This window comes from Equus przewalskii, chromosome 31 (assembly GCF_037783145.1).
Source record: "Equus przewalskii isolate Varuska chromosome 31, EquPr2, whole genome shotgun sequence".
Classification (NCBI taxonomy): Eukaryota; Metazoa; Chordata; class Mammalia; order Perissodactyla; family Equidae; genus Equus; species Equus przewalskii.
In genome coordinates, this window is record NC_091861.1 from 2,969,522 (window position 1) to 3,041,610 (window position 72,089).

The 72,089-nt window shown below is 39.4% G+C and overlaps 1 protein-coding gene and 1 long non-coding RNA gene across 7 annotated transcripts; one reads left to right on the plus strand and one right to left on the minus strand.

Moving 5' to 3' along the window:
* Window positions 1-1,571: 1,571 nt before the first annotated feature.
* On the minus strand, window positions 1,572-43,174 carry EXO1 (exonuclease 1). Of its 6 annotated transcripts, none has more exons than XM_070601987.1 (15): window positions 42,888-42,999; window positions 42,098-42,549; window positions 41,006-41,185; window positions 38,270-38,389; window positions 35,462-35,585; window positions 34,320-34,457; window positions 32,908-33,120; window positions 25,135-25,322; window positions 24,332-24,428; window positions 19,161-19,386; window positions 15,669-15,912; window positions 10,726-11,287; window positions 7,981-8,082; window positions 5,193-5,386; window positions 1,572-2,283 (listed from the first exon to the last, which is right to left on the minus strand). In XM_070601987.1, exons 3-15 carry the CDS (start codon window positions 41,164-41,166, stop codon window positions 2,148-2,150), a joined length of 2,505 nt encoding a protein of 834 aa, XP_070458088.1. In that variant the 5' UTR covers window positions 41,167-41,185; window positions 42,098-42,549; window positions 42,888-42,999; the 3' UTR covers window positions 1,572-2,147. The 6 variants fall into 6 exon arrangements, with proteins under 6 accessions (XP_070458088.1, XP_070458087.1, XP_070458091.1 ...); XM_070601986.1 differs by having other exon boundaries at window positions 15,669-15,915; XM_070601990.1 differs by lacking the exon at window positions 38,270-38,389 and having other exon boundaries at window positions 15,669-15,915; window positions 42,888-43,174.
* LOC139080586 (uncharacterized) lies at window positions 43,011-45,702 on the plus strand. Its single transcript, XR_011535197.1, has 3 exons — window positions 43,011-43,152; window positions 43,543-43,778; window positions 45,263-45,702. It is a non-coding gene; the product is annotated as an uncharacterized lncRNA (long non-coding RNA).
* Window positions 45,703-72,089: the final 26,387 nt, after the last annotated feature.

The window sequence follows — 72,089 nt, forward strand, 5'->3', positions numbered from 1 at the left end:
TATCCCGTATAGCTTGTATCATTTTCTTAAAATCTTTTAACACAATTTCAAATAGACTAGTTTTGATCTTCTCTTTGGGCCATGGTAGATTTTTATCATCTGTACAGACTTTATTCTGCTTTTTGTAAAAAATTAAAATAACTTCATAACAATTGATCTAAAAACTTTTCTGTGGTTTCTTTTAAAGTAAAATTAGTTTTCCTAAACATTGAGAAGGAAGCATGGTTCATAGAGATTCTTGAACTTCAGAGCTTTATTTTGTGTTCAAAAATAGGACATTCTGCTGAGATTTCCTGGTCAACTGTTCCTTCTTCCAGTTGCATTTTAACCTTCTCTTCCTTTGTCTCCTGCTCAATTTTGATTTTACTCCCAAAGTAAAAGCAGTCCTGGAAGGGAGCCTGGGAAAGTGGGCCCATCAGCTTCGAGAGTTCACACGGACTAGACGCTTCAGCCTTCAGACATTACTCCGGGGCCCCTGCACTCACTCACTATTGGAAGGGCCGAGCCCCTCCCGGTTTCAAATGCCGTTTCCAGTTTGGCCTGCTATATTGCATTGGTTCCTGCAAGTTCTGTTCTTAGGTCCTCGATGCCCTGCTGCCTTCCTCTGCTTCTCCTGGATGGAGGCCAATACCGTCCTGTGGTCCTGTGGCTGTTGGTGGCTTGTCCTCACCCACTTATAACTTAGGATGTAAGGACACCATGTCACCTAAATTTGTTGCAGTGTCATCCATAGGTTTTTGATTCTGCTATCCAGTTGCTGTTACGTGGGATTTGGAGACTGAAACACTTGGCACTACTGCCATCTTCCCTTTTACTTTCTCCTGCTGTTTTCAAAAGTTTTTCATCCAATCCCATTTTCAGCTTCAGCTTTGCAGGAACCCTTGGCTTCAGGGGAACTTGCGTGATGCCTCCATTTATGGAACCCATCTAAACTTTTGGCTCTTGTTGGATTCTGTCCCTGGAGAAATGAATGGTCATTTCTTTGCTAAATCACTTACCACTTACCCATCTGTTGCCTTCCCTGATGTCTCTTCTTCTTGCTAACCTTTGTGGATTTACAGTATGTTTTACTGCTTTTCTGTCATTTCTGGCATTTGAAACGGGTGGGGAGATAGACATTTGCAGACAACATTCACGGAGAAGTCAAATTTGCTTTTCTTCTTTGGATTTGGTCTTTTCTAGACTGGATTTAATTTTTCTTTTCAAATTTTTATGCTGTTTCTTACAGCTTTATGTTTTTTGTTCCATTCTGACCTCTTTATCCAAGAATCCTCTACAAAATCTCACATAAAAATTACCATACTCCGGGTCCCTTTCCTTTATCGTCTGCATCCCAGACACCTTTCTATAACTCCTTCACTTCCTGTCAGATCTCACTTGTCTACCTGCTTCCCTTTCCAGGTCTCTGCCTGTTTCTCTGCAGAGTGTACACATCACAGATCCTGCAGCGTCAGTATCTTACAGTGTACCCAGGACACTAGCTTTAAACATATGTCAAGGATTTTTAGCCCATACATCAAAAAAGACATTAAGAAAAACCGAGGCTATCTTGAAGTTTGAGACTATTAATGACGTAAGTAGTTCCTTTTATGTGAGGCTGAAAGAAACTTTCCTTCACTGTCAGTCTGTAACCCAAGCAAACGCTTCAGGGATAACAGGGCCCTGTTCCACTTGTGCAATGACCTTTATCCCTTCCCACCACCCCTCCTATCCCAGCAGCTTTATTTTCAATTCAACCCTGAAAGATTGACAGGAAAGGCAGGTGGAAAAATTTAAAGCTTGGAGAAATACATTAATTTCCTTAGGATAAAATGATTACATTAATTGTGGTTTTCATTTACCACTCTTGACAACATTATAGAAATCCTTAGAGTAGATTTTATAAATTCTAGGAGACTTGCCCAATTAACATTAAAACTCCCAAGAACTGTCAAAGATAAGATTACTTCTCTAGTTAGCTTCTTATGAAAATATAAAAAGCTGAACAAAATAAACAATTACAGTTAATATACAAAATGGACTCTACTTAAAAAAAATGGTATAGATCTAAGAACAAATCTTTTAGACTGGTAAATGCCTCATTCCCAAACAGGACTTCAAATTGATAGAGCTTCTCCTGAGGGAAGCCGCCTCCCAGCTGCCTGAGTTTATTGGAATATTGCTCTCTGTACACGCGTACATTCAGATTTGTTATATATATCGTCTTCTGCTTCCGGAGTCAGTTGGATGTTATCTTTGACTGGAGACAGGGGCTTCTTACAGGAAGGAAGCTTTTCAGAATCTCTGCAAAATATAATATATTAAAATGAATTTGGTGTTTTTAGGGTAGTGATTATTAGAGTATAATCTACCTGGACAAAATACAGGTACATGAGGAGGATAAGAGCCTTTACTGCAGAATCTGTTTCACTTCATTCTATGACGCATTCAGGTTCTCCTCTGAGAATAAAATGTGAGTTTTGCTTCCTAGTTCTCCTTCCTGCCTTCTAAATCACCTTTCAAAGGAGGTGCTAGGCCACTGCTAAATATACATTAGCTAAGGCAGCATGATTCCAATAAGGAAACTTTAGTTCTTTTCTCCTTAGCGCTCTTCTCAAGTCTAGCTAAGAACCAACATCAGTGAAGCATGAGCAAACGTTTAAGCCCTGTCTTTCACTCCTCCTTCTCTCCCTCTTTTTTTTTTGCTGGAAGGGAGCTCTAAGTCTATAAAAATTCATCTGATTATGAAGCTAACACAGGTAATTCTATCTCCTATCAACAAAACTTCAACACCCGTAAATCTTTTTTTCTAAAAGGCATTGAAGAATACCGTTGCATCCTTCTTTTTGAGGAAGATTGCATCCAGCCCCTGTTGTGCCCTTAATTTCCCTCTAGTAGCAGTTCTCAAAGTATGGTCCCTGGGCCCCTAAAAGTTTCCAAGGCCCTTGAAAGGGGGTTTGCAAGAGCAAAACTACTTTCACAGTAATATTTAGACTTTATCTGCCTTTTCCACTGGGCTGATGTTTGTACTGATGATTCAAAACAGAACTGAGTGAAGCTGCTGGCAACTTAGCACAAATCAAGACAGCAGCACCAGACTGTACAAGAAACACTAGCAGTACATGTATTCCCCAGCTCCACATACTTGCACTTAAAAAAAAAAAGTTGGGGCCGACCCAGTGGTGTAGCAGTTAAGTTCACATGCTCCGCTTAGGCAGCCTGGGGTTCGCAGGTTCAGACGCCAGGAATGGACCTAGCACTGCTCATCAAGCCATGCTGTGGAGGCATCCCACATAAAATAGGAGGAAGACTGGCATATATGTTAGCTCAGCGACAATCTTCCTCACAAAAAAATTTTTAAGAAGAAGTCCATCTCACTTAAGAACATTCTTGATGAAGCAGTAAAAATCATTAATTTTATTAACTCTCAACCCTCTCAATTTCTTAATATTGTGTGACAAAATGGAAAACACACATGGGCACTTCGGTTGCACCCTTTAGGATGATGGTTACCTGAAGTGAAAGCACTGTGATGCTATGGTTATCAAATTTAGGTATTTGGCAAACAGCTTCTCTAAAATGAACAGAGAGCCTGTTGGTTACCTCAAAGAAAACAAACTAGCAGCATTTGTTGCCAATGACACAATTCAGGCTTTCAAGTGAAAATAGAATTTTCAAAAACTTCTATCTGCCACTTGACAGCTTTCCAATACTTAAAGGCTTTGTTGATAAGACTGTAGTTTTTTTATGTTGTAAAATGAAATGTGTCAACATGTGGATGATAAGCACAAGTCAATAAACTAGTATTTTCCAAAAGACCAATGCACAAGGTTATAAAATCATGTACGAGAAAAGATGCACTCCTGGTGCAGGATGGACCACGGACTGCAGTGTAACAGGGTATGAACAGCCAATCGACACAGCTTCACATTCTACATTGCAATTAACCTTTAATGAGACCACCACTTGTTGAATTTTGGTGTAGTATCAAAGAGGAAAATTTATAATTAAGTATAAAGGCTATTAAAATATACATTTTCCAACTACAAATATGTGTGGGGCCAGATTTTCTTCATGTACTTCAACCAAGCAACATATAACAACCAAACACAGAAGCAGATAGAAGAATCCGGCTCAGTTCTATTAAACCAGACAGTAAAGATTAGCAAAAAATGTAGAAAACGTCACTTTTTACTTTGGAAAACATAGCTATTTTTTGTAAAAATATATCAATTTTAATATGTAATGGGCTTACTGTTATTTAAAAATAAATATTTTTAAAATGTTCATTTTAATTTCTAAGATGGCTAAATGTGACAGATACACCCCACATAAACCAAAGTATTTTTGAGCCCTCAATAATTTTTAAGAGTGTAAAGCGTTCCTGAAGGCAAAAAGTTTGAGAACTGCTGTTACGTGGTCTAATCCTAGACTTTACACGATGTAAAATAAAAAATAATTGTCCAGCACTTACTTCTTTACAAAGTGTTCACACTCATAGTATCTCGTCTGATTGTGACACTTATGTTAGTAAGGTTTAACCCTATCACCTCACATAACTGCTCTTTCTTTCTTCTTTCTTTTTATTCTTAGCACACTTGCTTTATGGAGAAGAACAAGAAAATTAATTATAAATTGATGCTACTCTGTGGCTAATTATATAGTCTAAAAGAAGTACTGTGGTTCAAAAATGTAGACATATAGAGAGTCAATTCTTTTAAAATTGTCTTTGCTGCATACATTGGAAATCTGGCAAATTCACCATACAAACTCAATGATCCTCCGCATTTTAGATGTGATAATTTAGGGAAACAAATTGCTTTAAATCCAGAAGAATGACACGGCATTACATTCCCACCCCCATGTCCAAAACAACTTTATTCTCATTATAATCAGAGAGAGAAGAAAGAAAGAAAGCAGAGACACTTACAAGGCCTGGAAAAGTAATTTGCTTAATAACAGAGAGAGCCCAAAGCCAGACTGAGAACTGAGGTTTTTTTAGTTTGTCATCTTTCCACCAAAAAAAAGTAGAGAAATTGAAGTTAAATATACTCACAAAGAATCAGCTAAAGGGAATAGAGGAAAATAATTCTCTCAGGGTAAGAAGAAAATAAGTTGATTCATATGAAAATAGAAAGAGGTGGGAGAAAGGGATTGAAATTACAGAAAAAAATAATTTATCCTATTTTAGAATAAGCGACAAGGTAACTCACTTTTTAAATCCAAAATTTTTCCAGAGCTCATTGATTTTTATCTGCAACCCTGGCTTGTTCTCCACATCATGATGATTTCTCTTCTGGACGCTTGCTGGTTTCTTGCTCAGCCCACTGACTCTGGCGCGCACAAGAGGTTTGATCTTGGTAGTAGAAAGATTGTCCACAGAACTGGATTTATACAGCCCAGGAACCTGCAGATTAAATGCCCATTTTAATACTATTCTGTTAGAGCAACTGTCTTTAGTTAATTTCAAACTACTCTCTATACACTGGAAGAGAAAATAACCTATAAAGCAATGTGCAAAACTGTGCTATTTATAAATGTCTACTACAAAAATTATCCTAATAATTTTAACAGGTAATACACGCCCCGGCACTAAATTCAAGAACTATAAAGAACAGAAAAGTGAGTCTCCCTTTCCTCACTGCCTCTAGGCAATCGCTGCGACCAGTTACCTGTGCACCCACTGGATCATTCACACACAAAACTGTCTTTGTCACTTAACATATCTTGACTCTACTGAACAACGTATCTCGGAGATTTTTCCACTTCACGTGTAGAATTGAATTTTGTTTTGAACAGGCTGTCTGTTCTTCCACTGTATTAAATGTGCCATAATTTACTTAAACAGATTCCTACTGACATTTAGGTTATTTCACTGAAGGGGTGATTTTTATCCTGTGGGAAATATGCAGCCATTAAAATTCTGTTGTTTTTTAGGATAGTAAGAGTGAAGTATATAAAACAAGGCTTTAAAAGGGAAGAATCTGGCAGAGGGTGTATAAAGAATGGGAAGGCTCATACCCAAAAGATGAATCTTGAATTAGGCTGTTGTGATGGCAAAAAGGGAGAGAGCAAAAAACAAGACAACGTAAGAGAAACACTAGAATTTGGATAGGTATAGACGTTTGGTGGTTTTTCTTTACCCCCTGCAGAAGAAGGATCAAGCTGGCACTTACAAAGAAAAAGGACAATCCTAAGCTTTTTAAACTAAATGACAAAGAGAATAATATAATTTTATCTAACAAAGAAAAAGAAAAACGTTCTGGGAAGAGCTGCTCTAGAGGTAAAAAAGATGAGTTTGATTTTAGGTACTAATGATGGATATTGGGGACCAATGGGAAGCTTCATGTGAGGAATTTTCACCAAAACAGACGTGACAGTTAAAACCCTGCCCATGCAAATCTCAGAGCGGGAATAGTAATAAGAATAATAAAAAGATGATGGTTTAATGTCTAGACACGATTCCTTTTGGGTAAGTACTTTCTACATCTCTAGTCCTATCCATCACGCAAATAATTTTGGTATCTTTTTGGTCTTTTTATTATGATTATACAAACATACACGTGTGCATGAGCATTTTTAAGTACTTAAGCAAACAAAAACATTGTGCTACTTATTTTTACTTATGTTTTTCCTTTTCATTCAAAAATAACACGGCCATCTTTCCAAGACACGTTTGACAAAGGCTTTCTACTCAAAGATTTAAAAAATAATCTTTATTTACTTATTTTATATTTATATCTTCAATATATTTTGGATTTATATTCATATAGTATGAGATAGGGATCTTCTTTCAAATGGATATGCAGACCATTTATTGAAAAAATTTTAAAGTTTTTATGCTTTTGAAAATATAAGAAAAATAAATATAACTATAAATATAGTTCACTTACATAAATATAAGAAAAATAATATACACTTACTATAGAAAAAAAGGACAGAAAAAATTCACCTACATTCCTACCAGCTAAGAGCTAACACCAATAATCTATCTAATAATTCTCTCCTTTATTTTTAGATATTTAGATCATTTTCAATTTTTCACTATTATAACCAAGGCAGGAATAAGGTTTGTTGTACTTAAACTATCATTATTTCCTTAGGCTCAAGTTCTAGAATGCACTTACTGGGTTAAATTATTTGAACTCTTTCAAATTGCTTTCCAAGTGGCAGAGCAATTTGTATTCTCTTAAGTATGTGATTATTCATCCCACTACACCCTCATAAAAATGAGCACCATTAAAAATATCTTTTGGAAATCTGAGGGGTAAGACATTTTACTATTTTAATTTGCATTATTTGATTTCTAATGAGGTTGAACATGCTTTTATATATTAATTAACAGTTTGCACTTTTTCTTTTTTGATCTCTGTCCATGTCCGTTGCCTGTTTTTAAGTTAGGAATTAGTGTTTTCATATTGATGCGCAAGACCACTTAATATATAAAATATACTTTAGCTTACGAGCTTTCACTATGCAGTCACAGAAATATTTATACATTTTGATTAAAAAAAGCTGGCTTATTGGGTACAGTCTCTAGAAGGCCTTTGACAATATATTTCAAAGCTTTCAATCATACACGCCTTGGCACAGTAAGCCCACTCCAAGGAATTCATCCTTACGAAATAAGCAAGAACGTGTACTCAAATACTTCAGCTCCGCATTGTAGTGGCCGTAGTGTTCGCTACAGCACAACATTTTTAGGGTAAAGGACAAACATAAGAGGATCAGCTGAACCCAAAGAATGGTATAGTATACAGTCACTATAAGTAATGCTATAATAAGTACACGGAGAAAGATCTTTATACGGTAAGAGAAAATAGCAGATTTCACAACTTAAACACCTACAATTAAGCACAAACACGGTCCTAGAAGGTTTGAAAGTAAACCTTTTTGTGTAAATAAGAATATGGGAATTTTAATTTTGCTTATATTTCTAATTTTCTGGTAATAAGCATGCAGTGCTTCTGAACTTAAAAAAAATTTAAATAAAAGTTTTACCTTGTTCCTTAGAAGCATGTCTTTTTTTGAAAAATGAGATAAATGTAGCTCGGATTTCTGATTACCTTGATTACCAATTGACTTAAAACTGCAATCAGATTCCTAGATTCCCCCAGATCAAAAAATAAAATAAAATTAGATTTTTACTATGGAATTTTAATGACAACTAATATTCAACAAAACATGAAACAAGTAAAATGAGAAAAATCAGTGTAAATAAAATGTAATTTCTGAGAAAAGAAAGTATAAAAAGCACAGGATAGAATAAAAGAAAATGAATCTACTGTGGAAAGAATGTTGCCAGTTTCATTCCAAGTCCCACTGCAGATACTAGCAGATGCTTTACCTGGAGAAGTAAATGGTATAACATAAAGTCTGCATTTAAAATCGAAGCTTTTCTGAATCATCTCAGGAGCATCAAAATGCTGACTCAGATAAGACAAGTCTCCTGCTGTAACATCACTGCACGCTTGGCTAACAATTTCCGTACATTACTAGCTACAAAATGCTGAACTAGGAGAGTTCCACATCTCCTCTTTTAACTGCGTAACGTGCTCAACATTAAAGAGAAAAAAGGCACCTACTTTTAAGAAATAGGGTAGTATTGTGTCAAATGCAGTTACCTTCGCAATGACTTTAAGACCTACCCTATGTACCCCAATCCCACCATGGAAGACTTTCCTATAGACGGAATAATCTGGATTCCCATGAAAGTCAAATACATAAAGGACAGTGACTGGAAATTCAGAAGACTTCACATTTCTGCATTTTTCATACTTTAAAAAAAAATATTTATCTTGGAATGCACTTAAAAAACAACGCAAAAGTGAAAAATACTCTATAAATTTGGATTGTAACTTACAAAAACTCTACTATTCCTGGCTCATAGCTAGCAGTGGTGACTCCGTGCTAAATCATTTCCTAAATTCAAACTCCTGAGTAAGATCCTAAGAGTGATTCCCCTCAGAGAGCATCAATCAACTCACGCACAGACCCCACAGCTCTTGCTTTTCAGTGAACCAACAACAGAAGTGTCCGCAGAGAAACATTTTCTTCAGAACCATACAGTAAAAACCGATATTCAAAATGATGCCCCAATGGCACTGTGACTTTCTGAAACACTTTCTGAATCAAAGAAAGACTACAGAGCTTTTTGTTAACTGTTAGTGTCCCAATTCTGTGAGAATTAATAACTCATTTATCCTAATAGGAATTCACTACATCTGATGGGAAGAGATGACTTAAGGAATGATTCCTGGTTAAGTTTAGTTAGTTTGCTTTTTTGGTGGGGGGAGAGGATTCATGTTTCTATAACTGATTAGTATAAAAAACAGTTAGCCCAGCATGACTAGCCCAGAGCCTGTGAGCTGGTAAGGCTTCTCCGTAAACACGGCTACAAGCTAACAAAGTAAGTGAAACAGGAAGATGTCTGCTGGAAAAATGAAAAAGAATGCCCCAAAGGAGCTTAAGAGACTAAAAGTATCCTCACAAATAGATGGTGATGATTTTATGAAAGATGCTCAAGAGAAAGCAACTGTGGTGGTACCCAAATGGTGACCCATTACAGAGAAAATGCAGTATGAGATGAAAAATAAAAAAGATGACACTAAAATTTAGGAGACTCATCTTAAAAGAAACAGAAAGAGTCTTCTAGACCAGTATGGATGAACTGAAGGCAAAGCAAGTGAAATGGAAAAAGAAAAGCAAAAATTTGGTTTGGCATACTCTTAAAACTTAAAAAACACTCCATGGGACAAATTTTGTATTTGAATATATTAACTGATTTCAGCTTTCTCCAAATGAAAATTTGCTTCTACATTTAACTTGGCTTTTTTCTTCAATTTGAGTCCAATACAACTCAAGTTTCCTTTGGGAATTTGAACAAAATATTTTCCTTTTGGTAAATATAAGCTATACTGATTTATTAGATGCTGTTCAGTATTCAGGATTATGAGACATAAAATTCTGTCAAATGTTACCAAGGCTGAAATTGTTCTTACAACTTGGTACTTATAGTTGGTAAAGATAAAACAAAGTATGTTATATTGGTAATATTTGAGATAACTCAGATTTAAAGAAAGCTATTATGCTATTATGTCATTTTAAAATATAATGTCACTGGGTCTTATAAACAGTTCTTATTTGGAGCTTTGATTTTATTTAAGTCAGAATAAGAGATATTTTATAAATAAGAAAAAATGGTTAGGATGCTTTTATTAATTTAAAAGAGAACAACATAAAATTACCTGCATTACTATTTTGTTTTGTTAGAAAGGGAAGTTTAGCAAGAATAAGATGAGTAAACGAAAATACATTTGTAAAGTACTAAAATTTAAGACAAACACCCACATTAATAGGGCCATTTCTCATAAAGTTTCAAATGTTATCTGGATTCAAGAGAATATTAAGGATTTAAATGTAAAATTTATAACAACTTTTCATTTCATAGCTTATTCTTCAGCTTAGGTCTTAACTGTTCCACAACTTGAGATACCTATCAATGGAACACATAGTGATTCAAGAAACAGAGTTACAGTAAACAGACAAGAGTTTAAAATACGAAAGATACAGAGAAGTCCTTCTGATGAATAAAATGTGAACTTTCTACACAGTAAGATCTAGAAGAAAAAATCAAGACAGCCAATTATTTCCATAACGTAGGCAAAATTTCCTCAATTATCTGATAAACATCCTATTTTCTCTTACGCATGAATTTGAAAACAAAGGCTTCCTAACGTGACGTACCTCTGAATCCGAATCCTTACTAGAAGGCTGGGAAAGGCTTGATACATTCAGACTGTGCGGAGACAGTTCCACGCTTTCCTGAGACTGTGAGGACCAACGCGCCTCCTGCGAGGGCTGAGGCTCATCACCTGCCTCCTGGCTCTTTAACTGAGAGGGCTCAGACGTCTCATTACCGGCAGGCAGAGGCGTGAGGGGATCGCTCTTTCTGCGGAACTGCTGCAGCGCTGCGCGTGGAGAGGGGCTCGGGGTTCTCGAGAAACCTCCAAGACTGCCCGACCAACTAAAACAACTTCTGAGTGTTCCCAGAGCGGGTGGTGAAATGGTCCTTGTGAATTTGTCGGTTTCAGAAGACTGAGCCTCATCATCAGCAGTCCCAGTTGCCTCATCCGGAATCTGATCACTTGAGCTAGGCGCTACAGTCCTATCGACCAGACTCTGGCCATCTGGACAATCCGAGTCATTTACACTGGTCTCCTTATCTGTGACAGTGGCTTCCTCTAGAGGCTGGCTGCTTGCTGTCTTTGATACACAATCAGTGGACTCCAGAGAATTGCAAAAAAACCTAACAAAAAACACAACAGAAAGAATGCCTAAGTATTTTAGAGTTTTCTCACAAAGGTGACAAAATTCAAAATGGAAAAATGAAAGTTTCTTTAAAAAAAAAAAAAGTCTTACAGTTACATAATTTCATAAATAAAGGCAAAATAGATCTTGAGAGTTTAAATTCTGATTATGCCAACATTCCCACATTTAGAAATTTATTTACACACCGACTTTGGAGACAGACTCCTTTTTTTGAGGAAGATTAGCACTGAGCTAACTACTGCCAACCCTCCTCTTTTTGCTGAGGAAGACTGGCCCCGAGCTAACATCCGTGCCCATCTTCCTCTACTTTATATGTGGGACGCCTATCACAGCATGGCTTGCGAAGCTGTGCCATGTCCGCACCCGGGATCAGAACCAGTGAACCCCAGGCCGCCGAGAAGCGGAACGTGTGAACTTAACCGCTGCACCACCAGGCCGGCCCAAGACAGAACTTTCTAAAAGCAGTCACCTATACATACACGTACTTGGAACTTGAGCACTTCATCTATACCTAATCATCACATAGGTTTGCTTTCCTCTAACCTTTTTAATTCCTTGACTACAAGCTCCTTGAGGAAAGGTACTGTCCTTGCCTTTGTGTCCTCCACAGTATCTCAAAGAGTGGCCAACTCATGGCTGACAGTCAGATATTTGAACAGATATGGAAATATGCAACAGAAAGCACAATTTACAACTACTGTCTCTTATTTTGTAAAAGCAAAATGAAAGATATTACCATTTGCCCCTCATCTTAGCTTAATTCCTAGTAGCAAATCATCTGGGAACTTATAGTAGCATGCTAATCTATCAGCTCTTTATATATCCTATAAACTACTACACTATCTTAAATATTGAGGTTGACTTTCACATCAATCATTAAATTCTATGCTACTAAAGAAGTATTACTTATTCTGTGTAGCAGCTTCAATAAATCACTTAAAAACACTCCACTACAAATGAAACATCAGTACCATCATTGGGGAGGCTGTATTCAAGGAGGGTTTTTAGGTTTAAAAAGAAAATCCTAGAGGGGCCAGCCTGGTGACACAGTGGTTAAGTTTGCATGCTTCACTTTGGCAGCCTGGGGTTTGCTGGTTCGGATCCCGGGTGCAGACCTATGCACCACTTGTCAAGCCATGCTGTGGCAGGCGTCCCACATATAAAATAGAGGAAGATGGGCATGGATGTTAACTCAGGGCCAGTTTTCCTTAGCAAAAAGAGGAGGACTGGTGGCAGATGTTAGCTCAGGGCTAATCTTAAAAAAAAAAAAGAAGAGAAAAACAGAATCCTAGAGTACATGATAAATATGAAACTTAAAGAGAACTTACCTTCTTAATAAGCATTAGTCCAAGTCCAAGATGATAAACAGAATATTTACTAAATGCTGGAACAGAAATCCTCTCTATCCTTTCATCAAATGCCTAGCTGAGGTGTGTGGGTACAGGGCAGGAAAAAAGCAGAACATGGAAGGAAGGTCTTGCCAGGTTCTTCACTGAGCAGAAAAGTGGGCTCCTAGATCTGATCACATAATCCATTTTTAAGTAAATAATAACCCCTATGCTTTCCAATTATCTTCGCATGTATTATTTCATCGCTAAGAGAAGTGACAGTGGCAAGGTCATAAAATCAACCAGCCTGTGGTGTTACTCAACTGATATTTATATTTCTAGATCTCAAAAAGTAAACTGGCATGTTTCTAGGATGAGTATCTATATAATGAAGACTTAAAACAGACTTGCAAAAATGCAGACAGATTGGAGACAATCTTCTGCATATTTAATACCTCCTGTTGCTTTATATTAAAAAGAATGGGGTGGTAATGAATACTTGCATATATATTAATGACTGGGCAATGTGCTGGGTGTTTGATATGCATAACTCCTACTAGTCTTAAGAACAGCCTTACGTATACCATGGTCCATATTTTCTAAAGAAATATGCTCAGGGAAGTTAAGTGGCGTGTGAAAGATAAGGCAGCTCACCAGAAGACAGACTGGGGATTTAAGTCCTAGCCTATCAGACTGTGTGCTCCCTTCAATCCACCACATCAACTATGACGAGGATTCTTTCTTATCATCAATACTAACTATAGGACCCTTGGGAAGCTTCTTAACCTCTCAGAGCCTCAATTTCTTAGCCCAAAATGAGAAAATAACGCCAAATCTAAATATCTCAAAATGTTATGAGGAATAAGCGAACACATAAAAAGAACTTTGAAAATTAGCTAAGAAAATGAATTTAATAATATCTAGTTATTATTAGATATTGCTATATAACCCAGATCAGAAAATTATACATCAAAGACTTACTCCCAATTATTATTTCACAGGAAGCTGACAGAGAAAAAATGGTTTCTCCAAGCATGTCTTAATGCACTCTCTGAACAATTTACTAGGGGACCATCTAACAAAACTACATAAAGCAGCTATATAGAGCCTCAGACGGAGAGCTCATTAAGCTTCTACAATGACTAAACAGGCAAGATCTGTAGAGACAGTGTTCTCATTAACAGATAAACACCAAGAGAAAGAAAAAAGAAACTCTATTTTCGCCCAAGTGGAAAAATGAAACACAAGTTCCAAAAATTTCTCCAAGCGAGGGAAGTCGACTTTCTAGAACTTATTAATCAGCATATATCATCTAGAACGCTATTTCCCATCTTTCGCAGCCTACTTGTTCATCAGTCAACTGTTAACAAGCACCTTTAATGAGGGTGACTCGCAAAAGAAGAGTCAAAATGACCATTTAATTGTACTGCGACTGTTTCCTTGAGAAAAGTCGACAGGAGAAGACTCACGGGAGAGGGGTTTGAAACACCACCTGAAGTGAGGCTTAGGGGTCACCAGTCGTTCACTCCTGCATGCCCATCTCCCACCATCATGATGAGACAAAATTGGCTGCAGCTTGGTTTATTAAACTTGAAAAACAAAAAATATCCATTCTAAGTCTTCTAGAGGAATAGCAGGGCTGATCAATTTTCCTTTTCTTAGAGTTCCTATATCACGCCTAAATAACTTCTGACACTTACACTTCCTGTTTCTGGTTGTGGTGCCACCATCCAGGCAAAGAAATAAGAGCTGTTCATAGTGTGTGTGTGTCCTCTCTCAAGCACTGTTTTAGGCACTCTACTTAGAGTAATAACTTAATCCTCTCAAGGATCCTGAGGTTGTTAGCACCATTTTTTAAAAAGAAGAAAGTGAAGCCCCCAGAAGTTTACCTGCCCGAGTCAAACATCTATGAGTAAACAGGACGGGATTTAAATCCAGGTGGTCCATTCCCAGGGTCCAAATTCCTAACCCCAAAGTTATACTGACTCTTCAAATTCTCATTGTCGCTCACAGGGACTATGGCAACAGCCTCACTGACCTCTCTAATCCACATCTGGCCGCCTGCAGTCCATTCTTCACAGTGTGCTCAGCGTGGTCTATGCAAACCAGGAGTCAAGTCGTACCCATCCCCTGGTTAAAACCCTCTGAATGTTTCCCATCACCCCCAAGACTACAAGCTCCGTAGCTTGCTTAAAGCCTTCTATGACCTGGCCTCCTGCTTATTTCTGCTCCCTCAGCATCCTTTCCCCATCTTAAATTCTGGTGGTAGTAAAAACAGCAGTGATCAACAGCGAGTAGCTGCCCCATGCGCCACGCTGTTGCTCACCCCAACGCCTCTGCCCAAGCTGCTGACTCCACTGGGAAGGCACCTGGTTCCATTCTTCGTCTGCTTCTCCCTCCTGGGCATATAAACCTAGGTAATGGCACCTAGCCCTCGTCCCTCCCCGCTCACCCTTCTTAATCAGTGACTCGGCATTAGATGACCCTTTAATGCCCTCAGAACGCTTCATGCATGCTTTCATCACTGTACTGACCACACTGTATGGAAAGATTTTGTTTATGGACCTCTTTTTCCAACTAAACTACAAGCTTCTCAAGAACAAAAACTATGTCTCATTTTTGTAACCTGGCACCTAATATGGTACTAAGTTCTCAATTAATACTAGAACTAGTCATCTCTACTTAAATATATTTATAAAGGCACTTTGCAAAATTGTATTTAGCTTTTAAAGAAACTAAAACAGTAGAAACAAAGAAGTGGAGGACTCCCCAAAATAAAAGAATTCTTCTAATGCAAAATGTACTAGGGTCTACAATTGTTACCTTGGTTCTGCATGGAGAGACTACAGAAGTAACAGGAGCTCAAGGGAACAGTGGAACTAAGGCAATCCGTGATAAAGACCGTAACTGGATTGAGCCAGGTCCTACATCTACCCCCACTAGACTCAATGTTTACTCAAGACGATTAAAATAACTATCAGGAGTATATAATACAATAGACAGACAACATTCTGTAGGTATAAACTGTACCTGCTTCTGGTCCCTGGAACCACAACTGCACCACTTTCTTCGTTTTTTCTCTGTAAAAATGCTGCAAATTTATTTCTTGTCGTTGGTGGTGTGCTTAAGCTTTTTTTAATAGTAGTTCCATCCACCAGGTCAGGCAGGGATGTTTCAGAAGAGTTCCATGATTTATTACTTTCACAGCTATTTTTCTTGGTCTTCTTTGTAAATGAAAGAGAATATTGGCTCAACAGATCATCTTCGGACAGCTCTTCTAAATAAAAACAAAATTATTTGTAACTCTTTGTTTCACGTGTAGTTAGAGATTTGGACTTAACCTCACAGTTCATGTCTCATTGTCCTAAAGATGAAGGCTTATTTTTTTATTTCTTGATAAGAAGATTGGCCCTGAGCTAACATCTGTGCCAATCTTCCCCTGTTTTGTATGTGGGATGCTGCCACAGCATAGCTTGATGAGCGGTGTGTAGGTCCATGCCTGAGATCCAAAACTGAGAAGCCTGGGCTGCCAAAGTGGAGAATGCAAACTTAACCACGACTCCACGAGCTCGGCCATTAATTTTGTAAACTATGCATCACAAAAGGAAATACCAGGATGAGTCAAAAAAAAACAAAAACAAAAACTCCCTTAGCGGTGCTTTACAATTTCATAAGTTAGCTAAGATTTAATGTCAATTATTTGTGCAATTTATGTGAAATTACACAAACCAAAATTTTAGAACATAAGTGATTCTGTAAAGTTATACACTCATTATACTAAAGGGCCTAATTTTGAATGTAAAAAAATTTAAGGCAATTTACATGTCAGTGTATGATGAATTTAATGTTGAATTTAAATGATTAATTAAATAAGTATCCAAATAAAACCAGCAGCTATTTGTGCACACCATCCACATTTTATGATTTTTGAGGTACATGTGACCGCCATGTAGTGGAAGTAATCTGTGCTCTGGCTCTGATCCTCGTTACTAGCCATGGGCCCTAGAAGACTGCTGTGTGGCAAATGTATTCTACGGTATTAGAATAAATCATAAGAATAACAATACAAAGGGTTAAAGCCTGAGATAGGTGAGGCCATAGAGAAAGCACTAAGGTGCTTTATATTGCCCTCAGTCTGAACAGCTCCCACTCATGTAGGAGTAAACACTCACTTCTCTAAGGAGTCGGTGAAGTGGTTGGGGGTACCAAAATACTAGAGACAAAAAAATGATACCTCAAATTTAAAAATGCATAGATTTTTAAAAAGCTATACATCAGTAAACTTGATTTTGATCCCTGGCAAAAGCTGAAAATTGTTTATTATGCAGGGAATTGTGAGCCCTTACAGAAGAGGAAAAAACAAATATTGTAGGCTCTCCAGCAAGGCTTCACCAAGAAGCCAAGCCAGGCTCACCTCACTTTCTTTTTATGCTAATGCTGTTGGACAAGCTACCCGGAGGAGTCCATAGATTTAGCATAACTTGAACCGAGCAGGACACTTCAGTGCCTCTCACGTTATCCTAGTGGACACTGTAGAGCAAAGTTTGCGGGATATTAGTTATCCGAACTGCAGCAAGGTGAACAGCCCTGAAAGATCGCTGGCGACTATCAGTTAGAAAGGAGGTCTGTCTCTAGCAGAGTGCTCTAGATTTCCAGACTTATAAACTTATAAACTCAGTAAATGGCAGCAAAATGTCAAGAATGCTAATAAAAGCAATGCTATCTTAGTTTGCAATAATAAAAGCAGTCTCTGGATGCAGGACTGAAATAGCACATTTCTAAATATTTACTGTGCTCCATGGCAAGCAGACCATATCTCAACAACTTCTCACTGTAACAGTTATACAATTATTAAAAGTCTGTACATACAGTATCCAAAGCACAACCTGGATAGATAGCGAACTTTCAGCTTGGAAAAGAAATTTAGGAGGGTCAAAATGGCTGTCCCTAAATATATGAAGGGCTGTCACATAAAAGAGGTAAAAAACGTACTGTTCTTTTGTTTGTGTGTGTGCCCAGGGGACAAAATCCACTGATAAGTGGTAGTTATAACAAAGCAGACTTAGTCTGACATGAGGAACTTACTGATAATGAGCTCTCTACATAAAAGCCTATCTTGATGGCAGCAGAAGGGAAGGAACTAATATGGATAGCGTACTTGCTATGTACCAGGGGCCGATATATGTTATACAACGTATACAAAAATTTGTGAAATAGGCAGTATCATTCCCATTTCAGAAAGAGGAAACAAAGGTTCAGAGATGTTATCATGAAAAAGATTTAGGTTCATAAGGAATCAGGACATTTTGGCCAAATATGAATAATCTATACCTAATTAAAAAAATAAAAGCATGATCTAAAAGTTTACAAAGGGCTTTGTTTTGTTTTTGTTGTTAGACTTTCATTCATTCATGTGGATGTCTGAGGGAAAGAAGAGAGAAGGAAGAGATTACAATTATTCTTTCTACTTCTAAACATGCTCTATGGTGAAAAACCCTTTTCCCAATACCTAGAACTCCACTCTTAGCACTTCTCTTCAGTCTTGTAGCTCAAGTTCCAGCAGGCAAGAAAAAGAAATAAAAGGCATCTAGACTGGAAAAGGAGAAGCAAGACTGTCTTCATTTGCAGGTGATATGATCATCTGTATAGAAAATCCTACAGAGTCCAGAGATGCTAGAACTAATATGTGAATTTAGTAAGGTTGCTGAATACAAGATTAATATACAAAAAATCAATTGTATTTCTATTTACTAGCAATGAATAACTAGAAACAAATATAAAAATATTATTTACAATAGTATCAAAAATCTGAAATATAGGGATAAATTTGACAATAGGTGTGCAAGACCTGTACACTGAAAACTACAATGCACTGCTGAAGACTTCAAGAATGCTTAAATAAATGGATCAGAAAACTCCATATTGTTAAGATGTCAGTTCTCTCCAAACTGATCTATACGATTCAACCAAATCCCAATCAAAATCTCAGCAGGAATTTTCTTTTTAGAAACTGACAAGTGGATTCTAAAATTTGTATGGAAATGTGAAGAACACGAAATAGCCAAAACAACTTCACAAAAGAACAAACTTAGGGGACCTTTACCACTTGATTTCAACATTTACTATAAAGCTCCAGTAATCAAGACCATGTGTCTGGCATACAGATAGGAAAAGAGACCCATGCTACAGAATAAGAGAGTCCAGAAACAGATCCACACATACATGGTCAATTGATTGTCAACAAATGTGCCAAGGCAATTCAATGGGGAAGGACAATCTTTATAACAAATGGTGCTGGAACAACTGGATTGTTATATACAAAAAAAGTGCACTTGATCCTTACCTCACACCATATAAAAAGTAATTCAAAATGGATTGAAGGCCTATATGTAACAGGCCTACATGTAAAACTATAAAACTTCTAGAAGAAAACAGGAGAGACTCTTAGTGATCTTGGGTTTAGCAAAGACTTCTTAAACGTGACCAAGACTCACCAGTACTTCACAAAAACAAAATACGTACCACTTCTTGGTCTCTTCACAATGGATGACCTCCTTGGAAGATTTAGCCCTTTAGCACTAATCACTTGTTCAATGCCCACAGTGCTTGGCTTTTCCTTCAACCTTGGAGCATCTGAAACAACATCCAGCTCAACTCCAGGGCAATAATTCCTATGCCAAATGCTATTAACATTAGATGACTTCTGACATGTTTTATCGTTCCAACTATGACTTCTTGATTGGGCAGGCTAAAATAGTAAAAGGAAAAGGTTACTTGAAGAAGGAAAACAGGCAAACCATTTCCTTCTGTATCAATATAAACTATAAGGAAATAATTAAATTACTCCTTTGAGCGGTTTTTGATGAAATATCTGTCCTCTAATAACATTTCATACTTTGCTGGTTGTACAGTTTTCCATTCATCATGTCTTATATTCCTAGGTCTGTTTCTCTTCTAGTGAAGGTCAAGCAACCTTGTTGGCTCATTTCTAAGAAATATAAAATGAATCTTCCTAAGATGAACAGTGCAAGAAATGAAACTGCACTTGACAAAACGTGGCCAGAAAAAAAAGCACTTTTAAAATTTGAGTATTATTTCAAAACACAGTATTAATCAGCTTAATAATCATCTGACAATAGGCCTCTAAATAGTCATTTACCTACCCTTTAAAAAGCACCTGAAAGTTAAAACCATAAAATCATGTACTTAACTATCTCATCTCTAGAAATGGTTGAGTTCAAACCAAAACAATCTAATTTGCAAAACACTAGTTTTTATTAGACCCATGCTTGGTACCATCTTCAGTGGGCAATACAGAGAACCAGAAAGCTACTGTGTTCTCCACTGAGTGCTGCATAAAATTCCTTTGAGAAAGGATGTGTTGCCAGTAAGCAATCATTTTTAATGCTAATATAAGTTATTCACAATTAATAACTAAATATATTTTGGATGACAATGATGTGCTAGGAGGATGTCATGATATTCTTCTTTTTTTTTTTTTAAAGATTTCATTTTTCCTTTTTCTCCCCAAAGCCCCCCAGTACAGAGTTGTGTATTTTTTAGGTGTGGGCCCTTCTAGTTGTGGCATATGGGATGCTGCCCCAGCATGGCTTGATGAGCAGTGCCATGTCCGTGCCCAGGATTTGAACCAGCAAAACCCTGGGCCGCGGAAGCAGGTGCGCAAACTCAACCACTCAGCCATGGGGCCGGCCCCAGTCAATGATATTCTAATAGAGCAAGAGAGGCAAAGGGAAAAATTAACAAAGGTACAAAAGACGTTGGTACTTAGGGCATGAATTCCACCTGACAAAAATCCCACCTGAACTTAGAATCTAAGTCTTTTACTTAAATAAAGGATAAAAGTAGAAATACATAAATAAAACAAGGTGACATTACTCAGGATACACTTTGAGAATTAACAAGGAAGGTAATTTAGAATACTTGAGGGAATGGGTATAAAACACAGCTTAAGCAGTATAGATCATGGCATTACAGCCCACTGATGGTTTTATTGAAAAAAGAGAAATAGGCAAGTAGGAAATCATACTGGGAAGAAATAGTTTTAGATAAACAAAAAGAATGAATTAGTTTGATGTACAATTAATGGTTCCTGGAGAAATTTCTCCATGAAGAAAGGAAAGATCTGATAAGGATTTGTGTTCATAAAGGATAGCCATCTTAAAGAGCCATAACATTCCTGTTCAGATCTGGACATATTCAATACAACCAATTATTTTTGAGTTTCTGAGGCAAAGGAAAAACTTAAGAATCATTCCTGATGAAATTATAATACCAATAATTCAAATGTGCAGAGAAGATAGCAAACACTTCAGTCCCTTCTTTCAGTAGTCATCCTCCAAAACAAGAAGAGCAAGAAAGAAACACCATCTCCATCTGCAATAAAATTAGGACATGTGTGTAACTTCCAAACCACCGTGAAGACAACAGTATAGACAGAAGGAACGAAGGAACTTGGCAGAAGAGAGATCAAACCCAAGGCTCTGCAGAAGACAATACCAATGAGAAGCCAATTCCAAATACAGAAACCTGGAGAAAGGCTCAGGGATTTAAGGCACCAGGTACCATGGAGGCCATAAACATGGGGAGGGCCGACAAAAGGATGATTTGACCCCTGGCCCTCATCTTCAACCTGACCATACAGTCAATTCACACCCACCTGCCTTCAGAAGCAGAGCAACTGGACACTTGAAATAAACCCAGAAACAGTAACACAGAAACAGCACACACTTGAGAAGCTGGGAAGGTCCACGTCCCTAAACACAGAGGTCAAATGAAAGACTAAACACCGAATGGCGGGAAGCTGCCTCCCCTCCCTGGCCTGCCCCACTCACTCACCCCATCCTGCTCTCAAAATGCACACAGCCACATGGGGAATTCACAAAACAAAGCCAGCTTGTCACCAACAGACCCCTGGGAGCAAAGCCCAAGGCTGTCAGCCCCTCACTCACACACTTCCAGCACTTCTTGGTGCCTCTCCCAGTAGGAACAACTGGACAACGAGCTCCAGACATGAGAAGAAAGACTTCGCCACAGAAGAGAAAAGGCCAAAACATAAAAAAACACAGAACAAAGAAAATGTTCAAGAAATTATAATTAATATTCTGAGAGAGATATAAGAGATTACATCTATGAAACAAAATCTTTAAAAAAGTACAATTAAAGAAGAGCCCTTAGAAATGAAAATGATAACAGAAATTAAAAATTCAACAGAATTTTCTGCAATGCTAGAAATGTTCCGTGCTGTCCAACATGGTAGCTGCTAAGCACTTGAAAGGTGGCCAATGCAACTGAAGAACTAAAATTTAAATTTATTTCATGTTAATTAATTTAAATAGCCACATGTGGCTAGTGGCTACCACAGTGGATAGTGCAAAGTTGAGAGACAAAATTAAAAAAATATTTTCACAGAGAGAACAAAAGACAAAGACAGGACTGAAATAGAAAAGGTTCAAAATTTGAAGATGAAGGGGCCGGCCCGGTGGCGCAGCGGTTAAGTGCGCATGTTCCGCTTCTTGGCAGCCCAGGGTTCGCCGGTTCGGATCCCAGATGCGGACATGGCACCGCTTGGCACGCCAAGCTGTGGTAGGCGTCCCACATATAAAACAGAGGAAGATGGGCACGATGTTAGCTCAGGGCCAGGCTTCCTCAGCAAAAAGAGGAGGACTGGCAGTAGTTAGCTCAGGGCTAATCTTCCTCAAAAAAAAAAAATAAATTTGAAGATGAAGAAATCCAACGTCAATAGAAGCTCTAGAAACAGAGAAAACAGTAAAGAGGAAATAGCAACTTGAGTGCCAGGTTTATGTAATTTGAGTTGATGAACATGAAGTTCTTGGTTAGTGTCATTACGGATGTGTGCTCTCTTGGTAGGCTGGGTTTATTTCAACCGACAATAACGATTTCTTTTCAGTGTACACTGGTCACTGGTTTGTCAGTGGCCATGCTCTCCAGGTTCACCTTTTTCTGTCCTAAGGCACTCTGGTTCCTCTACCTGGTGAACACTGAGACATTCTTGGTCTGGTCATAAGAAACTACTTAGAGTTCTGTTAACGTGTTACCCCCTTCCATACATGCCATTTCTTCAGCCTGGAATCACTCATCTGTCTTGAAATTCCCCACTAATCTTTGCAAACCCAGACACACATCAGTTTTTCTACAAGGAGAGTAGAGAGCCTGGCTTGGCATCACAGCTCCCCTGCTTATTAAACACGTGACCTGGGCAAGTTAGCTAACCTCTCTCTAACTGTTTCCTCATCTGTGGAATGGGAATAATAGTACTGCCCTTAGAGGCTTGTTGAAGAGTAAATGAGTTACTATGTGTAAGGTGCTCAGAATAGCACTTAGAACATAGAAAATGCTCAGTAAACATTTGCTATTATTATTATGAAGCATTCTCTCCTTAGGTGGAATTAGGTGCATGCCCTTTGTTTCCATGGAGACTAGAATACATCTCTATTATAGCACTTACAACATTTCTATATATATAATCTCCTTCCCCTACGCAATGAGTACCTTATGACCAAGGATTATATTTTATTTTTCTTTATATTCCAGAACACTAGCTAATCTGTTTGTTACAGTGCTTAATAAATGGACAGTAAAGGACTGAATTAATGAGTAAAAAGACCTGGATCAGACTAGAAGCTAATGAGAGAGAAGAAACGATCAGCCAGAAAGACAACTAAAAGAAGCAAAAGGACTTAGCAATGAAAGAGAAGCCAAAATTTATTTCTAAGTTTTCTAGTCTGAGAGAATGAAAGATATCATGTAACTGACATTCATTCATTCAACAAATAAACATGGTAAACATAACATAGCAGTGAAGATCATAAAATCCTGCCTTTATGATTACATTCTATCGGGAAGAATCAGAAAATAATAGAGACATAATTTATACAGTAATAAGTGCTAAAAAGAAAAACAGGAAATGTTATTAAGAAAAGTTGATAAGGAATGAAGAGTCTGCTTTTGACTGTGGATGGATTTAGTGTTAGACGAAATCAGCTGTGCAGCGATCCAAGAGACATTTAGAATTATGTGGTTGGGGCACAGACTTGAGACTGGGTGAAAGATGTATGAGCTGTCTGCATAAATGAGGTAATCAGTCATAAGAACTTATGTAAAGAATAAATAACACAAAAGATAAGAGTGTGAATGAAAGTATGAACAGAAACAAGAGCACGGTGGGAGAGTGCCATGAGGGATATGCAACTGGGAAAAAGGAGAGGAAAACGTGAAAGAGCTCAAAGACCCACAGCAGGGTGTTCTAGGAGTATTTGCTAAATGGTGAATGAGTGAAAAAACAGCTTTTACTCCCAAGGGTATTGTTGCTAGGTTTGGGTCTTCAACAACGCCAAATGCCAGAGGCTGAATGGGGTGAGATGAGAAAAAAGGCAACAAACACTTGGTATATTCAAATGAAATGTTCAAGTCTAAAGGTGTGATAATATATAATGTGGTCACTTTTTAATTTGAGGAAATTAACCCATACACCTACCTACATTCTAAGAGATATAATTTCTCTAGAATCAAGTTGTTTTCAATCTACACTCTGCATAGTGCCTGGATACAGAAAGGCTTAAAAGATGTTTACTAAATAAAGCTATGTCTTTAGTCACGGTTCCTGAGACATAACTAAAATGTGCTCTTTTGAAAGAAAGTCGTTAAAATGTTACCGTAGCAGTGTCTGGATTGTAGTCATCAATCTGTTCAAAAGTATTTATATCTTTATTTCCAAGTGCTATTTGAAGAGCTACAGAATCATCAACATACCTAGGTTGGTAAGATTAAGGAAAAATGCTTTTTTATTAACAACCAAACAAATGTTACTGTAATGAGATAGAAAAGTGTTCTCTATCATCACGGAAAATCTTCAGGTCTATGACTTTAACGGATCCCACTTCCTTTCTACATTTGCGTTATCGAAACTGCAGGCACAGTTTACTAGTCTCTGCTTGTCACTGCAGGAGTTGGTGTTTCTGAAGCAAAGCCTCAGGTCATCACTCACCCCTTTCAAGGGAAATGGAAAGTCCTGGCCATCACTAAGTGACCCAGGGCTCTGCATCACCTGGTACACATGGCCAGCAGCCATGGGAAGGGCATCTTCGACTGGTGTACTCGCATGCCCAGAATGCTCCTCCTAATAAATGGAGCTGGCTTGCCACAAGGGGTTCTCGTAAGTGTCACCTTTGGAATATGTACCTGAAGTGACTGACTCGGTACACGTTTCTGTCAAGTCAAAGTAATCAGAAGTTATAACAGATGAGCCTCAGGATTACAAACAAAAAGCTGCTCCAAATTTTCACTAGCATTATAATGAAAATTAGCATTATAATTAAAATGAACAAAACACAGATTTTGCTATAAAAAAGATAGTAAAAAACAGTTTGCAAGCTTTTTACTGAATGTCTCACTAAAAGATCACCATAAAAATATGGAAGAATTGCAAAAGTCTACCATTCTGGTTCAGAAAGGATACCGCCCAGCGTAGCTTAATGTTTCAGGAGCAATGTCATCTTCATAGGCATTCAGAGGGACGAGTTTCCTTTTGATGGGATCAAAAACCAGCTGATAAAGGAAGGTATTATTGGCCCGAATAAATCCTTCAATGTAATCTTCTGGTACTGTTATATTCATCTTGAGATAATGTCCCATTTTCTTGATAACCTAATAATGGATGTAAAAATATTTACGAGTTAATCTGCAAAAGAAGAATAGGGAATGTATATCCCCAAGACCAACTGGTTTACATCAGAAAAGGATGAAGGGCAGAAAAATCAATTGCTTTTATCTACACTAAAAATCTCTACCAGCAAACACAGCCATGTGAAATCACTTAAAATTCTAAGTCTTTATAACAGTATTTTCTTTGGTTTTTCTATTATTAATGCAAAGAATGAAAAATGCAGCTACAGATCAAGCTTGTATTCCTAGGTACAACATTAAGATACATCCTTCACCCTCAAAGTCCCTTTCATCTAGAAAGCAAAAAACACACAAAACCTGAGAATTAAAAAAACCCAAATATTCCTAGATCACATTTTTAAGTGAAGTCAATCTTCTAACTTCTGACAGTCATGGATGATTAAAGCTGTAAGTGGTTTTAAATATTTTATATCAAACTCACAGATGAGGAAGGGAAGACCCAGAGAAATGATGTGATTCTGAGTCACAGGCTGGTTAGGGCAAGTGGCTCGATCCCCAGCTCTGCCACCACCTCCCAATCTAGAGATCTTTCCATTCCACTACGCCACCCTCAGTCCTGAGAGGACTCACACTGTGGACTCTTGCAAACAGAAAATGAGAACTCTGCTCTGCAAACTCTAAGGGCTTGGAGAACTATCCAAAGGGGAAAAATGCGCTTCTTTAATGTATACTTATTTTTTTAAGGTACAGACATCAGAGAAATTATTGGGCAGTGATGTACGGGGTCTCAGTTTTCCAGAGGATACGCGACACACGACATTGCGTCAGACTGTACAAGGAAGTAGATATGAGGGTCTAGCTGTCTTCTTCTAAGCCACATTAAAGAGATTTACATAAATGTGCAAGTTCTCTCATACTTTTCATTTGTTTTAGAACACATGGCTATTTTTCACAAAAATAATGCATGTATGATAATAACAAATATGTTAACATACAATGAATTTATTATTGTTGTTTTAAGTGAATTAGTAAGCATTTAAATTTTTGTTTTACTTTCTGATTTGGCAAATAGGACAGAAATCAAAAGACTGTATATTTTAACACTAACTCCACCCTAGAATATTTTGCCCTTAAGTCTTTATATTAGTCTTCGTTTTATAAATTACTACTGCTTTGAAAGAGGGGTTCAACATGGCAGCGTAGGAGGATCCTGAACTCACCTCCTCCCACAAAAACAACAATCTACAACTACATGTGGAATAACTTCCTCTGAAAAAGATCTGAAAACTGGAGGAACAGAGCCTCCACAAGAGGATCAAAGGACAGCATTGAGACAGACAGTAAGAGGCAGAGATACAGGCTCACCAAAACAACAAGACAAGACAAGACACAACAACCCACTCCAGGTGGGTGATCTACAATCGGGAGGGATCTCAAAAACACAGAACTTTTCCCAGAGGAGTGTGGGGTTTGTGCTCCACATGAGGCACGCCAACCCTTAAATCCTGCACTAGAGAGATGAGCCCCTAAAATGCCTGGCTTTGAAAACCAATGGGGATTACATCTGGGAAAACCAAAGAACTGTAGGGAATGGAGAACCTGCTCTTTAAGAGCTTGCATACAGACTCACTCGCCCGAGGACTTGGTGCAAAAACACCACTTGAAAAGCGCCTAAACCCTATGGGAGGGATGGACCCACGTACTATTCTTAAAACGCCTGCTGGACAGGCAGGAAACTGATGGGATTCTCTCCAGGGATGGAGACACTGGTGGGCACCTTGCTACGACTGGGGCTGGCAGCCACCATTTTGGTACACTCCTTTTAACTTGCAGAGCTGGTGGGAGCCCGACTGAGAGCCCCGCCTCCTCTGTGCTACACTTGCAGCCCAGCTGCAGCCACAGGTGCATGCAACCCACACAGAGGACACTCCTTGAGCTCCTAGATCTGATTGCTGGGGGGGATTGGGCCTCTGGGGCCCACATGACATCTCCTACACAAGGCCACTCCATCAGGAATGGGACAGAGAGTTGATTTTCCTAATACATAGAAAGAAACACAGAGTCAGGCAATGTGTGGAGACAGAGGAATATGCTCCAAACAAAAGAACAAGACAAAACCTCAGAAAAAGACATTAATGAATTGAAGATGAGCAATGTACCTGATAATGAGTACAAAGCATGGTCATAAAAATGCTCACATAACATGGGAGAAGAATGAACGAACATAGTGACAGCTTCAAAAAGGAGATAGAAAACATACAAAAGTTCCACGTAGAAGTTACAGAGCTACAAGAATACAAGAACTGAACTGAAAAACGCGGTACAGGGGCTCAAGGGAAGATTGGATGAAACAGAATGGATCAGTGAGCTGGAAGGCAAAGCAGTGGGACTCACCCAGTCAGAATAGCAAAAAGAAAAAAATTTAAACAAGTAAAAGTACCTTAAGGGACCTCTGGGACAACATCTAGCAAAATAACACTCACATTATAGGAGACCCAGAAGAAGAAGAGAGAAAGAAAGGACCAGAAAACTTACTTGAAGAAATAATGGCTGAAAACTTCCCTCATCTGCAGAAGAAAACAGACATCCAGGTTTAGGAAGCCCCGAGTTCCAAATAAGATGAACCGAAAGAGACCCAGACCAAGACACATTCTAATTAAAATGACAAAAGTTAAAGAGAGAATCTTGAAAGCAGCAAGAGAAAAACAACTGGTTCCATACAAGGGAAACTGATAAGGCGATCAGTATATTTCCCAGCAGAAATTTTTCAGCCCAGAAGTAAGCGGCATGATATAGTATTCAAAGTGCTAAAAGGAAAAAACTTCCAACCAACAATTCTCTACCTGGCAAGGTTATCACTAAGAACTGAAGGAGAGGGGCCAGCGTGGTGGCACAGCAGTTAAGTTCGCGCGTTCCACTTCGGTGGCCCAGGGTCTGCCGGTTCAGATCCCGGGTGCGGACATGGCACCGCTTGGCACGCCATGCTGTAGTAGGCGTCCCACATATAAAGCAGAGGAAGGTGTGCATGGATGTTAGCTCAGGGCCAGTCTTCCTCAGCAAAAAGAGGAGGATTAGAAGTAGTTAGCTCAGGGCTAATCTTCCTCAAAAAAAAAAAAAAAACGAGAACTGAAGGAGAGAGATTAAGATAAGCAAAAGTTAAAGGGGTTCATTACCACTAAACCAGCCTTACAAGAAATGTTAAAGGGACTTCTTTAAGTTGAAAAGAAAGGGTACTAAATAGTAAAAAGAAAATATATGACTGAAAAAAGGTAAATATATAGAAAATGTAGTGGATTTATTACTTACAAAGCAAGTAAGAAAATTAAAAAATAAAAGGAGTAAAATTAACTAAACCTACAATAATTAGCTAAGGGATGCGTAAAACAACATTTAAAAGGTGACACCGAAAATATAAAACACGGAAGGGAGAGCAAAATGTAAAGTTTTGGGATATGTTCAAATTTAAGTTGGTATCAACTTAAAAAAGATCATTACATACACGGATGTTATATGTTAACCTCATGGTAACCAAAAACCAAAAACTTATAGTAAGGACACACACAAAAATCGAGAAAGGAATGCAAACATAACGCTAATGAAAGCCATCAAACCATAAGGGAAGAAAGAATGAGAAGAAGAAAGGAACAGAGAGGAACTATGAAAATAACCAGAAAACAATTCACAAAATGGCAATAGTACATATCCATCAATAATTACTTTAGATGTAGATGGACTAAATTCTCCAATCAAAAGACACAGAACAGCTGAACGGATAAAAAATAAGACCCACCTATATCCTTGCTGGAAGAGACTCACTTCAGAAGTAGGGACACACACAATGAAAATGAAGAGATGGAGAAAGATATTCTATGAAAATGGCAACCAAAAGAAAGGTGGAGTAGCTATACTTATATCAGACAAAATAGATTTTAAAACAACTACTCTAATAAAAGACAAAGAAGGGCATTAAAGAATGATAAAGGGGTCAATTCAGCAAGAAGATATAATACTTAAAAACATATGTTCACCCAATATAGAAGTACCAAAATATATAAAGTAAATATTAAGGAACCTAGAGGAAGAAATTGGAAGCAATACAATAACAGTAGGGGACTTCAACACTGAGCTTACAGTGATAGATCATCCGGAAGGAAAATCAATAGGGAAACATCAATCTTAAACAACACACTAGACCAGATGGAATTAACAGACATATATAGAACATTCCATCCAAAAGCAGCAGAACACACATTCTTCTCATGAACACATGGAAGAGTCTCTAGGATAGAACATGTTAGGCCACAAAACAAGTGTCAATAAATTCAATAAACAAGAAAATCAGAAATGAAAGAGGAGAAGTTACACCTGATATCACAGAAATAAAAGGATCATAAGCGACTACTACGAATAATTATATGCCAACAAATTGTACTACCTACAAGAAATGGATAAACTCCTAGGAACACACAATCCTCCAAGACTGAATTATGAAGAAACAGAAGATCTGAATACACTAATACCAGTAAGGACCCTGCATCAGTAATCAAAAACCTTCCAACAAGGGGACGGGTCAGCGGCACAGTGGTTAAGTTCACACATTCTGCTTCAGTGGCCTGGGGTTCACTGGTTTGGATCCTGGGTGTGGACTTATGCACTGTTCATCAAGCCATGCTGTGGTAGGCATCCCACATATAAAGTAGAGGAAGATGGGCATGGATGTTAGCTCAGGGCCAGTCTTCCTCAGCAAAAAGAGGAGGATTGGCGGCAGATGTTAGCTCAGGGCTGATCTTCCTTCCAAAAAAAAACCTCCTAACAAACAAAGGTCCAGGACCAGCAAGCTTCACTGGTGAATTCCACCAAATATTTAAAGAAAATGTAATACCTATCCTTCTCAAGCTCTTACAAAAAGTTGAAGAGCAGGGAACACTTCCAAACTCATTTTATAGCGCCAGCATTACCCTGATACCAAAACCAGCCAAGGGAACCACAAAAAAAGAAAATTACATGCCAACAACCCTGAGGAACACAGACGGAAAAATCCTCAACAAAACGTTAGCAAACAGAATTCAACAATACATTAAAAGGATCACACACCATGATCAAGTGGGATTTATTCCAGGGATACAAGAATGGTTCAACAACCACAAATCAATGTGAAACACCACACTAACAAAATGAAGGATAAAAATCATATGATCATCTCAAAAGATGCAAAATAAAGTATTTGACAAAATTCAACATTCATTTATGATAAAAACTCTCGACAAAGTGGGTACAGAGGGAACGTACCTCAACATAATAAAGGCCATATATGACAAACCCACAGCTAGTATCACACTGAATGGTGAAAAGCTGAAAGCTTTTCCTCTAAGATTAGGAGCAAAACAAGGATGCCCACTCTTGCCACTTTTATTCTACACAATATTGAAAGAACTAGCCACAGCTATCAGGCAAGAAAAAGAAATAAAAGGCATCCAAATTGGAAAAGAAGTAAAACTGTCACTATTCGCAGACGATATACTATAGAGAAAACCCTAAAGGCACCACAAGAAACTGTTAGAATTAATGAATCCAATAAAATTGCAGGATACAAAATCAATATACAGAAATCTGTGTCGTTTTCTATACATTAATAATGAACTATCAGAAAGAGAAATTAAGAAAGCAATCCAATTTACAATTGCAATGAAAAGAATAAAACACTAGGAATAAATTTAACCAAGGAGGTGAAAGACCTCTACGTTGAAAATTATAAGACACTAAAGAAAGAAAGTGAAGACAACACAAATAAATGGAAAGATATATGGTGCTGACAGATTGGAATAATTAATATTGTTAAAATGTGCATACTACCCAAAGCAATCTACAGATTCAATGCAATCCCCATCAAAATTCCAATGGCATTTTTTACAAACTAAAACAAATAATTCTAAAATTTATATGGAACTGCAAAAGATTCTGAATAGTCAAAGCAATCATGAGAAAGAAGAACGAAGTTGAAGGTAACACGCTCCCTGATTTCAAACTATACTACAAAGCTCTAGCAATCAAAACAGTATGGTATTGGCACAAAAACAGACATGGAGGTCAATGGGACAGAATTAAGGCCTCAGAAATAAACCCACACATATATGGACGACTAATTTACAACAAAAGAACCAAGAACATACAATGGAGAAAGAATAGTCTCTATAATAAACGGTGTTGGGAAAACTGGACAGCCACATGCAAAAGAGCGAAACTGGACCACTATCTTACACTACACATAAAAATTAAACTCAAACTGGATTAAAGACTTGAATGTTAAGACCTAAAACCATAAAATTCCTAGCGGTAAACAGGGGGTAAGCTCCTTGACATCAGTCTTAGTGATGTTTTTGTGGATAAGACTCCAAAGGTAAGGGAAACAAAAGAAAAAAATAAACAAATGGGACTACATCAAACTAAAAAGCTTTTGCACAGAGAAGGAAATCATCATCAAAACCAAAAGGCAAACTACTCAATGGGAGAAAATATTTGCAAATCATACCTGACAAGGGGTTAATATCCAGGAAATATAAAGAACTCATACAACCCAACAACAAAAGAACAAGCGATCTGATTAAAAAGTGGGCTGAGGATCTGAACAGACATTTTCTCAAAGAAAACATATGGATGGCCAACAGACACATGAAAAGATGTTCAACATCACTAATTATTAAGAAAATGCAAATCAAAACCACAATGAGGTATCATTTCACACCTGTTAGAATGGCTATTATCAATAAAGACAAGAAATAAGAGATGTTGGAGATGTGGAGAAAAGGGAACTCTCATACACTGCTGTTGGGAGTGCAAATTGGAGCAGCCACTATGGAAAACAGTATGGAGATTTCTCAAAAAATTAAGAACAGAACTATCATACAATCCAGCTATTCTAATTCTGGGTATTTATCTGAAGAATACAAAAACACTAATTCAAAAGGATATATGCACCCCTATGTTCACTGCAGCATTATTTACAATAGCCAAGATATGGAAACAATCAAAGTGTCCACTGAAGGATGAATGGATAAAGAAGGTGTGCCAGATATACACACACACAATGGCATGCTACTCGTAATGAGGACATCATGCTACATGACATAAGTCAGACAGTGAAAGACAAATACTATATGATTTCACTTTTGTGGAATCTAAGAAAGAAAGAAAAACAGAATAAATGAACAAAAAACAAAAACAAACTCAGAGAGAACAGATTGGATGACTAGAGGAAAATGATGTTGGGGGGTGGGTGAAAGGGGTCAATTGTAGGGTAATGCATGGTAACTAGACTTCTCGTGGTGATATAGATGTTGAATTATAATGTACAAGTGAAACTTATATAATATTCTATACCGATTTTACTTCAGTAAGAAAAAAAATTACTACTACTTTTCTGTCAACTTCTTAAAACATGGTTCATCACTTGCCAAAAACAAAGTCTGAATGCTTTAGTCATTTTTCCTTTCAATGACACGATATAGGCTATTGACAAAATATTTAAAATCCATATTCTGAGTGGTTTATCTATTATTTAAGCAATGCTTCATAAACTGAACATGACACTTGGTAAAATCACTCTCACCTTCACAATATCTGGGTTATTGGCTAGTTTCAGCACTTTGCAGGCCTTTGCCAGTCCAATCCCACGCAGCGAAGACAGGTAGTCGCAGCCTGAAAGGATGCACATGTAACGGAACTTCTCCTCTGTGAACACATCGCCAAGCTGTCTGCACATTCCTAGCCGAGCCTGATCAATTTCCAGTCCATTTCCAAAGTGGTCCATTTTTAAAATCACCTTCAAAAGGAAGGAAAATTGTTACACCTATTAGCACCACTTTTATTTTTCCTCATCTAATCCACTGCAATATTTCTAAGAAATCTTTTTTGTTCTTCATCATAACACTGATAGAGAGGAGACACAGGCAGACCACTTGAGTATTGTGAAATGTGCAAATAAATTAAACTGAAGCAGAGGCTATGACTAGACAAGGTCATATGCCAGGGCTCAACGGTCCTGATTCTGGTACAAAAAACACCCTTTCTGCATCTCTTTACTTTGTACTTATATTACAGGGTTGTCATGGCAACCAAATAGGAATTCATACAACAAGCATTTTCAGGAGCTGGCCCCGTGGCTGAGTGGTTAAAGTTCTGTGTGCTCCACTTCAGCAGCCCAGGTTTGCAGGTTTGGATCCCAGGCACAGACCTACTCCACTCATCAGCCACGTTGTAGAGGCAACCCACATACAAAACAGAGGAAGACTGGCACAGACGTTAGCTCAGGGACAATCTTCCTCTACCCCCCTAAAAAAGAAAGCATTTTCTCCTTACCTTCTACTTTCACATTTTAAAGTAACCTTTCCCTTATTCCTAAAGTAACCTTTCCCTTATTCCTAAAGTAACACATGTTCATTGTAGAAAATATGGAGAAAACAGAAACTCAGAAGAAAACAGAAGTTGCCCAAAATCTCCCATCTATCACTGTTACCCAGTATTAACCTTTTCACACAGATTCTTCTAGTCATCTATGAAATAAAGATAATATAAATAACATGGGTATTAACAAAACTGAGATCATCTTATGATTTTGTATCTTAATTTCCCTGAATGTACCATGAAAAAATTTTTCATTAAAGTTTTATGCATAATCCCATCAGTAGATAAATTAATTTACCTAATTGAAAAATATAAAGCATATAAGTTACCATTATTAAACAATAAGACTACATTCTACTAACAAACTTAGACAAAACAACAAAAGTCTTTAACCTTAAGGGCTTACTATGAAAAAGCGTCCAGATTACGCAAACGTCAAGCAGCAAAACCCTTCTTTTCATTTTAAATAAAATAATTATTAACACTGTAAGTAGATATTAATTGCAGGCATTAAATAAAATAATTATCCTTGGAGACGAAAAGGCTTTATTTAGCTCCTTGATTTACACTATTTCCATCCATATAGAAAAGCAGTATGTAGCAGTTGTATTTAAGTACCTTTTTACAGCCAAAAGCGAGTAGGTCAGAGTCCTCTGTAATGATTGCTTGGACAATACCAGCTTTGTTAAGATAGGCCAACTGTGCGTCCGCTTCGTATGGAGCCACGAGACAATCCACTCCCTGAGACCTAGCAGCCTGTGTGAGAGGGTTGCAGTCAATCCCAGAACAGCATCTGCAAAGCCCTAAACAGCTTCCTGTTTCAAACTCCTTTCATTACCAACCAAAACATGCACACGCTCATATTACTTTTGGAAATCATTTCCTTTGAAGTAACTTTTTCTGCTTTTAGTCCTAGGATATATTGAACTAATCACATAGCCACTAAAAAATCTTTTAAAAAAAATAAATTTATAAATTTGGAGAAAAGAAATATTGCTGTACATTCAGAAGGAGAAACAAAAGCCCTACAAGCTACAAACCTGAATTATTTCAAATTACAGATAGCTTCCATCTTAAGAATAGTGATGCTCCAAAAGTATTTTTCCCATAAAAATAATAGGTTCTCTTGTCAGACTAGAAAAGTCTATCTGACCTGGCATTGATAAAATTACAGAATCTGATCTCTATATTTATTTTCCCATGTTTACCACGCAGTTTGAACACAGGCCTAGAAAAGCAGAAGTGAGGGCTGGGACTGTGGGCATGGCGAAACTAAGACTTGAGATGATGAGGAAAGAAGCTTTAAGCAGAGGCAGGTTAAGCAGGCTAGAAGTGTCCGGAGTTCCTGAGCGGATGAGGCGGGTTCAGCAGACCTCGGACGTCACTCCAGAGTGAAGGTCACGGTAGGTGCTGAGTGCTGCATGAGTGGGGCGAGACCGACCCTGCAGGAGCTTACCCCTCCCATCTCTACAGAGCAACACGGCGTACGAAGTGATGGAGTTTATCCACCTAACTGACTCATCTGAAAAGGAGAGCTGCACTTCTTCCTTAGGATTTCTCCCTTAAACACTACTGGTCTCCTCTCCTCTCCTCTATTAAAGACACTGCTCCTTTCTCCTCTGACACCTGTCCCTTCCTGGAGGTTAGGCCTAGAACAACTTTCTTCCCACATTTTCTTGCTCTCCCGTGTGGACAACTTGTGATGAGCTTAAATGAACGTGGCCATTGGCTGCCTTGGCTTTCCCTCCTCTCTGGCTTACTTTAATTACTCTGTGGGCCATCGCGTGCGTGATATTGACAGAGCGGGTAAAACATTCTCTGGCTTCTGACACTTTCCCCTCACGAAGGAGCTGCTTTCCCTTAAGAAGATTGGCTTGTCGTCTTCTGCAAGAGGAAAAAAAAAAAAAAAAACACTAAGAGGCTGAGTCAAGAAACTATAATAAAACTATAATTCAAGACATTTTCCTAGAATAAAAAAAAGTCTGACTCATTCGAAAGCACATAGCAGGTCCTCGGAATACTAACCCAGATCTCTTGGGCTTCTAGGCAAAAAGAACAAGTGGTTTATAATCTACACACACGCAAGCTTATCATCAGACTTTCCCACAGCAACGCCCTATGTCAGCAGAAAGCGCAATAACTAAGACACTTAAGAAAATGTGAGTCAAAGCTTTTACACCATCAAAGCTAAGTTTCAAGTATAAAGGGTACAACTTCATCAACATACAAGGAGCTTGCGAAAAACTGTTTGTGAGAATCTACTAGAGTGCAAACTTCCGAGAAAGCAAAATGACACCAGAGAGAGACACTGACATAAGGACAAGCTAATAACCATCAAACATGGGAACTTACAGAATCCAGGCTAAGCATTAACCAGGGAGAAAGCAATAGCTACGTGCTCTAACAATGTTGTACCACTAACTTTAAAATGGGGAGAGAGTGTGCATATACAAAAGAAGGAAATTTCAACCGTTTTCACTAGGGTATTGGTAGTGGTACTATTTTATTCTGAATCTATTGTGAGTATAATGTGGGATAAAATAAATGAGTAATTATAAGATGCTCTAACTTTTCCAAGCCCTGTACCCTTGGAAAACAAGGATTCTCACTATAGAAGAAAGCAGATATAGATGCAATACAGCAGGAGTTAAGTAAAAACCCTGTAGTCCTGAATTTGAAGTGGAAGTATCAGTCTGAACTCATGAGTTTTTTAAGTAAATGTGCATACATGTATATGCACAAATTTCCTAGTCCCACTTTTAGATGAAGAGCCTTTCAGAAAAGGATTTCAAATGAACCTACAGAGGTAAGACAGAAAGAGCCCTCAGGACAGAGACAGACGGCTGAAACCTGGGTTAGCCAGTCTTGAGATTAACAAGAGAAAATCAGTAACTATCTGTGACTACAATTAAGAACATGGTGGGGGACCCCGAACCGGGACATGGTTTGGACTAGTCCCTTTGCCACGTTGGTTTAGGGTTGTCACCAATCCTTCTAGAACTAACCTGGAATTGGCTTTTTATTAAAAGTATGTTTGGTAAATCGTATATTATTCGTATTAGAATGTGGGTTCAGACAGCCTCAGTTAGTCCTTTAATAAACTTTACAGAGTTCTGACTTTGAGAATCAGAGCCCTCTAGGTACAGCTAGACTGAAGAACCCAGACCTGAAGGACCCTGTCTGGCCTGATTCTAGGCCCAGAGAGAGCAACAGCAGGCAAGCGGCTGTTGCCCCTCGCAAAACGCTCCCTCAGCTTATGAGGCTGTCTTCTACCTCTGACAACTAAGCCTAGCTGTCAAAGTGCCCCACACAACGCAACGGCTCATGGACCTAAAAGCTAATGCAGGGGAAAAACAAGAAGAGATGAGTGAGATGGAACGGCTGCTTCATTAAAACAGAGAAATTCAGGGGCCGGCCTGCGGGCACAGTGGTTAAGTTCACGTTCTGCTTCCACAGCCTGCGGTTCACAGGTTTGGATCCTGAGTGCAGATCCAGCACTGCTCGTCTAGCCATCCTGTTGTGGCATCCCACATAAAGTAGAGGAAGATGCGCACAGATGTTAGCTCAGGGCCAATCTTCCTCACACACACACAAAAATAGAGAAATTCTTTCTAAGGTCCATTGTTGTAAAATTACTAGATTCTGTTAGGTTAAATATGAATGATAAAATTTCTGGTATAACTACCAAAAGAACAGAAATAGAGTGCATCACTTTTCGACTAGAAACAAAATAATAAGGGTGGAAAAAACAATCAATTCAGAAGTGAAGCAAGGTAGGAGTTAACCAAAAGAAAGAGAGCAGAACAAAAATAAAATATAAAGTAAGAGAAATAATGGATCAAAATATATTAGTAATTAATGATCAATGTAAAAGGAATGAAACTCTCCTTTTAAAAGATTTTTTAAAATGGCAAAGACTGATAGAATGGATAAAAAAACATAGTGATGACTTCTTTATAAAAGACAAACCTAAAAACCAATGACATAGTAAAGCTGAAGGTAAACAGATAGAAAAAGATAAAAGATAGAAAACATACAAAAGAAAGTTGTTATGGCTATACTAATATCAGACAGAACAGACTTAAGGACAAAAAAACATAGCTAGAGACTAAAAGAGTCACTACACATTGTTTCAATTTACCACAAAAATATAACAGATTCTAACTTGAATGCAACCAATGAAATAGCTTCAAAATAAAGCAAAAAAAGGACAGAATTAGGAGGTAACTGACACACTATCACAGGGAAAACTTAACACACTTTTCTCAGTAATTGATGGATTAAGTAGATATACATAAAACAAAAAATCAAAAAACCACTAAGAATACAGAAGATTTGAATACCACAATCAATAAGCTTGATTTACTGCACAGACATAAAACCACTCAATCATTGGAAAATACACATTCCTTTCTATGGCACACATGGAACATTTAAGGAAATTTATTTGCATACCAGGCTATAAAACAAGACTCAACAAATTAAAACTAAAAAAATTGGTATCACACAGACCACAGCATCAGACCTCAACGCAGTTAAGTTAGAGATTAAATAGAGAGTCAACTTACTCTCTTCTAGACTTCTCCACCTCCTTTTTAGAAGGTAAAGTGCATCCGTCAAATACGAGAATAGGCTTGATCCCATGAGATAGTAACATATGTACAAATTTCATACAAAATCCTACATACCTATGAAAATAAAGAAAAACGCAGTTAAGTGCTTTGTATCTTACAAGATAATACTTTCGCTCTTTTTAAAACTAGACGAAATGATTACAAAAAGAGAAGGTTTTTATTTTGTTTTTTTAAGCAAATGTTTTCATGGAAATGAAAACTCTAATTTAGACTTGGGTTCCAGTCCTGCCTTGGATCCTATTAGTCTATGTGATATCTGATGAGGGACTTGATCCTCTATCCACACATTAAAAGGCTTTGACATCCCCTCCAGCTCAACATTTTGCGGTTCCAAACCTCACCTCTCTCCCCCATTTTTGTTTTTCTTTGAAAAACTTCAAATCTATAAAAAAGTTCAGAGTATAGTATAATTATTACCTGATTCCCCCAACAACACCATTATCACATCCAAGAACTTTAACAGCAATATCATCTGATACATAGTCTATATTAAAATGTGTCCAATTATCCCAATAATGTTTCTTATAAGCAATGGTGTCCTGGTAAATGTTTAACAACCAGTTCTGGGGAAGAGGTGCCTAATTTGTAGCATTTGTCAACTTCTCTGACATGTGAATATCCTGTAATTGTGGATAAACTACCAATGTAGGGTCTCTGAATGCTGCATTGGGGGAGATGGTGTAGCAAGCTCCCATGAGTTGGCTCCAGCTGAGCAGTGCTACAATTTCTTCCCCCGTCCAGGATCCAAACAAGGATCATGGACTGCACTTAGTTTTTTATTCTGGCAAGGCAATTAACAAAAATAGTTAGGTTTACAACTTCCATCATTTCATAAAGAAAAGGATATCTTAACTCAAAAACAGGAATAGAAAGATATAATCCTAAAATAATCTTTTAAATCAAATATATTCATCTTAATGAAAGACTCACTACGTGGTCCCTTTTCTTTTTATTATAAACCAGTGACACTGGACCTGCACTGATCCACAGAACAATGATTGGAACCCACTGATTAAATACCAAGTGAAAACAGGGGAAAGCAAATATAAAATGATAAATTTTCAAGGGAAATTTTTTTTTTGTTCCCAAATCCCCCCAGTACATAGTTGTATATTTTAGTTGTGGGCCCTTCTAGTTGTGGCATGTGGGAGGCCGCCTGAGCATGGCCTGATGAGTGGTGCCATATCCGCGCCCAGGATCCGAACCGGCGAAACCCTGGGCTGCCGAAGTGGAGTGTATGAACTTAACCACTCGGCCACGGGGCCGGCCCTGGAAAATTTTTTTTTAACTAGACAGAATACAAACATCAGACACCTGACATCCTCATTTTATATATTTCACAGACATCTGTCAGGGTCAGCACGCATAGATCTACCTCATTCTTTACAATGGTCATAAATGTTTATTGTGGGCTCATCTAACCTCGCTGAGCTTTTCTGTTAATACCCATCCAAAGGTGGACAAGAAGAAGAAAATACACTCTTATCAAATGTGACTTTTTAGTTGCTATGGGGGAAAAAAAATTAAAATACACATTACATTATTGAAAGTCCTGAAACTTTGTAGTTCAAGAAACATTTATGGAGCGCCTCCTACATGGCAGGCAGGTCCTGTGGAGTTCACCTGCGACATTTCTAACAATAAAGGACGGTCCCTGTATTTTGGACAACTCTTTCAATTAGTCAAAAATCTCAGAATCCTCAAGAATTATAAAACACTAGAGATAAAGTTCTCCCCCCATGAAGAAATATTCAAAGAAACACTGAAAGTAGCAATGAAAAACTTGTAGTCTTCATCTACAATTGTAACTGTCCAAATCTACTGGTGGAAAAGAAGCTGCTTTCGAAACATGACCTCAGAAGATGGTGGGACAGGTGCCCAGGCTGCCTCAGATCCCACACACGCTGTCACAGGGCACTCCCCGTAGAATTAACAAGACAGGCCTGAGACCACGACACTCACTACTCAGTAAGGATTTTGCCCCCTTTCTTCTAGGAAACAAACAGGATTAGCACATTTCACCTACTGTCTACTGTGCTTAAGTCAGTCATATTGAGATCTGAGTGCCTTTCCTCTAAGAGATACACTATATATTGCAAAAAAGGAAGCACATAACAGTGACCAAATCCCTCTGGAAAATCTCTGTCCTGAAATTATACTTGCTTATTTCTCTAACGTTTCTATTTTAAAAAAGAGAATATTACAGGAATCTTCCTCAAATGAAGTCACAGAGTTATGACCGGAGGTCAACAGGTCCCACCACTGTGGCCCCAAGTCAAGTAGAAGGGAGCCAGAATGTCCCGTCCCTTTCAGGCAACTGCTTCGTTTTGCTAACGGGGCTTAGCAGTGTGTTGTCTGCACCCAAGAAGGAAGGACACTGAAGCCACCATGGTGTTCAGAACTTTGTTAAAGAGTTTATCTCAGATAAAGAATAAAGGAGACGGTCTTTGGTCTTTGTCCACTGGTGTTCAGGTATTCTGGCTTATTACAAAGAATGAAAACTAGGTCTACGTCATAGAAGAAGTCACCCCTGATTTGGCAATGTTCCAAAACACACACACTCACTTCTCGATAAACCTGGCATTGAATGAAAATGATCCCTTTCTGGAAAAAAGGCATGATAAGGCTCATTTTTAATCGGCAAGGAACCAATATAAGGTCCAAACTTACTTATCGGTAGGTTCACCTTTGGCCAGTTTTTCAGCACAAGCAATGGCTCCTTTGTGAAGCCAGCAGTATGTATCCACAGCTACGACCTGCCCCTTATACTTCCTCACGTGGGTGGGTTCAGAAGCGTCTTTGATGAACCCCAGTAATCCGTGTATCCCCATGGTGCCAAGTTAACTAGTGCTGGGAAAGGAGAAAGGGAAAATGGCAACATTTAAAGCAAAATACATTTACCCGGAAGTCAGAAAAATAAAGACAAAGAGCTTGGAAACTGCTATAGCAACTGTTATTGTTTAGATATTGGGGAATCACTGCTCTTTAAAATTGTAACTGAGCTCCTCCCTAACAATTTTTGTAGTCTAGAATATTTACACTAATCACTACTACTATCTCTAATGCCACCTGATAGTTCCCTAAGGTTTATTCTTTCCAAAGTGCTTTCCCACTTGGAATCATAGTGTGCTCCAAGCCCTTAACACAGTACTAGCGACACAGAAGGTGCTAAAAAAAAGTACGCGTTTCTCTTTTCTCCAAAAAGGCTTTGTTAACGTCTACAAAATTGTGCATGACATGGCATCTAAACAGGCGTTATCACGGCCAACACGCAAATTAGCATAGGAGAGGAAGCCCGAACAGGTTGTGGGAAGGGAGGCATTCCAATAGAAAACTTAGAACTACAGCACTAGACATGTACTTTCCTAGGACTGAAATTCACTGCCACAGAACGCGTTATTCCACGCCACGAGCATTCTGCTACCAGGCAGTGGAGGCCCCTAGGGGCAACCCCACCAGGCTCTGAAAGCTGCCTCAAAGGACTGTGATTGGTGTGCAAACAGGGCTTCAGGACAAGTGCTTTAACTTCCCGTCCCCTTCCGGCGGGCGTGCGGCCCCTAAGCCCTTTCCATACAGAAACTGGGGGGCTGCCACGGTCCCTTCCGAAGCAACTGTTCCCAGCCCCCATCACTTCCCACCATAAAAAGTAAAAGACAGCAGTGGGCACGGAGCAGCTGCTCAGCGATCCACAGCATCAGCCTCTGCCGCCCAGCGCTGAGCCTGGGAGAAGGGAAGCCGCAGCGGATGGGAGGCCGGCCTCACCGCGCTGGCACTGTCGCCGTCGCCGCTCCGCGCGGGCCGCACTCGCAGGTCTCAGAGGCGCGCGGACGCTCAGCTCCACTCCCGCGACGGCGGCGCTCTCGTCCGGAGGGAGGCGGGCTCTGAATTTTACCCTGCGCAGGTGATCTGGGTGCAGGTGGTCCCCCAGCCGCAGCCTGGGAAAAGCAATCAGCCTCCGAGCTCTCAGATAACGTCCCTAAAAGGAGTTTTCTTCCACTCGGAGGAAAACTGACATAGTACACGTTTCACGAGACTTGCCAGGGAAACAGCCTCGAATAAATCCTTCCCTTCAGCACGGCAGGCCGGACTGCGGGCCACCGCGCACATGTCACCTCAAGGAGCCCGCCCGCCGCAGCCGAGGTCCCGGTCCCGCGGCTCGCGGGGAGGCGCAGGAGACGCCCGCGAGCCCATCCCAGAAGACACCGTCCGTCGGCCTGCACGACAGAAGAAAAGCACGCGCCGGTCAACAGGTCACGGCCGGGACGCTGCACGGCAGCCCCGCACGGCCCGCTGCGGCCCGAACGCTGGGGGGCCGCGCCTGCAGTGGGCAGAACCCCTCGGGTCACCGAACGGCAGCCCGGCCGCCGGCGCGCTCCCAGGACCCGCTGCAGGGCGGGCACCCGGCGAGCCTCGGCCGCCCTGCCCGGGAGACCCCCCGCTGCCCAGGCCCAACGCGGGGGACCAGCAGGGAGCCCACCGCGCTCGCTTCCCCGCAAGGGCTCTCGAGCGCCCGGGTGGAGGCTCCCAAACCCGCCCCCCACGCACCGCTCACCTGGCCGGAGCACGCGAGGCGGCCGGCGCGGAACAAGCCGGGCTGCAGCCGCGCACCAAGGGCCGGACCTTTCAATTTGCGCGGGATAACCAGCGGCCCGCCCAGCGGAAGTGACGTAAGCGCACTTCCGTCACGCCGGCGCCGCTTCCCGCGGCCTCACGCTTCCTTGTCCGGAGCATCTGCCTGGCCGGTAGCGACAGAGGCCCAGGGTCCTGCGACTGTGGCCGCCGCTGGCCGTCGGAACCCCGTGCGGCCTCTTGAAGGGGTGAGCGGAGCTGGCGCTGCTCGCCAACGGGGAGCGGCGCCCAGGACGTGGGAGCCTTCGCTGTCGCCGGGGCTGCTGGGAGTTGTAGTTCCACCTGGCTGCCGTCGCAGTTCCCTCTGGGGAAGGTTAAAGAGCGCCGCCGCGCGTCTGCGCTGAGGGCCGACAACATCGGGAAGGATCCCTGCTGCAGTTAGCCCTTAGTGGTCGCGTTGTGCTCCTCTACACGCGGGTCTTCAGACAGCTGCGCGGTGGGCTCCAGGGAAACGGGAGGTGCAGCTTGAGTTATAGTATTCTTTGGGGTATTGCAGACTGTGGACTTTGGGAAGGAGAGGGGGGCGCTTAGTAAGTAATGTAACTGATGAGTGACGCACATTCTCTCCTCCACCGAAGTGGAGCCGCCTCCCCAGCTCTCCTCTCAACTAGGCCTATGAAGACGAACAGAACACTAGCGTGGTGTGGAAGAGCTCAAGGCCACATCCCTAGGACGGTCCTAGCTCCGCAGAGGGCCTGCCCGAGGAGGCTCAGGCTGCTGAAAGAATCACTGTCCCCGCGGACGCCTGGAGACCGGGTCTCTGCCCCCGCGTCTGCAGAGCCTCGCCTGGCTGAGCTGGGGTTAGCGACACCAGGTCGGTCGGCTAACTCCCCCTCCCCGCCGTGTGCAAGGGTTCACTCCCCTGACTGCTGAGCCCCGGTGACCCCTCCCGGCCCCTCTTTCTCTCTTTAAACCCCCAGTTCCCTGTGTACAAATCGGATTTGAGTTCACTTCACACTGGACTCTTCACTATCGCAATAGTATTCCTGGTTAAAACCCGTCCTGACCACTTTACCTAGGATCCAGCTTTGTTGACCTTTGACATAAGACGGGGGAAACTTCATAGCCTATCAGGAAAATGAGCCTGATGGCGCACAGATTTTAGACATTTGGACCTTATTGGCCCTTCGGGGCCAGGCTTCTCTCTCATAACGCTCTAGACATGGTTGCTGTCCGCCTAGGCGTTTTGTGCTAAAAGGTTGGGGAAGAGCCCTCCTTAGACCAGACGGGAAGTATGTTCTGGGCCCAGAGATGGGCAGGAGTGATAACTCAGACTCAGTTCAAGGGGCTGAAGGGAAAGAAGTGGGTGGATTTTTTAAAATGCTCCCTGTTTGACTACCTTCTCTATATGTTTCTCTTACGCGTCTTAGTCTTTTCATGGTCCGTCTAATATCTCTCACGCCAACATATTACCTTAAAAATTGTTGAAAAAGTGCCACTTTGGGGAATGTGCTCAATGAGACCAGGGCTGCTTCCTCCCCAATTCTTGTAATATATATATATACATATATATACACATATATATATATCAGCTTTATTGAGGTATAATTCATATGCAAAGAATTGCACATATTGAATGTGTATAATTTGATGAGTTTGAACATACGCAAACACTTCTGATACCATCACCTTGATTGTGAAAGGTAATAGACATGTCTGATACCTCCCAGAGTTTCCTTGTATCCTTTTGTATCACTTAACGCGAGATCTACCCTCTTAAATTTTGAAGTGCTCAATACCATATTGTTAACTTTAGTCACTGTGTTGTACACCAGATAGAACTTATTCATCTAGCATAACTGAAACCTTATACCCTTTGAATAAGAACTCCCCAGTTCATTTTTTATTGACTATAAGAACTTACTTGTTTTCTATAGTCAACCATATGACAGACATTAGTCTAAGGGCTTGACATTAACTATCACCACATCTTAGGAGGAGGCCCTGGTAAGTTCCCATTTCTCAGATAAGGAAACTGAGGGGGTGATTTATCAGTTACTCAGTTTACTTAACCCTTCAAGAAGTAGAGAGGTCCTGGTAAACATAAGAGTTGCCCATGGATAACAAGGAGTGAATTGTGATACAGGGAACATCTCACTATCTCCACATTGATTACTCTCTTTTAAGAATTCTTAAGTGAGATCTACCCTCTTAATTTTTAAAGTGTACAACACAGTATTATTGACTAGTGTTGTACAGCAGATCTCTAAAACTTATTCTTCTTACTAATTGAAACTTTATGCCTCTTGTTTGATAATTGCCCATTGGTTAGTAACTTCTTGTTTCGCCCCTCCCCAGCCACTGGCAATCATCATTCTACTCTTTGCTTCTATGAATTTGACTCTTTTGGACAGCTCGTTTAAGTGGAATCATGCAATATTGGTTTTTCTGTGACTGGCTTATTTGCATAATGTCCTCAAGATTCATCCATGTTGCTGTGTGTTGCTCTCGAAGACACTAGCACTCCCGTATTCCCTGCAGCACTATTCACAATGGCAAGATGTGGAAACAACCCAGATGTCCATCACAGAATGGATGACGAAAATGTGATATATACATACAGTGGAATACCTTTCAGCCTTAAAAGGAAGGAACTTCCATGTTCATTAATTTCATTGTGTAGGAGTGTACCTTTATACTCTTAGGGTAAGTGCAGTGTCATAGGTCTGCCATTCTCTAACTGGATCACCTGTTGTCAGCTTTAAATGACTACATTAAATAAGTTTTATAATTCTCAATATCGTACTTTCTCATGGATCCTGCTTCTGTCTTTACCCTTAAGTTAAAACTTGCCAGCTGGACACAAGGCCCAATCCCTTCAGGGTTTTCCCTAAAATCCTTGGATGTGTTCACACCAAGCATATCACGTGTTGAGCCATGTGACAGAAGATTTGATGGGTCTCAGGAGCAGTTACAATGAACACTGCTTCATGTTCTGCCATCTCACCAGCATCCCCTCCTCTCTCTCAGCACCTTCCCCACGGGCCCACCCCTACCTCACCTCCCACCATAAGGAGCCACTAGAATGAGTGGTCCAGTCCCTGCTCAGCAAAACCCTCCTTAAAGATGGGCTTCTCATGCCAGCTGAACAACAGAAATATTTCCTCTGCATCATTATACTCAGTACCCAGTCCTGGGCTTTAGAGCTGAGGCTAGGAGAGGATGTCAGAAAAGTTATCTTCCTTGCTCTTCCAACAGCCATGATAGACGTTACCCTGGACCGTTTTGGAACCAACTGTAGGGGTAGGTGGCGGACAGTTCCAAACTGCAGTAGGTTAAAGAGGAACTTAAATTGGGCAGGATGTATTTGTAGAGAAGTGTTGTTATGGTCATTGGACTACCAATTGTATTAACTGCTTCAATATGTTAGATCCAACCAAGAAGATGCCTCAGCTGAGGGGCTTAGGAAGGAACCCAAACATAAAAAAGATGCCCATTCCAGCCACACTGAATCCATCATGAAACTACCATAGGAGGTTGCTGCATTACAAACAGCCCAGATCTTTACTACTAATTTGACTACCAAGATTCCAGCCTGGCTTCTCAGCTATAGTGTTTGAAGACTCAAACTAAAAAAGAAAGCACCAATTAAGATTTATTTTTATTTTTTGGGAGCATAAACCCATTTGAGTCCATTCAAGCAGTAATTTGCTTCATCCCTTAGGCATGCCTGTCCGTACTAGTTGGTGTCGGAAACGCGAAGAAATGGTCCATCTTCACGCAACTTGGATCTAGTTCTGCAGACAAAACACGTAATCATAAAAAGTTAGCAGAACATGATGGTGCGTTATTAAACTCTGAGATGAGTGGTACAACCCATAAATTCTCAGCTTAAGATTCTGCCACTGTGTTACCAGCTCTCTGAAGTTTTCCCCGACGTGCACCCAAACACCCCGTGACAACCCCTTTGCCCTGACACTTCTCTACTCTATTTTAGCTGACTTTGTTCCTCAGATTTAGCAAATAATAATACAGGCCGGTTAAATTTGAATTTTAGGTAAACAGCAGATACAATTTTCGTATAAGTATGTCTAATGCAACACTTGGGACATATCCTCAGAAAATTGCATGTTTATCTGAAATCTGGAAGCCTTACCTTGAGGGCAGGGATTATGTCTGCTAATTTTCATATTCTGGTGTCTAGCACTAATGTTGATAAAAAATGTCTGAAGTTGTGGACTAGTAAATGAATGTCCTAGGTTTGGCACTATGCGTTCTGGATTTTCTGGGCACCTCTGATTTTTCAGTATTCCATTTTGTTGAAAGACCATGCACCCTGATTTTTAATTTGGAAGGTATTGCCTCCTTTGTTTTGGAGCAGTGTTTTCTAAAACCTGGAACAGGAAGAAGATTTGATGTCCTAGGACTCTGATCCTTAGGGGCCCCTCTGGGATGCCCTCTGACCTTTGCCTGGTTTCAGCCAAGGTTGCTACAGCCACAGCCAAGCAGCATCCTCGCTCCCCCACACACGTATACACGCACTGGCACTTTCCAAGAAGAGACATGGGAGTGGGGGTTCTTTCCAGTGGGCAGCATGGGAGGGCTTCTCTCAGAGACCAACCTCCCTCCCAGCCAGGGAGGTACGGGACTGGGGACGACCTCAAGTGCTGGGCAAGTCACCATCCGTTTGTCACAGAGTTGTAGGGACTGTTTTCATTTTGTTCCTATGTTGAACTCAATATGAATGAGTGTTAAAAACAGGATGCTTAAAGTATAAAGGTGAAGGTGATGATGGAGAAGTGAGTAGTGGTGGGGAATGTTACGTAGGCATGGAACACAACACTCTTTTTCTCTGACCGATCATTAACAGCTCTAGTTTTCCGACTGAGGAATTTATTTTTAGGTGTTCATTTTTGTAGTTCAATCAGATTGATTTTTATTTACATTTAATTGCTTTTACATTTTTAAATTATTTTAATTGAATGACTTGTTTTCATTATATTTTTACAGTTACCTCTATAATGGCAAATGATACAGTGTTAATATGAAATTTGCTTTATAAATAAGTTTAAAATGAGTCAATTTAAAGAAAACCTATTAAATAAGTAATAGGACAGGTGTTTCTCATTCATAGCAAATATGAGTAAGTGGAGTTTCTGAAACAGTGATTTCTCCCATCTTTGAAATAACCCTCTTGCTGTTGTCCCATTTCTCAACTCTCGTTATGGTAGAATTTCTCGAAAGAATTCTCTGTACTTGTCATCCCAGATTCTTCCGTTCACTCTTGTATATTTTTTCTTTTTAAAAGGTGATGTGTAACATATGTATAGAAAGGTGCACAAACGCTAAGCGAATTACACAAAGCGAACACCACGTGCTGCCTCCACTCAGCCCTCCCAGAAGACCGCTTGACCCCCTTTCCGATAACAAGTATGTCTGTCCTCCTCAAAGGTGATGATGATCCGTCTTCTCAGTGCGTGGATTAGTTTTGCCTTGTTTGTAAATTTTATGTAAATAGATCCTTAGTTTTTATTCTTTAGCACTTGGCCTCTCACCTAACACTGTGTTTGTGAGATTCATCCATACTATTGAGGGAACCTATAGTCTTGTTTCTTTTCCATTTTTATGTGCAATTCCATTCTATAAATGTATTGTAATTTATCCATTCCACTATTGGTGGATATCTGAGTTTGTGTGGTAACACAAAAGGGTTTCTCTGCCCAATGCTCATTAAAAAAAAAGCCAATTATTATGCCACTGGCTTTTGAGAAAAGAAATGGCTTTATTGTGAGGTCGACCAGCAAGGAGACAGGAGGCAAAGCTCTCAGATCTGTCTCCCCAATCCGAGGCTTGGGGCAAAATTTATGGGCTGAAGGGCAGGGTGGAGATGGATTGATTGGAGGTGAGGAGAAGTGAGGTGATCAACGATCTGCACGAGCGTAGTCGAGCTTCCTGGCTCTTCATAGGACGCATGTTCACACAATGGTGGCGTTAGCATGATCTGAAGGTGGACTTTTGGCCACCTGACGTCAAAAGGGTCACTTATTGGGCATTCATGCAGGCCCAGTTGATGGGTTGGTGGCCTTAACCAGCCTTAATTCGACAAGGTGTTGACTCTTAGTTCCTGAAAAACAGCTCTCAATTACTCTGTTGATAAGATGGGGTAAGTTCGAACTGGTCCTAGTGGGCCTGCAGTTACAAGTTGTTTCCAGGTTTGGGCTATGTTAATAATGCTTCTGTGAACATTCCTGTAGCTTTGCACGTGACCTCAGCCCCTATGACTTTTGCTCCTGCTTACTCTATTTTAGTCACACTAGTGTCCTTCCATTCCTTGAACATTCCAAGAACATGCCCACCTCTTGGCCTTTGCATGTGCTGTTCCTTCTTCCTAGAATGCTCTTCCACTAGATGTCCACATGACTCACTCCCTCACCTCTCAGGCCTTGCTGATGGGTTCCCTCTCAGTGAGGCATTCTCTAACCTTTGCACTACATTAAATTGCGATTCTTATCTCTACCCTGGCACCCCCAATTTTTCTTTCCCTGATTGTTTTCTCCATGTTACTTACCATAATTTGGCATATTATGTATTTTACGTATCTGTTTGTTTATTAATTTCGCCCCACCCCACCATAGCCAAAGCTCTACAAAAGCAGAGATTTTTGTCTGTCTTCTGGAACATTGCCTGGCACACAGTAGACTCTCAGTAAATCCTGGTTGAATAAATGAAGGAACAAATATTGAAATCAGCTGCTAGCCTGGATCTGAACTAGTGACTGACATTTTTAGAGCTTTGGATAATATAGCTATTTGCAAAGATGTTTTATAGTCAAACAATCAAAAAGTTATCAACATGAGTATTATTTGAACAATCTAGAGCACAGGATGTGGAAAGTATAAATGTTGGTTTTCATTCCCTACTATGGAGGGAAAATTATTTTGAACAGCCTCTCTTTTTTCCCTTTGCAAAAAACTATGTAATGCATTTTTCACAAAATGACGCTTCAAAAAATAATATAACTGGCCCCAAAATAGACCAGAGTCCTGGATTATAACACTTAGGGAGCATTTAGTATATTTCAGATTTGTTGTATATGTTTTACCTGCTTAATTTTTTAATATTCATAACAGTACTATGAGGTTGGTAAATTTATTATCCCCATTTTACAAATGAGATAACTGAACTATAAAGGAATCTGAATGCAACACAGCTTAGTGCTAGAGTCTGTGCTTTTAACCACCACCTCTGGGTGCCCGCTCTATGTATTTATCCATAGAGAGATACATAGAAATCATGTTAACATTTTCAAAGTTATCAATTTACTGAGCCCCTTCAGAATTATTTTAGTTTCCTTTTTGAGTTGATTTGGGAAGAAGAAAGGAAAGGAACAACTTTTATTTAGAATCTACTGTATTTTGCATGTGTCACCTCATTTAATCCTCAAAATAGCTCTGGAAGATAACTATTATTGCCCCATTTACAGAAGAGAAAACTGAAACACAGAGAGGGAGATAAGCTTATCATAGTCCTAAAGCTACTATATGATGTGAGTCAAATGTGATTCAAACCAAGGTCTGAAGTGGTGTTACCCAGTAAGCAGTGGAGGTCAGGAGAGGAGGAGCAATGCCCAGCCCAGCTGGGAGCAGGCTGTAACCGGGCTGTGCAATCAGGAGCCAGAGGACAGAATCTCAGCTGAGAATTTCTGGACCCACAGAAGTTCTCCTTGTTCTGACCCCGGCCCTTTTTCCGACCCTGGCCCTCAAAGCTACATTCCCAGGTGAGCGCTAGGTAAATGGATGGGACAGGGCCCCTGCAATCACAGCCAAGCTAAGTCTTCATTCTTGTATGAGGTCCTTAATTAAAGTCTGAGATCCTGGGCCCAGTGGTTCAGACTGAGGAAGCACCTCTTCCTACTGTTGGAGCAGCAATCCCATCTCTCACGATTCTCAGTGTCACCATGATTTTTCATGGCCCAAGGTTAGTCTCATCTCCACACTTCAACTTCTTCGTTTTGTTTCATTTTGAAAAAAAAATTAAAAATACAAGCTGTTCAGAGAATGGTACCCACTTTCCTGTTGAGCTTGGCATCAGCCGTACCATTGGCACAAAATGGATGTTGCTTCTTTGACTTTAGTGGGAAGCTGTGATCTGCAATAGGACATCAGAATAATAGTTGCAAGGTGGTAAGTTGATGGAGGACGTTCATTCACCAGACAGCTAAAAGGACACTTCTTTTGAAAATTCAGTGAAATATAATCTGGAACAACAAAACAGACGTCAGTACATCAACGGAGTGAGAAAAACAACGAGCAACAGAGTGCTTAGTGAGGAGAAATAGAAGATGGATAGGCTCAGCTTGAACAAAGAAGTCACATTGATTAAAGGCAAGAAGTGGTTCTTGTGTGGTGAGGGTCATATTCTGCATGGAGCAGCTGCTCTCAGGAAGAAAGAGTAATGAATTTCTGTCTACTTATTGGCCTTTCAGCCTCCAGGGGACTTACTCAGTCAGCAGTCCTATTTTCAGAAGCAGAGGATAAGCACACACTATAATCTCACCATTTAAAATCTAATAAATATTTTTACCAAACATCTGTGGCCAATTTTCCCGTTGTTCTGTCATGTATCTATATGCATGTCTCTGCAGATGTCTTTGGTTATCCCATGTATCCTACATCAGTTGGTTAAGAGCTAAGCTCTGGACGTAATTACTTGGAAAAGTCTAGGCCACATAACTTATTAGCTGTTAAGTAGCTGACTTTGCAAAAGTTTCTTAGTCTCTTTATTTCTTTATCTGAAAACTGGGATGAGTAATAGATCTAACTGAACTGCTTCATAGGATTGTGAAGATTAAATGAAATACTGTATGTAAAGTGTAGAGAGTATCTCAGTATCAGTTAAGTGAAAAAAAGCCCACAGTACTTAACGGTGTATAGAGATCTATGGTTTGTGTATAGAGATCTGTGGTTTGTGTATAGAGATCTATGGTTTGTGTATAGTCATCAAGGTTTCACACATGTTTTTCATTTGTCTTCACACTCACCTGGATGAGACGTACAGGTTTGCCCTTTATGTAAATGAGGAAGGCGGCCTCCAGCTTTGTTGAGGGCCTCACGCGATCTCATAAAGCAACTGGTAGAGTCAGAATCTTTTATCTAAAAAAGATATTTTTGTCCTTAGATTAATGTCCTTTTCACAACTTCATGCTACTTCCCTTTAAAATGAAATTGCTGTTCTTTTTGTAGTTGATTTGGCCAACTTCACTCATAATACAAGAGTCAAAATCAGAGCCCGCGTCCCCCTGCCCTGCCTCATCCTGAACCTCCAGTTTCTCTCCAGAACTACTCAGGAGGAGCTGAATTGGTTAAATAAAAATTATCCCTGTGCATATTATCACCCATTTCTGGAAACTTACTGGGACTTAAAATAACATTTAGTAACCTAAAAGAAGGAATTTAAAAGTACTGAGCAGAAGTCTTTCAGTTATAAATGACAGAAACCCAACTCAAATTAGCTCTTGTAAGAAGAGAATTTATTCCCTCTATTATGGGTTGAATTCTGTCCCCTTCAAAAAAGATATGTTGAAGCTCTAATCTCTAGTACCTCAGAAAGAGGCCTTATTTGGAGATGGGGTTTTTAGAGTTAATTACATCTAATCCCTAATCCGATGTGACTGGTGTCCTTATAAAAAGAGGAGTTAGGACACAGAGATGTGCAAAGAGGGAAGACGATGTGAAGAGACTCTGGGAGAAGATGGCCACCTGCAAGCCAAGGAGAGAGACCTGCAACAGAGGCTTCCTCAGAGCCCTCAGGAGGAACCAACCTGCTGACATCTTGATTTCAGACTTCTACCCTCCAGAACTGTGACTCAGTATGTTTCTATTGTATAAGCCCTCGGTCTGTGGTACTTAGTTACAGCATCCCTGGCAAACTTATGCACCTTCTTGTACCTGAAAAGTTTAGGAGCAGCTCAAGGATTCAGGCATGGGTCAATTTAAGGGATCAAACGATGTCAGTAAGACTTGATATATCTCTTCATCTCTCTTTCGTCTGTGCTGCTTTTACTATATTTCATCAGTTCTAAGGAGCACCTTTTTCCTCTCATTTTCACATCTCTGAAATCAACAAGCAACTTATGGTTTCTTCTTACATTTCTTCATTCTTAGTGGTACATAAAATAAGGGTACGTCTTGCAATTAATGACATGTTAGGAAACCTTAGAAATAGAGTGTCTGCCGGCAGACTGTGCGTGTGGGCAATCATGGCAGCTCAAAGCTTAATATCTCAGTCCCTTAGCAACCCCCATGGAACGAGGGACCCTTTTCCCATCTGTTTCAGCAAAAGGCCCAGGACACATGTTCCTTGGCTCTAATTGGTGTGGCTTTGGTTATGCGCAAGCCTAGAAAGCAGGGTTGAGGGAGGGGGCAGGTAGAGTCAGCACCACCGAAATCGCGTGACCAAGGAGCAGTAAAGGGTGGTTTCCCAAAGGTGTTGGCTTGTAAATTTGGGAGTTTCCTGGGTGAAATTCAAAACTTGCCCAAACACAAAGGGCAAGTTGAAACCGAACAAAGAAGCAAGCCACTCCAGATTGGTAGGTGGCAAGTATAATGAGCAAGGGAACTTACAGAGGAGGCTTGTCTTGGGCAGCCACAAGACGAGTAGATCTCTGCACCCACCTGCCGGAATCTTAAAGGTTTATGTCAAGGCCTTACCGGGGTTCAGTCATGTATCCTGTCCAGATGGTCTCAAGAACACACTGCTCTCTCAGGGCTGCGTCCTTGAACAGTTGCTCGTATGAGACTAGTAGGTGAAATGTACATTACCTCCTTACCACAGGTAAGGAGCCTCTGATTGCCTGGGTCCAGCTCAAAGGTCAACCAGTGGTGACATCCTCTCGAAGACCTCCTTCAACAAAGGGGAAATTAAGTGCTGTTACCAGGATAAGGAGGATTGGCTGCTCAGAAGACCTGTGCCAAGCACTGTCACATCGCTCTTGCTTAATTGTGTTGTCCATGTCACTAATCAGGAAACTGAGGCTCAAAGAATCATGGACCTGTCGGCAGAATATTACCAAAGAATTAGAGTGTCTACATGTGTAAGACATTCTTCTAAGGGCTACAAATACAAGAATGCATATTGTCCTTGGGCCTAAGGTCCTTAGATTCCAAAACACTAAACAGCTTACTATAAAATAAAAGGTACCACAACAGAAATAGGACCATAGTATTATGAAGATAATTAAGTCTGCCTTGGCAAAGAAGGGGGTCCAGTATGGATTAGGGGTTGGAAAAAGTTCTTTTCACACTCAACAAAAAACCTTTCTTACGCTTGTGGCAAATTACAACATCTGAGTACTGGGAAGCAATGATATTATTAAATCTTGCGAAGAACCTGGCATATGGAAAATATTTATTGAATATTTATGGAATGAATGATTGAAAGAGTGAAGTGGGTCTTATGTGAAGAAGCCAGATGTCATTATGACCTGGTGTTGCTTTACGAGTTCTGAGTCTTTAGCTCCGTGTGCATGTCTGGGGTCAGTCATTACATCCAAGGGGGGTCCATCTTGCTCGCTTCCATCTGACTTGCTAGCGGGACTCAAAGCTCTGAAGTTTGCACTGCCTTTTCCTCTGAATTTTGAACAACTTTCTTGTGCTCTTTTAAGCTATTTCATTATGAATCATCTTCCATATTAATAGAAACTTCCTTTCCAAACATTTGTTTCATTTAGCTTTCGAAAAAACCTTACCAGATCATGATTTAGCTCACTGCTGCTCTTCTTGATTAGTTTTCAGAAGTAAAAAATGTGATAACTTTATAAAACACGTAGGCTCCCGTAAACCTTTCGCTCTCAATCTGTAATAAAATGATATATATTTTTCATTTCTATTCGACTGATTTTTGATGATCACGTTTACACAAAGACAGGGAAGAGTAGCTGACTTGTTCCTACACTTGTGCCCTTCCACCATCCTTGCTCTTCCCTCCCCTACTTTCTGGAATGACTTTTTTCCATCCCAAGGTGCTCACTACCCTTGTACCTTCATGATGTTCAGTGTCCTTCTAGGTAGGACCATGCCCACCACCACTGCCAATAATCCCAGTTACCTTTCCAGAAAAACTTTCCGGTAAAACTCAGTTTTACTTGAGTTCACTGACTCTCAGAGTTATTTAGGAGTTGCATTCCTTTCTTATGCATACCGCCTACGGCTGGTCTGCAGGCTGAGGTATTTCTGCTCACTGGAGACAAGACTGTCAGCTCTCGAGGCTTGGCTGGCTGAAGAAGCATCTCTGTCACAGTAAACCCACCACATCCCACTGTGAGTCCATCTCCAGTAAGCACGGACTCAGGTTTTCTGCATCAAAAGTCCTGTAAGGCAAGTGTAGAATTTGTAAATATGGTTAGCAAAGCATTTCTAGGATTGTATAACCCAGATATAATTATCCTAATCTCCACATCACTTTATCTTTATAAGCCTATCTTCAATAGCGCTTCAAATGATATAATTACTTTTTCTGAAATTTGGGATTTACGGGTATATCTGTAGCTGATACTGGTGAAATGCCGATATTGATGAAAAGCATCCTTGAAATGATCAGAACTACCTAGAAATCCCTTTTGGGTGGAAACTGTAGTGATGTAAAGGACCTCCATGTTTGGAAAGGGTCCTGGCTCTGTTCATCAAACATTCCCGGGTTGGGTGACCTTTTGATATTGAACGTGAGTGGAACGCAGAGCATCTATGTTTCTGTTTTACTCTGCACATCGCAGCTCCTCTAAATGAACTGGATATAGCAGTGGGAGTCCTAATGGCCCGCAAGTCCTGCCCACCTGTTTTTTCACTGTGTATTTTGTAAAGGTCTGGGCTCCTAAAGTCCAGCAACTACAAAAATACTCCTGGCATTTCCTTTTTGTCCTTAGGTAGTATTTCTGCTTAGACTAAATGTCATGTCCTCTTCCTTAGGTTTCCTCCTCATCACAAGTCAAGATGTCCCCATGCCTTCTAAATCAATGTGTATCTTTTAACTATAACATAAACAGATACTCCTGTAGTGACCTTAGGAAAATACAGAAATGTATGGAGAAGAAAACAAAAATCCCCAGTAATGCTATACTACTACTATTTGCAGATAACTACTGTTAACATTTTATGTATTTTTTGGCACCGTATATATAATCTTGTATTTTTCTCATATATTATTATTTCATGAGCATTTTCCTGTGCAGTAAATATTCTCTGAACACATCGAATTATACATTCCTTCACTATGAATGTATCATAATGATTTAACTCTGAATCTATTTTTGAATGTTTAGTTTGTTTTTATCTTTTATCGTAAATGGTGGACATATTTACATCTGTATCCTCTTATCCAATGATCTACTCAGGATAAATTCCTTGGAGAAGAATTGCAGAATTAAAGGGTTTGATTGTGTTTATCTTCATCTTTAATGTTCTTGATATATACGGCCCTTCAGGAAAGGGTTAGAATTTAAACTACCAGCTCTTTTTGAGTGCCTCTTTCAATGTTCCCGCAATAATATAGGGTATTTTCATTAAGCTCCTTTTTGACCGTATGATAGTTGAAAGAATCACACTCTTCTTTTACATTTCATTTCTTTGGAGACTAAGAAGTCAGACAATGTTCCTCTTAGGTTTTTCTTATTTGCATTTATTTTGTAGGTTCACTCTTTATGTCTTTTGCCCACTTTTTTCTACTATGTTGTTAAAGTTTTGCTTTTTCTTTCTTTTCTTTTCTGATGTTGGACCTCAGCTGTAGAGAGTTGAATTAGTGCTATTCCACTCTTCAAGGACATGGCCAGCATTGCTCCCTTTTTTTTTTTTTTGGGGGGGGGAAGATTAGCCCTGAGCTAACTGCTGCCAGTCCTCCTCTTTGTGCTGAGGAAGACTGGCCCTGAGCTAACATCCATGCCCATCTTCCTCTACTTTATATGTGGGATGCCTACCACAGCATGGCTTGCCAAGCAGTGCCATGTCTGCACCCGGGATCTGAACCAACAAACCCTGGGCTGCCAAAGCAGAAGGTGCGAACTTAACTGCCGTGCCACTGGGCCAGCCCCTCCTTGCTCCCTTTTATCCTGATTTCCAATTCCCATTTTACTGCATCCCCCACCAACACACACATATGCAAGCTTCCTAGAGTATTCAGTGAATGTCATTCCATTTGTGCGAGTTGTTGTAAAATGTATATTATTGTAAGCATGCATTTTAAATTTACATAAATCAAATGATGTTGTGTATTACATTTACTTCTGCTTCTTATTTTCACTTAGCACAATTTTAAAGATCCACCTGTTCTGCTCTGTGTATATCTGGTACTTTATTGTTAAATGCTGCAAAGGACTCCATGATGGGTGCTTTCACCATATTTTGCTAGACACATCTCCAATGAGGGTCACCCTGATTCCTCCCAGATTTCCTCTCTCCTTGGGCCTCTGTAAACAAGGCTACAATAAGCATTCTCCTATGTACCCCTTTCAAGCTTGTGTGGGAATTTTTTAGGAACATATATATATATATATATATATATATACACACACGCACACACATATACATATATACACATACAGTTACATGTATATAATACAGGAGTGGAATTGCTAGGTCATACCTAATTTGATTAACTACCAATTGCTTTTCAGATGGCTATTCCAGTCTAAATTCCCACCCGCAGTGCATGAGAGTTCCTAAACCCCTACATTCTTCCCACACTTACTGCCACTTTAACAGATAAGAGTGATAAGTTATTACTGTTTTAATTTGCATTTCCCTGTTGCTAATAAGTGTTTTGGGTTTTCCCTTTTGACTATTACCCAATCACAGCCTTTGCTCATTTTTCTGTTTCCTGTTTTTTTCTTGCAGATTTCCAAGTTTCTTGTACATTTTGCTCTATTTCTATATCAGTTTTGTTAGAAGTGTTTTCTCCAGCTTATTTTACTTTTAATTAAGTTTTAACTTTATTAGGTAGTCCGTTCTACTAATATTATTATGTGATTTCATCCAGTGTGTTTATGATAGTTGACAAAATGAGTTGTGTTTTCTTCTGCACTAGCAATCTATCTGCTTTACTGCTTTTCCAAAATATGTTTTTCCCAGAATATCAGCCAGTTGTTCAAAAGGTGTGTTGTCACTTTCAATCCACTAGGGGCCAACACTTGCTTGAAAGAAACTGATATCCTTGCCTAAAACTCAAGGAGGAAAGTTGAAATAACCTGAAGTAGCTGAAATAAGCCTTATAGAAAATAAGTAATTTCCATTTAAATTTAATGACTGGAAATTATATAGAAAATATGAGTCCGGAAAAAATGAAAAGGCTCTTTTAAAAGAAAATAAATTGTATTAAAAGGATTCAAAGTTGTTTTTTAGTGAAAAAAATGAAAGCAAAAAATACAAATATCAGTTTAAAAAATTTTTAAATTAATTTAGAAAAAAGTTTTCGTTTCAAAATAAAAATAAAAATAGCCCGGCTTCTACTCAAAATCTACATTAAGCATTAGTAAATAAGAGGGTGGTAACAAAAAACAGCAATAATGGCTTTTTCTCCTTTTTCCCCTTCTTTGCTCTGAGAGACCAGGTGGTGGGGCTTACCTGGTCCCCATATTCTGTAGGGCTCCTATGCAAATAACTGAGTGGAGCATAGTTCTCAAACTAAAAAAAAATCAGTTGTTTTAATTCAAATGAGACCATCTGTACAAAAGGACCTTGCTGACCCAAAAGCAACCACTTCAAGATGCTTCCTCTCTCAGTCCCATTAACATTCTTAAAATCATGTTTGACACACAAAAGCAGACAAATCCACAAAGGCTGGGAAGGAGAAAGAGAAGGAGGGAAAAAAGGAAGGGCTGAATACCACGACTGCAATTCTCTTATCCGTGAAAATACAAGAGGATAGCTAAGAACAGTTCTTTACAATAGATAGCTGCTTATATTTAGACCTGGAGAAAATGGTCCAGATCAAATGATAGCCCACATGCAAAACACTAGAAGAAGTAACGTACTGTGATTATTTCAAAGGTGCATATGCCAGCTTGGGACTTGATCTCTGGGGTGCCCCTTCTTAAGTGGGGTGGCTGCATCATAGCAAATATGAGGGCCCTTGCTGAAAAGAAGTTATTTGTACATCAACTGAAATAAATACGTGAAAGATTTGTATTTATATATAAGACAGGGTGAAAATTTAAAAATCAATGAAAACACATCTTAAACATGGCAATTTACAGTATAAAGAACTTTCAAATTAATATATTTTCTGCTTGCTTTCAAGTTAGTACCTATAAAAACTGAGTATGTACAACAATAAGATAACATTTACAAGTGCTGAGAAATACCATAAATTATTTCATAAAGGTTATTTAACTTTCAATTAATTCGTTTCGTTTTTCTGTATAAGTACAAGGTAGAAAATGCAAATACTACAAAAGGGTTTTCTTTGAAAAGCGTGCTATTCTCTCATCCCCATCCTTTGGTCTCTCAGTCTCACCATCCAGAGGTAACTGTGATTGTGAGTTTCTTGCTACTGACATATATGAATATTTTTTTTGCAGAAATGGTAGTACGCTATATAAATTGTTCCACAACTTGCTGTAAAACACCACCACAATCACCACCACCACCGACAACAATTACCACTTGAAATAATACAGTTTGGACTTCATTTCAGGTCAGATCAGGATGAAGTATGCCTTATTCCTTTCAACAGTTACTAAGTACGCCATTGGATGAATGTTCCAGAGTTGATTTTTCTAGTCTCCTATTGAAAGACATTTAGGTTGTTTTTAGTCATTAGCTACCAACACAATAAGTGATTTTCCATGTACCTGTATTTCTTTTGTGGGAATACAATTTAGGAATAGAAACCTAGAAGAGGAATTGGTGGATCAGAAGGTATGAGCATCTTAACGTGTATAGACTCTGCTGAAACTGCCCATGGAGGGACGATGCAATTTACATTCCCGCTGAGCAGGTGCCTTTCCCACCACACTCTCCCCAACTTTGCTTTTCATCACATTTTTTGTTCTTTTCCAACCTGTTGGGTGAAAAAAAGGAATCTCATTCTGGTTTTGATTTTCACTTCTCCTATTATGGAAAAAAATTCAACATCTTTCTATTTTGAAACTATTTATATTTTCAGTGAATTGATTATTTGCCCATTTTCCCATTTTCCTCTATTTATTGTAAGACATTTAAAAAATGATTTATAAATCCCTATGTAATATGGAAATTAGTTCTTTGTCTGTTTTAGGTGTTAGAAATTATTTTCCTGAATTTGTTAGCAGAAATTTAAAACTTTTGAGTGGCAAAACTATCAATCTTTTATGACTTTTGTGCTTTATTTCAGGCTTTAAAAGGTCTTCCCAGTCAGAAACTATTTTTTAAATTCTTCTATATTTTATTTCAGTATTTTCACTATTTCATATTTTAATTTTAATCTTTAATCCAGCTAAAATTCATTTTGAGGTATGAAATGAGTTGACATAGCGAGCTATTTTTTTCCCAGATGGCTGCCCAAAACTATCTGCTCTATTTATTGACAATTCATCTTTCCCCATTGATTTGAAGGGAACATTTTTCAAAACCGTCCTCCTGTATGTACTTATATGTCCCTAGACTCTTCTGTTGATTGATCTTTATATCTCTTTATGTGCGTATAGCAGACTATTTTGATTACTATTGAATTTAAATATGTTTTAAAAACAAGACAAGGTTGTTCACTGTCACTACTTCTTTTCAACGTAATACTGACAGTCCTAGCCAGAGCAATTAGGCAAGAAAAACAAAAGACATCCAAATAGGAGAGAAAGAAGTAAAATTGCCTCTACTTGCAGATGACATGATCCTATACATAGGAAATCCTAAAAATTCCACAAAAAACTTTTAGAACTAATAAACGAATTCAACAAAGTTAAAGAATACAAAATCAACATACAGAAATCAGTTGCATTTATGTACACTAACAATAAACTATCTGAAAAGGAAATTAAGAAGACAATCCCATTTACAATAGCATCAAAAAGAATGCAATACTTAGGAATAAGTTTCACCAAGGAAGTGAAAGACTTGTACACTAAAAGCTATAAAATTCTGATGAAAGAAGTTAAAGCAGACAAATAAATGGAAAGACTTCCTATGTTCATGAATTGGAAGAATTAATGTTGTGAAAATGTCCATACCACCCAAAATGATCTACAGTTTCATTGCAATCTCTATCAAAATCCCAATGGCATTTTTCACAGAAATAGAAGAAACAACTCTGAAATTCATATGGAACAACAAAACCCTAAATAACTAAAATGATTTTGAGAAAGAAGAACAAAGCTGGAGGCCTCACTCTTTCTGATTTGAAAATATATTACAAAGGCATAGTAATTAAAACAGTATGGTACTGATATAAAGACAGACATATAGACCAGTGGAACAGAATAGAAAGCCAAGAAATAAATCCACCTATATACTCAATAGCAAAACACAAAGGTGTTTGACAAAGGTGTCAGAACACACAATGGGGAAAGGATAGTCTCTCAACAAATGTTGTCAGTTAAACTGGATTTCCACATGCAAAAGAATGAAATTGTACCACTATTTCACACCATACACAAAATCAACTTAAAATGGATTAAAGACTTACATCTAAGACCTGAAACTATGAAACTCCTTAAAGAAAACATAGGGGGAAAACTTCTTGACATTGATCAAAGGTGTATATATGTGTATATATACTCAATAGCAACTCCATAGCAAAAAACAAATTACCCAATTAAAATATGGGCAAAGGGCCTAAATAGACATTTCTCCATAAAGACATACAAATGGCCACCAGGTATATGAAAAGGTGCTCAACATCACTAATCGTCAGGGAAATGCAGATCAAAACCACAATGAAATATCACCTCACACCTATTGGGATATATATTATCAGGAAAAAAAAAAAGGCGAGGCTGGCCCATGGCCTAGTGATTAAGTTCAGCACACTCCGCTTTGGTGGCCCAGGTTCAGTGCCTGGGCACGGACCTACACCACTCGCTGGCAGCCAGGCTGTGGCAGCAACCCATATACAAAATAGAGGAAGATCAAGAGAAATGTTAGCTCAGGGTGAATCTCCCTCATGCAAAAAGAGGAAGATTGGCAACATGTTAGCTCAGGGCAAATCTTCATCAGCCAAAAAACAAAAATGTTGGCAAAGATGTGGAAAAACTGGAACCCTTATATACTGCTGGTGGGAACATAGTGCAGCCACTGCAGAAAACAGTATAGAGGTTCTTAAAAAGCTAAAAATAGAACTACCACATAATCCAGTAATCCCACTTCTGAATGTATATCCAAAAGAATTGAAATCAGCATCTCAAAAACTATCTGCATCCGCACGTCTATTGCAGCATTATTCACAATAGCCAAGATATGGAAACAACTCAACTGTTAATTGACAGATGGACGGATAAAGAAAATGTGGTATATACATACAATGGAATATTATTCAGCCTTAAAAACAAAGGGAATTCTGGTTTCTGGTGTTTGCAACAACACGGATGAACCTAGAGGCCATTATGCTAAGTGAAAAAAGCCAGTCACAAAAGGACAAATATTGCATGATTCTACTTATATATGAGGTACCCAGAGTAGTCAAATTCGTAGAGACAGAAAGTAGAATTGTGGTTGCCAGGGGTTGAAAGAGAGAGAATTGTGGGGAGAGGGAGTTGGGGAATTGTTTTTCAATGGGTAGAAAGTTTCTATTACACTATCCCTCAATAAAGCTAAAAAAATATCTGGAAAGGCTAATCTTCTCTTTTATAGAATTTTTTTCTGAAACATATAAAGATCTTTCTTTTTTCCCTGTAAGCATCAGAAGTATGCTTTTAAAAAGTTTATGTTTATTCATCATTTAAAGTTTATATAATAGTTTTGGGAGAATTTTCATCATTTTAATCCTTAGACTTCTGAGCCAATAACAAATTCTGTTCTATTGAGGTGTTTTATATCCCTAAGTTTAAATTTTTTAATTAAAATTTTTATCATAGGGTTAAAATTGTTTAAAATAGGTCTTGAATGTTTATTGTTAAATGTATTCCTAAGGAGTTAATATTTTAATTGCTGTTGTATATATCTTTGCTTCCAGTATGTGTATTATTTAATTGTTGTCTGTATATTGCAAAGCTATTGATTTTTTTTTTGTTAATTTTGTGCCTAGACAACCTTCTGAATTTTCTTCTTGTTTAAAATGGCTTTTAAGTTAATCCTGTTGGGTTTTTCAGGTACACAAATACATCACGTGAGAATAACACCATTTAAGCTTTTTTCTGTCTTCATTTTTAAGGAGCAAAGTAAGAATCTACTAAAAAAAGTAAAGTTGCATAACTTATCTTTGTTGTACATGGAACAATTACTGACAGAAGAAACATCCTGAATACAGAGAAGGGTTAGGTTTATCTTAAAATATTCAGGGAGAAATAGAGAATTTACCAGAAAAAAGAATGGTAAGCTCTTCAGAGTCATTAAGAACATTGGAAAACCTAGTTCATAGCCAAATGCATATAATGATAAGGACATCAACATCTGCTAAATCCTTTATATTATGGCACCTGCATTGAACTTTAGGCTAAATTCTCCATGAAATTGTGACTGACGCAGTCATCACGTGGCACGTCCTTTCAGCCTACTGCAGCAGCAGCTGATGAAAAGAGAGGGCCTCTGTCCCCTTTCTGCCCGCAAAAGCTGCCACTAGTGGACAGTGATCACCTTGGCTTGCTTCTTCTTTTTCCTCAGACAGAGAAGAAAGAATTCTTACTAACTCAAAAAAAGGAAGAGAGGAGAAGGGTGTGAGAGCACCACTGATTCCACCGAATGCGACTTAGTAATGGATTGTCAGCGAAAGATGACAGCCCTTTTGCTCTTATCAGGATGGGGACCCTGAGCCTCTCAGCACCGTGGGAAGAGTCACCTTCTTATGGACGGGGCAGTTTGCCTCACTCTTTTCCAGGCACTTCCTAGCTTCGCTGGCTGACTTTGAGTTGGCATTGCTGCCTTGGCTGGCAGCCTGCTTCCTCCTGCCAAAAGATTATTTTAGATTCAATTCACATTTTGCTTCCTAATTTATTTTTACACTTTAAAAAAATTGGATGCTAAATCTGCCTATTTGTGTGCTAAGTAAATTTTATGTGCATTTAAACATTCTTTCGGGCAGTCCAATAAATTCTCCAGACGTCTTTTCATATAGAGACAGAGATAACCAACTAGATAGAGAGATAGAAGAAAGACACACAGATGCTGGTTATGAAGTTTTAGTTACACGAATGGGTTGTAGATTCAGACCTGCCCTTTTCACTTTAACAATCCATCTTGACTTGATGTCAGTACATGTAAATGCTAACCCACTCTTTTAATGACTTACAGGTACGCTCTATGGATGGACTATAATTTAATTAACCAGTCCCTTATTGGTGGAAATTTGGGTTGTTCTGGCAAAAATTCATTGCATTATATTTACCTCCCTTTAACCTATGGTGGCCAGAATGAGAATTAGGATAGTTACACTGGACTCCAAGTTTCACCCAGAGCAGGAGTATTTTCTAGTGGAGCAGTGTCTGCTCTGTAACAGGTGGAATCAGCACAGAGGTGCCAAGGTTTGGAGCTGTGATTAGGGCTATCACTGTTTGTGTTTGACAGCATGGGCAAGTAGGCTGGCACAAGGGACGGCTGTGAGAGGAGCCACAGTAGTTGGCTTGGTAAGTTGAAGTACGTAGGCTTAGTAACTGCAACATTGGAGAGAAATGGCAATACTGGTCATATTTATTTTTCATAATCCTAAAATACTGGCACTAATGCTGGTATTACTAGCAGTAGTTTATTAAAAAAGTATTATATGGTGCCATCATCTTCTACACTTTATCTTGAGGAAAAATAGTGAACCTGAGAAAGAGCCAAGCCAAGGACTATCGTCTAGTGCTCTTCCAGCCTGAATCTTGCTAGAAATGGCAAGCTGGGGAAGAAGTTAAAATAAATTATCCTATGGGAGAAAAGGCTGTTTCCAAGAAAATGGATTTGGTCCTCTCAGGAAAAATAGGAAGAACCACTAATCTAGAAACTTCTTCACCTTTTCTTCCCCTCTTCTCCCTACTCCTTCTCTTCTACTCCATTTTCCAGAGGATCCCTTCCCAACTCTCTGCTCTCACCCTCACCCCCATTCAGATTTCATCAGATACTTCCAGAAATTGATTGGGCCCAAACTGGCTCAGGGGGAAATAAAAAGCTATAAGAAAAAAATGTCCAGCCTCACTAGTAATTTAGGAAATTGGAATTAATACAACCAAGGGACACCTTGAACAGATTTTAGAAGGGAAGTGATGTAGTCAGAATGCTTTCTAATCAAGTTGCCTCTATTTAATGTGAATTTTAAATGCAGTATATAACTCTCTGGATATATCTCACAATGCAGATAATTCAGTTTAGATTTTTGAAATACTGATACTATGCCAAGAAAAATATCTGAAAATACTTATTTTTTTAAAAAAAACATAATATTCTGGCATACTAGAATATTACAAAACAATATTTCAGCCATTTATTAGGTCAGGGCTGGAAAGAATGAATAGGGTGTCAACAAATAAGAGGCATAAACTTCAAGGAAGCAAAAAGTTTGTTTAGGGTATCAAGAATCGCAATTTGGGAGACACAGATTCAAGTAGAAACTCAAATGTGCTCCTATTACAGGAGAGGGGCTTAGGGTTTTTATGGGAAAAGGGGAGGAAGATGAGGTGAGTTGTATTAAGGAAGAGTTCACTGGTGCTGGATGAGGTAAGGCTAGGTTTGTGCTTGATAGATTGGCTTGAGAGTTGGCCATCAGGCAAAAGGCTAGACTCATACTTCATTGATTGGTTAGTGATTCAGTCATCAGCAAAGTCCAATTTCATCAGTCCTTACGAACAGGGTATTCTTGTCCTTACAGATGTCTTGGAATGTTGGCAGTTTGGTCCAGTTTAGAAGATGAAACAAGACATGCAAGGCAATCCCTCTGAACTGGCAGCTCCAGCTCTATTTTCATATGGCTCCACTCATGTCATCTTTCACAGGGGCAAAATAGTAGGGTAGGATAACAAGCTGACAACCAGAAGGAACCCATGAAAACAGGCTGAGGAGCCTGGCCTGGCACAGTGAAAAGGGCCTCAGTTTGGAGTCAGAGGACCTAGACTCTTTCTTTTACCTATTAAGGCTGTTGGGTTTGGGGCATGTTCTTCCACCCGTTGGGCCTTCCTTTCTTCATTGATACCAGAAAGCATGACAACACTGCTCGGCCTCTTCCACGGGGCTGCTGTAGGATAATATAAATAAAGTATTGGTAACAGTATAGAATTGCCATTTATTTAAAAATTTTAGTCTTGGGAAAGACACAACGTCGTTTGATTTTGCTCTCAAACTGCGTAAAGGTTGCTTCTCTACCCCATGCCTTTCTACAATGCTCTCTGACTCTTATTTAGATGTAAATTGACAGGAAATTTTGAATTACGGGATGAGAAGTTTCCTTCCTCACTAACAGTATTAGCTGACACTTCTCATAAATATCATCTTTGACATTTGGCCAATTGTCATCCCCATTCAGAGTGAAGTATCCTGAATGAAAAAGCCTTTTCAGATTGTACCGTTTGGAGTAAAAGGGCCAGTTTGGCTTAATCTATACACCGAGGATCCCCTTCTTGTTATTTTGAAGCAAACTGCAGACATCATATTAGTGGGCCCTTTGGATTTGATGTTAATTTGAACTGTCTTTGATTCCTGGGTGTCTCTTGGCTTTATACCCTGTGGCTGAGCTAGTCTTGAAGCTTCAGTGGGCATGGAAGCCTCGGGTGGCTCATTTACTTGGAAAGGGAGCTTGTCTACTTCTTGGCAATCATCCTATGCCCTCCTTGTTAGGTCTGACCTTGTTGCTGCCCTCTCATCCCATCTCTGAGCTCTGCCTCCACTCGAGCTTCGAGGCCCTTCTTGGTATTTGTCTCCCCAGAGCTGAGTTCTCATTCTCTCTAAGGGACAGTAGCTTGGACTTGCCCTTCTAAGCTTTCCTGACTTTTCTTCCTCAGGTAGGTCACACCTTAGTTCTAGCCCTTCAAATCCCATCCCTGGCAGCACTGGTTCACTGCCAGCCCCAGTAAGGAGGAGAAAAGACATGCAAAGATGTGACTGCTTTGTCTCATGTTGTGGCATCACTTCTTGCTTCTCCTTCACCAGGGTTCTTAGAGTATCCTGTGATGGCACTCTTCCAGAAAGAATTAACCAGTCTGGATTTTCATGTTGAAGTCATAGTGATTGCTGAGAAGAAGATGGTAGGTATCTTTTTTCCATCTGTGTTAAACTCTGCCATTGGGCTGCCATCATTATTTTGGCCTTATGATCCCAGTTTTCTACAGCACTTTTAGGTCAACAGCTCTTTCTCTTGACTTGTATGATTCTAATTCTGATTCCAATTCCATTGTGTGGGTTTCCAACACCACCAAGTACTTCTCCAACACCGGCTGGATGTCCTACAATTCAACTCAATTCTGACGCTATGTACCTGGAGATAGCATCAGATCCCTCAGGTTTAGTGCTCAGTCCCACAAGATTGTCCTCACTTCAGATGCCAATTGCAAGTCTAGATTGTTCCCTATGATTCTGACCAATTGACTATAAGTCAGAGTTTCCCACGACCCCCTCCTTGGGTTCTATTAATTTGCTGCAGTGGCTCACAGAACTCAGAAACATTTTACTTACTAAAAACCTGGTTTATTATAAAAGGACGTATTTCAGGAACAGCCAGGTAGAAGAGATGCATAGAGCAAGGTGTGGGGAAGGGGCGTGGAGCTTCCATGCCCTCTGCGAGCACACCACTCTTCCTAAATCTCCACACGTTCCCCAACCTGGAAGCTCTCAAACCCCCAGACTTTTGAGGTTTTATGAAGGCTTCATTACATGTGAGGTGCGATTGATTAAATCGTTGGCAATTGGTGATTGAACTAAATCTCCAACCTCTCTCCCCTCCCTGTAGGTCAGGGGTGGGACTGAAAGTTCTAACCCTCTAATTATGTGGTTGATTTTTCTTGTGACCAGCCCCCAAACTTAAGTGACCTAGGACTTTTCCCAGTGTCACCTCATTAACATAACAAAAGACACTGCTATCGCTCTCATTACTTAGGAAATTCCAAGGGTTTTAGGAGCTCTGTGCCAGGAATGGGGATGAAGACAAAATATGTATCTCGTTATATCAGAGAATCACAATTTGCTTTTTGGAATCCGTAGCCTTCTTTACCCATCAACTCTGAGGAGGAACCCAGGGAGCACAACTCCCTGGGATTAGATGGGAAGACGGTTTGAGTAACACTGGTCACACATCATTCAAAAGGGTCCCTCACAGACACCCCAGCCTCTCTGTTTCTGGATTGCCCTGGATCTTCTTCTATCTGTGTGAACAACTTCTTGATGTAGTACACGATGCTGGGAAGGAGGGGTGGGCTGTTGTTTCCCAACTGTCCTGGAGGGGCTGTTTTAGCTTTGGAGCCAACAGTTAACCCCAAGACACTCAGTCCTTGTCTCATCCTTGAGGCTAGACCTCCAGGCAGACAAAATGGCCAGCAGGCTACCCCCTACTTAAAACACCACTTTGTAGGTCCCATCCTGCTAGGGATCTTCAACCCCATGATCCTTGACGATGCAGGAAAGGGCTACTAGGTAGACGGAACACAAAATTAGGATGCCTGAGTTTCAGTTCCATTCCCACTTTTCCCATTCAGCTTAGTGAAGATTGTTCTTATTTCATCTCTGACATGCAAGTAGTGATCATTTCCTAGGAAGGAGTTAGAATACGTGCAACAATAAACTGTGTGACTATTCCCCACCCCTCCCCCCACCCCATGTTTAGATATTCTTCTAAGGAACTTTCCATCCTGTTCTATTTTAGATTAGAGTCAGGTTTGCCTTTGAACTGAATCAGTATTCACGGGAGAAGGATTTTCTCTCCAGGCAGAAAGCTGTGTAGGTTTGTTTTTGTTTTCTGAAAACACATCTGAAGCTGCTCCTGCCAGATCACCTAGAGTCTCAGAATTCGAATTGGTGATGGAAAAAGCACATTATCAGTTTCCCAAGCTGTTTTTCTTTTTTGTTATTGCAAGCAATGGGGGAAATGTCAGAAGAACTGACATGGGTGAAAAATTGACAGTTGCCAGGATGTGAAATTTGTTTTTTCTCACCTCTTCTGGTTAGCTTACTTGTGTTCCTTTGGCAAAGGGCAGCATAGAATGGAGAACAGGGGTGGGGGAAATGTCAGAAAATGTTTTGTGTATAGCATTTGTAAGATAAGAACTGTTGGGGTCCAGGATAGGCCACCCAAAAATATCCCACAATGGCATATGATTATTTTGAATTAAAGTTACTTGAGAAGCAAAAGGGCATTCTGACCCTCCTGTCTCTGTTCCCCCTGAAAGCAGGAAATGAATCTCCCTGGTGAAAGGTGTTCTTTCTACCTCCTTGTCACCAGGGCCAGGGGACTCAGGGCTGAGAAGCTGCATAAACAAACCTTGCAAATTTACTATCTCAAGCCTAAACTCTGCTTAAATTCCCCACTAATTACATGCCCCAAACCTAAGTTTCTTTGTCCTGTCATTCCTCACAAATGTATTGTTTCTTTACTAAAAAGATGTATTTACTTCCTGCTTTGTTCACTCTCTGAACATCATTTTCATGATTCTTTCATGCACAGGTAATTAAATTGGATTTTTCTCCTGTTAATCTGGTCTCATGTCAATTTTCCAGCCATAAGAACATAAGAAGGATACTTGGGGGAATCTCTGCCTTCCCAACGGAACAAAGCAGAGTGAATGCCTAGATGAAAAGAAGCTGAAAAAATATAATGCACACATAAATATGTATATATTTATATATACATCTGTATATACACACACACAAAGTATACATTAAATAAATGTATACATTTAATGTGTATGCATGCATATTAAATAAATATGTGTGTATAATATATATTCTGCTAAGTTGTCTTATGTACTCTATTTAATCTGAGTAATCACTCTACGAAGCAGGCACTGCTGTAGTTCTCATCCTGTAGATGAGTCGACTTGCACGAGAGAACTTAAAGAACTTGCCCCAAACTGTGTTCGTGTGGAGCCAGGATTTGAACATAGGGAGGCTAATTCCAGAACCTGTGTTCTTTACCACAAAGATAAGTCTAATTTAGCTCTGCGAATTGTGAAGAATGAGAGTTTAGGGAATTTCTTTGAGGATTCAGTGCCAGTCAAGATAAGTGTGGTTGGCTAGTGTGATCTTCAGACTAGAGTCAATCTAGATGGTCAGTCCTCTCTAAAGAACCTATGCAAGAACCAGAGACAGTGTTGGAACCCCGGGTCTGAAACATGTTCTGAATCTAGACCGAGTCGGCCTGGTGATTTGAAGAGAACAAGAGGGATTCTGTTTGTTGGAATATTTTATGGACATCACGTGGTCGTCACATGGTACAGGTGAATTTGAACCATACATTTTTTTCTATTGATCTGAGTCCTGATTCAGTTTTGCAAATAAATATATGTAATATTTCTTACCATTCTGCTATTATCTTCAGAAGTACATAAATAGTAAAATTAGGGGGCTGGCCCGGTGGCACAGCAGTTAAGTGCACACATTCGGCTTTGGCGGCCCTGGGTTTGCCCGTCTGGATCCCGGGTGTGGACATGGCACCGCTTGTCAAGCCATGCTGTGGTAGGCATCCCACATATAAAGTAGAGGAAGATGGGCATGGATGTTAGCTCAGGGCCAGTCTTCCTCAGCAAAAAGAGGAGGATTGGCAGCAGTTAGCTCGGGGCTAATCTTCCTCAAAATAAATGAATAAATAAATAGTAAAATTAATGGAATCTCTTGTCTTAACTACTGCTTCAGCATATAATTTTCCCCATACATTGCCAGCTATCTGTAAGACCATTCTAATGAAAAATCCTTTGTTCTATGTAGTAGAAACCTTTTATTTTTGTTTTCTTCCCAATATGTTATTCTCTTTGTATCCATGAATGATTATGTCAATATGACAGAAAAATATTTCCAGGCAGTGAACAGAAATGCAGAAGTTGAATTTACTAGCCAAACACCACATCTGAGTCATTATAACACAAATAAATCATGTGTATGCATGAACAATACATTAACTCATTCAATTTGTTCTGACAGCATAAGACATTTTAAGGAAATGTTAGGGAATTTTAGCTTATTTCTATTCATTGAAAAAAATTTTTAGCCACCTGTGCGTCTGTGCTTTCTCCCAGTCTATGGCCTTTTTTGTAGGAAAGAAAGTTCTAAAAGTAGATATGACATTTCTTTTCAAATCAAATGCCTTCTTCTAACATGTTTCCATAATAAAAATAGTAAGTAGTACAGATGGTATATAGCTATAAATTAAAGCTTATTTTGACTTAGATGTCACATGCAATCATCTCTCATTTAATAATATAAAAATGGGGACTGGCTGTATAAATATGAATCGTTTTTGTTGGACACTTTCATCTCTATCCATCTGTATTTCTAAATCTTGCTGACCATTGTATATATTTTTTTACTTTTCTGCTTTTAGGTGATGGGAATTTCCTATAAAAATTGGAGAATGGCTTTTATTCAGCTTAAAAATAAATATTTCTTCCTTCCTCGGCCCTACAAAGATAATGCCTGTAATTGGCAAGAAGTGTTCATTTTTCAGAATTGGGAAGTTTCCTACGTCTGTGTGGTGCCTGCACTGGCTTCCATCTTAGTACCTTTAGAGCTTTGGTGCCCATATCTGATTCCATCTGTGTTTCTTCTCCTAGGCTAATAAGCAGAGATCACCTCTTATTTTCCTGGATATCTAGTTTTTTACACAATATTTGTTGCACAAATTAATGTCTCATTCAGTCTCTTATCTCGTTACTTTTACATCCATTAAAAAATTGGTGTCTTTAAGAAAAATGTCAATGTAGGCAACAATACGTGGGCAAATTAACATTTTTGGGTACCTGCAGGATAATACTATCTGAACCAGGTATTTAAGGGAGGTAAAAATGGAATACTAGACATAGTTGCTTTCTCTTAAGGCCCTCTAGGTTAAAGGAAGGAGAGAGTACAAAAACCACGCACATCTATGAGCATCTATTACCAAAATGAGTACCGTCATCCTGTTC

What these genes read in the sequence shown, in the direction of transcription:
- EXO1 (XM_070601986.1), bottom strand. Translation starts at nt 41,166, where the DNA reads ATGGGGATACACGGATTACTGGGGTTCATCAAAGACGCTTCTGAACCC. An exon ending in ATAACCCAGATATTGTGAAG is followed by an intron (nt 25,323 to 32,907) that starts GTGAGAGTGATT and finishes ATCCATTATTAG; the next exon opens with GTTATCAAGAAAATGGGACA. An exon ending in TGTGAAGAGACCAAGAAGTG is followed by an intron (nt 15,916 to 19,160) that starts GTACGTATTTTG and finishes GTTTTTATTTAG; the next exon opens with AAGAGCTGTCCGAAGATGAT.